The 72089-nt window shown below is 40.0% G+C and overlaps 1 protein-coding gene across 1 annotated transcript; it reads right to left on the reverse strand.

The window, feature by feature from the left end:
* Positions 1-9295: 9295 nt before the first annotated feature.
* Positions 9296-48485, reverse strand: DAW1 (dynein assembly factor with WD repeats 1). Its single transcript, XM_033112390.1, has 13 exons — positions 48354-48485; positions 38383-38455; positions 33656-33800; positions 31361-31419; positions 28990-29112; positions 24474-24573; positions 20558-20665; positions 19234-19340; positions 18230-18332; positions 17307-17421; positions 14524-14600; positions 12514-12676; positions 9296-10234 (listed from the first exon to the last, which is right to left on the reverse strand). Exons 1-13 carry the CDS (start codon positions 48433-48435, stop codon positions 10200-10202), a joined length of 1290 nt encoding a protein of 429 aa, XP_032968281.1. The 5' UTR covers positions 48436-48485; the 3' UTR covers positions 9296-10199.
* Positions 48486-72089: the final 23604 nt, after the last annotated feature.

The following is a 72089-nucleotide window of genomic DNA, read 5'->3' on the forward strand; positions in this document are numbered from 1 at the left end:
TCATTGAAGCCGTGTCCACCAATAATATTAGCTACCCATTCATTGAATGTTTATGGTGTATCTGGCTCTTTTTAAGTATCTATTAACTTAATCACAAACTCCCCAACTATTATTAGTCCCACTTTATAGATGAGAAAACTAAGTCAAGGAGGGTTTGAATTCTCAAGGTCCCACATCTAAGAAGTGGCTGAGCAGGATATTAAAACAAGCAATCTGATTCCTGAGTCCATGTTTTTAGTAGCCAGAATTCTGTCACTTATGAGTGGCTGTCATGGCAGCCACTCTCCCCTTCCCCCAAACAAGGACCATTATGACAGCTTAATGGCAACAAAACCCCCACTGGTCCCCTCACCCCCAATTGTTCCAGGAAATGGCTACCACAGAAAACTTTCCAACTACAGCAGTGAGCAATCCTTCTTTTGAAATGTCCCTTTTCATTTATTCATTTTGGTTTTTTTTTTAGCTTTTACTTCCCTTGCCTCTCTTCTGCACAGCAAAAGAAACCATCGACAAAATAAAGAGGCAACCAACCAAATGGGAGAAGATATTTGCAAACAACGCCTCCGATAAGGGGCTAATATCCAAATTATATAAGGAACTCACACAACTCAACAACAAAAAGACAAGCAATCCAATTAAAAAATGGGCAGAGGACATGAATAGAAACTTCTCCCAACAAGACATACAAATGGCCAACAGATACATGAAAAAATGTTCAACTTCACTAGCTATTAAGGAAATGCAAATCAAAACCTCAATGAGGTATCACCTCACACCAGTCAGAATGGCTATCATCAACAAGGCAAATAATAACAGGTATTGGAGAGGCTGTGGAGAAGAAAAAGGAACCCTCATACAATACTGGTAGAAATGTAAATTGGTCCAGCCGCTATGGAAAACAGTATGGAGGTTCCTCAAAAAATAAAGACTAGAATTACCATATGACCCAGCAATTCCTCTCCTGGGTATCTACCCAGAAAATCTGAAAACAATTATCCATAAAGATATAAGTACTCCAGTGTTAACTGCGGCATTATTTATGGTGGCCAAGACATGGAAACAACCAAAGTGCCCCTCGATAGATGATTGGATGAAGAAGATGTGGTTTATATACACAATGGAATACTACTCTGCCATAAGATGAAATACTGCCATTTGCAACAACATGGATAAATCTTGAGATTGTTATGTAAGTGAAATAAGTCAAACAGAAAAAGTAAAGAACCATATGACTTCACTCATATGTGGGATATAAAACTGAAGTCAACAAAGGAACAAGACCAGCAAATAAAACAAAAACTCAGACACAGACAATATTTTAGAGGTTACCAAAAAGGGAAGGAGGGTGGTAGAAGAGGGTAAAGAGGGTCAAATATATGGTTATGTAAGAAGAACTGACTCTGGATGGTCAACAGACAATGCAATATACAGATTATGTATTACAGAATTGTACATTTGAAACCTATATAGTTTTGTTGACCATTGTCACCCCAATAAACTTTAATTAAAAAAAAAAAAGAAATGTCCCCAAAGTGCCTTTTGCCCCCTTGCAACAAACCAAGGGCTGCCAACTGTACCTGAAGACCAATTAGGAAGTTATTGCATTTCTAAATCTCACATCTTAATAGAACACTTGTCAATCAGAGACTATCTCAGTACTTCATTTTTTTTTACTCTATGAAATTGATTCAACTTTAAAAGCTCAAATACCTGCTGAAATGCAAGTGATGACAGATGGTTTCCCTTGACACATATTTATAAATAAGTAGTCTTTAGTAGTTTGGTCTCAGACTTATTTTTGTCTTTAACAACTGAACACAAATGAATATTACACTTTGATTTATAATCATGTTAAAATATTAAAATTCAAAGTACTTACAATTTTTAGACTCTAAACCCACTGGAATTACAATAAACTTTATTAAAACATAAAAAGGAATCCATGTTACACTCTGATCAAGTATTAATATTAAAAAAATATACTTGAGTGTTGGATTCCTGATAGACTGTGTCATTATAAAATAAATAATTATAACATGGTTTCCAGATCTATAAAGGAAAATAGAGCTATCTCTTTCTTCCTGGTCTGTGTCCTCATAAATAGATGAGAAAATGTCTCTACAGTGCATCAGTATTAATGAGCTATGGCATTTGCCTCAGATATGCCAAGATGATCCTAAATTTTAAGCCATACCACTGAGCATTGTTATATATCCCATAACCCTGATCTGCAAAAGACATAGAACGAAGTTTACTCTTTATACTCTCCATTTGTAGTTATAAGAAGAAGCAAGACTGTTTCTGCCAAAAGATAAACATTGCCACCTACTGAGACAATTTCATCCCCCCACTCCAAAAAAAAAAAAAAAAAAAAAAAAACCCTGTACCCATTAGGCAGTTGTTCCCCATCACCTATCCCCCTAGTCTCTGGCAACCAACAATCTGCGTTCTATCTCTATGAATCGCTTCTCAGCCTTTTGGCTAAGAGCAAGTGTATTGTCTGTATGGATTTACCTATTCTGGATATTTCATATAAATGGAATCAAACAATACGTGATCTTTTATGTCCAGATTCTTTTCACTTAGCACAGTGTTGTCAAGATTCACCTGTAGCCCATCAGTACATCCTTTTTTATGACTAAATAATATTCCAGCATATGGGTATGTCACAGTTTATTTATCCAGGCATCCATCTGTGGACACTTGAGCTGTGGTGAATAGTGCTGCAATGGACATGAGTAACATGTGCTTAAGTTCCTGTTTTCAATTCTTTTGGGCGTATAACTAGAAGTGGAATTGCCAGATTAAATGGCAATTTAAGTTTAACTTTTGAGGAATCGTAATATTGATTTTTAAATCAAAACAATAACAACATAAAAGACAGAGCTTGCCAAGTAGCAGACTTGTGGGTATGTTCTGATACCCACAAATCAAGTAAGGACCAACCGTAATCTAATCTGATCAGAGTCTTTTTCCAGAATAAGTACAGTGGTGGAGAAGAAAATTTTCTGTGGTAGAATCTATATTTCTTTTACTGTGTAGGTAGACCCAGCCCATATTTAAGAGTAATAAAGTCATTGTAATATAAAGGAAAGAAAAAATATATATCTGAATTATAATGTGCCACCAGGCTTATTGTATCAATATGTCAAAAATCATTACCTTGGATTCAACAAACTGCATTTAAAAATGCAATCCTGAGAAGGTCCAAGATGGCCGAGTAGAAAAACACTGTGTGTGCTTCCTTCCATGAACACATCAAAATTACTAAATTGTAGAACAATCAACCTGAAGAACTACCTGAAGACTGGCTGAACAGAAGTTTTATAACTAAGGATATAAAAAAGAAGCCATATTGAGACTGTTGGGAGGCGGGGAGACGTGAAATGGGCTCTCCCCAAACCTCAGTGTGGCACTTGAGAATCAGGAGGGATATCTCAACCTCAGAGGTTCACCCAAAAGGAGCAAGGGACCCCAGTCCTACACCAGGCTCCCCATCCAGGAGTACTGGTGCTGGAAAGAGGAACCCCCACAACATCTGGCTGTGAAAAACAGTGGGGATTCTGACCATCCAGGTGGGACAGAAGACTGCAGAAAACCCAGACGTTCTCTTAAACGGCCCAGGCACAGACTCAGTCACTTACAAGCACTCACCCTGGGCTCCAGTGGAGAGATGGGGATTCGGGAGGGCAATGCAGGCATACTGGGTGCAGACGGAGATGTGTGGCCTCGGGACAAGTGCTGGAGGAAAGTCACCGTTTTCCCTGTCCTCTTCCCATGCAGCCGGCAAGTGGACGCCATCTTTTCTGTGCTGAGCCCTCCCCCACAGGTCAAATCTAACTCTGATTGCCCTGGTGAGTTCAGCTGGGAACCCACTGCACTCAGCTCTCAATGCCCGAGGCACTTTCTCCTGAGCAATCAGCTCTGCCCATTGCATTCTTTCTTTGAATACTATCAGAGTCTGCAGGCCCCAGGTAGGCAGTAACTGGCCTCAGAGTGCTCTGACACTTTTGCTGAGTAGCTCCAGGCTCAGCACTGGCACCAAACCAGAGTCTACATTAACCTGGTGACCACAACTCTTCCCACTCTAGTGATTCTCTGACACCCTGCCTCACCCGACTAGCATACTGTGCGAGGCTTTATCTGTGCCTGAACCTTAACAGAGCAGCAGGTAGCAGCATGCCTTGGGGGTGCCCTGGATTTTTGCAGTTACCCCAGGCGCAGTACTGGTGGCAGCCTCCTCAGTTCACAGCGTGGTTCCAACTTTAGCACAGTCAGCAAACAACCACATCTGTTGTTTGTAGCTCCAAACCAGGTAGTCCCCGGCTGGTCACAGGCAGCGGGTGACCAGGGCCTGCATAAGAACACCTTCCAAGAGGCACCAAAACCAACATACCTGGAGGTTGGCTTCAGCCCACAGCAGAGCACCACCCAATTAGCCCCACAAGCAACACACAGAAAGGGTGATCTCAACAGGCACCAGAGCCTGCTGGGGTGAATCCCACTAAATGGGATAAGTCCCCCACACAGCAGCCCATAAGCTGAGGACATATCCAAACCGCACAGCCAGTCAGCCTAAGGGCTAATACCACCCCCTAATATGCCAATAGCAATCAAGGCTCAACTATAAGAGGAAGGTACACAAACCCACACAAGGGACACTCCTGGAGCACCCGGAACAGGTGACCAGGGAGACTATGCCAAGCCCCACAGGGCACCTACTACATAAGGCCACCCAGCCAACACTGGGAGACATAGAGTATCTAGCTATAAATAATCTGATAGGGCAAAAGAAATCCAAAGTAACTAACTAGAAGATTGTTTCAGTTTCTAGGGAGGAGGATGGGTGGGTAATAAGATTATAGATTAAAATGGCAATAAGACTGGGTAGGTAAAATTTGTTTTTTAATTGAGGAACGTGTTTAGGATTTGGTAGATAGAGAAAATAAAAGTTAAAAAAGTGATAGATGATTCCACTGTTAGCAGGAATAGAACTGTTGAGGTGATAGGGCAAATGGAAATGATAGGGAGGGTAGTAAATTATCTTCTTGACTTGATGAGATTAAAAGAGATCACAATATTTAAATTAAAAAAACACTGTGCTAGCCAACTTGAAATGCAGGACCGATGCCAACAAGAATGGCAGAGTCCTTGAGTTACCGAATAACCAATTTTGAGACTGACCTTGTTTTAATCATATATTTTGTTACTTGCAGCCCAAACCCTGCTAACTAAGATAATAGTAAAGCTGAATTAAACAAAACATAAGCATTCTTGGTAAGATAACTAAAATGATTGTAGATATTTTGAATTCGTTTACAATTTCTTGTCTTTGAGAAGGAATATGTCTTCAAATATCTTAATAGCCTTCTTTTTTTTAGTTCAAATTTCACCTCTTTGGAGACACAAAAATTTATATTGTTTGAAGAGTAAAAGCAACAGTGAGAAAAGCATAAGATAACAATTTATTTACTAAATTAAATAAAACATAAGATTTAAATTAAAAGATTTTTGATGTGTTTTTCAATAGCAATATAAGATTTCCATGTATAAAAAGCATTGTGTAGTTCAAAAAGCACTTATTTTGTGTTTAAATGGGGCATTATGCTAAATCATGAGCTACCGTAGTTTTAGATGTGAGTTGTTAGAAAAGATATTTCATTTTTATGAGGAAGATCCACTTTTATAAAATCCTATATGAAGTCTAAATATATGAAGATGGAAGAGAGCATAACCTCCTTTGTTGATGATCTCATATCTTAGCTCCTCTGTTCAACAGAGACCCTTTAAAAGGACAGGTTTCCCAGGGCTGTCAAACTTTAATTTAATTGATTAAAAATCTGATTTACAATTCTCCCTAAGATACTATAATACATAAGTGAATTATATATCTCAACTATGATTTCTGAGTAAATAACACTGTGTTCTTGCCTGGAAAATGTGTTCATATCTGTGGGGACAGAGCCAGGAGTGGTTTCCAGGCTCTCGCCCTCACGTGGAAAGGTGCTCACTCGGGTAGTAAATGGCCATCAACTGTGATTGGATGGCCATCAGCTGTGGCTAGTTGGCCGACAGCTGTAACCAGTGAGCCATTGGCCACTAATATAACTGTCGTGGCTACGCTAGCAGAAAAGGGGGGCAAGAAAATGGGAGCTAGTAAGAATATGGTGGCTGAGCTAGCAAGAGCGGATTGCAGTTAACAAGTGAGGCTGGTTGACAGAGAGAAGTGGACGGCAGTTTGCGGATAGTGTAGCTCCTGCTTCCTGTCTCCAACCCAGCCGCCAGCGAGCCTATAGTGGTATGACTCCTCTATCTATGGCTCTGTGGGTGTTCCTTTTTGGCCTCACCATATCCTGTGTTCTTATGTGGGGAGCAGGAATAGAGACCCTGCGTGACACCCTGCATGACAATATCTGAAACAGTTTTTTTAATGATGACTGCTAAGTGACTGATCATAAGAACAGCAGCCAACATTTATCACCATCCTCGTTATGTGCCAGGCAGTCCTAATCCACAAAACAAGAACTATTATTATCACCACTTTCCAGATGAGAAAACTGAGACAGAGTGAAGTAATTTGCCCAACAATTAAGAGTTGGAATCAGAATATACATACAGGTACTCTGACTCCAGACCCCATACACACTTCACTCCACCCTACCATACACCAGGTGAAAATTAAGTGGGTATATGCGTATGTAGTGTAAGTGCTTGACATTAAGCTTTTGATTGCCAAGGCATCCATTTCAGCCATCCATCTCGAATAAACATGTTGTCAGCGGCATGACCCAACTACACTAAACAACTAGACAAAGAGCCAGGCCTCTCCCACCCATGAAGTTCCTCTTTTAGAAAATGCTGGGTAATCTAGATCACTGATTGGGTAACCCCACTTGTCCGTTCCCGAACACTAATTCCCACTCCTATGTTCTAAATTCACCAATAAAGAGTGAACCCACAAAATCCCAGGCACCCCACCCTCACCCCTAATAAAGGCAGAGCCCAGGTCCACACACCTTCCTGTCACTACTCATGACCTGCTGTGTGGCCCTTGGCAGTGCTGTGTACCCTCCAGGACTTGTAATAAACCTTGTTTTTCTTTCAAAACTCCCTGATGGTTGTTGCTGAGGTGCGTCTTACAATCATAAGAAACACAAGGGCCAGTCCAGCCACCACATTGGCTCCAGGTGGGGAAATGTCTCTGGGGGCTGCCACAAGCAGTACAGGCCCAGGTGAGTGCCTCCAGCATTCCTAGCCAATAACTTCACCTGTCGATAGGCTGAGACAGACACGAAACAGTATATTATCACTGTTCTTATGATCTTAAGTATTTAAACACTTATTTTTTAAGTAGGTTGGGATATCTAGAAACCTTCATAAATATTCTACAAAGAAAAAATCTCTCAATACATAAAAATGCGAGGAACAAGCCATTTTCTGGCCAAGGGCTTCCTACACCTAAATTTGTCTGGAAGACACAGGGTGAGCTCCATGCCCAGACACTGGCTGACGCTTTTGAGTGATGGAACAAAATGGTATTGCCACTTTCCCTAAAGTCATCAAAGAGTTAGAGTCAAGGTCTGCAGCTGCTTTAGAGTTTTAATAGAAGTAGCTGTATTTTGGCCTGGTTTTCTCTAAGCCAAGCTCTCCTTGATTTTACCATTTCTGAACTTCCTTCTTCCAGCAGTTGCACTGAACTTTTGTTTATTTCATTGTGTTTTATTTTTTCTTCTTGAGGACTGGACATCCATAGATGACCTGAGAGGTAATTCTCACTCCAAACCTTCCCACTGATGGATCTGATACTCTTCACCCACGAGGAAGCCTCGCTCTCTTAAGAACGTGGTGTAACAGAATGCAATCTCTGAGTGCTGAATCAGCTGCGCATCTAACATCTGGATGCCTCTGGTAAATTATTTGACTTCGCTGTGACTCACCTTCCTCATTTGAAAAATCAGACTGTTACCTGCTTTGTAACCGTTGCTAGGAGGACTCAAGGAGATCATTTGTGTATACAGTTGGGGGACGTCAAGAAGGACTCAGCCACCCTGAACACTATTTTTATTATTAACAAAATGATTCTATAAAATTCTCATGTGTTCTCTTGCTCGGGATTCAGGCATCACTGGTTTTATCTTGTGGTTTATCTTTTATCATTAATTTTTAATATGCATTGTGGCATTTTACATAGAATGGCCTGTTAAAAAAATTTTTTTATTAGTTTCAGGTGCACAAAACAAGGATATAGTTAGACATTTATCATTTACATCCCTCACACTGTGTCAACCCCCCTCCCCCATCCACTATCCCTCTGACATCGCACAGAGCCATTACATTTCCACTGTCTACATAGCTAATGCTGTATTCCGCTTCTTGTAACTATACAAAGAATATATAAACTTGTAGTTGACAATCATTATTCTTCAGCTTCAGGTGTATAGTGCAGTGATCAGGCATCTACATCTTCCCTGAAGTGGTCTCCCTAACAAGACAAGTGTCCATCGGATACCCTACAAAATCTTTACATTATTGATTACATGCCCCAAATTGATTCTCGTAACCCCGTGGCAATCCTGTGGTTACTGACTGTGCTTTCTGATCCCCTCACCTTCTCCCTTACCCCCACCCCCTCCCATCTAGCAACCCTCAGTTTTTCCTCTATGTCTCTGAAATTGTTTCTGATTAGTTCGTTCATTTATTCTCTTCTTTAGATTCCACATATAAGTGAGATCATATGGTATTTGTCTTTCTCTGTCTGACTTATTTCACTTAACATAATGTTCTCTAGGTCCATCCATGTTGTTGCAAATGGTAAGATTTCATTCTTCTTTATGGCTGCGTAATACTCCATTGTATAAATGTACCACAGTTTCTTAATCCAGTCGTCTACCGATGGGCATTTCGGTTGTTTCCATGTCTTGGCTATTGTGTATAGTGCTGCAATAAGCATAGGAGTGCATAAAATTTTTTTGAATTAGAGTTTTGGATTTCTCCGGATAGACACCTAGGAGTGGAATTGCTGGATCATAAGGTAGTTCCATTTTCAGCTTTTTGAGATACCTCCATACTGTTTTCCATATTGGCTGCACCAGTCTGCAATCCCACCAACAGTGCACAAGCGTTCCCTTTTCTCCACATCCGCGCCAGCACTTGTTGTTTGTTGATTTATTGATGATAGCCATTTTGACTGGGGTGAGGTGGTATCTCATTGTGGTTTTTATTTGCATTTCTCTGATGGTTAGTGAGGTTGAGCACTTTTTTCATATGTCTGTTTGCCATCTGTATGTCCTTTTTAGAAAAATGTCTCTTCATGTCCTCTGTCCATTTTTAAATTGGGTTGTTTGTTGTTTTGGAGTTGAGTTGAATGAGTTAAAAAAAAAAGCATTTCTTAGTATCTCAGCTGCAATCAGGCTGGTATGTGATGGTTTTCTCTAGGACCTCAATTGGTTTTCACACAGGTTTTTAAATTCAGAGTCCAAATGTCTATTCTGTTTCACTTTTCCTTTTAGATAAACCTGCCTACATTTTTTTCAGCCCACTAAGAGTGCAGAATACATTTGCTATTAAATGAGATCCATTTTATTTTCCCTATATTCTGCCCTAGTTTCATTCAGTGTAGGTCCTCAACATTTGGGGGAGTCAAGAGGGATATATTCTTGAATATGAGAGAAGAAAGATTAAGCTTCTCTTCCGCAATTGCCTTTTTCATTCTTAGCTGCAAACGGTAAAATAATTAACTAAATAATAAAACTTCTAATCAAATTCCTAACATACATGTCCCCATAAAAACATATATCATAAATATAGATGTATAATTCACAATGCATTTTCCCTGAAAATTTTATTCCACAGAAATGATAATAATAGCCTTCAAAGCACAATGTAGGAGACACATTGTTAAAGTACTCTGATTTCATTTATCAGTCTCATGATGCTATTAAAAAATAAACAAAATAGAAATCACCAGTGACATTTGCCAAACATTATGCCGTTTCCAGTCATCTCTATCAAATAATATCAAGAAATGATGTAACTTCATCAATTTTAATGGTCTTGTCTGTGGGGCTTAGGACAGTGTATAAACAGTCAATTTGTGGGGGAAAAAGAAAAGAAAAAACATATGAAATATCAAAATAGCTGGCTTGCCCTCTGTGAAGTTCCAGTTCTTGTCTCCTTGCTCATCAACCGGCTTCCTTCAGTCAATGCCATATCCTACAGGTATTATCCTTGCTGCCTGTTAAGACAAATTTTACGACGTTATTTTTCCTATATTTTATTAACTGTCTTTTTTCATATAAGCTACCATTTTCTGGGTCACTGATAGTTATGAATGTGCTCAACGTGCTGGTCTCAGTGCCCAGCTGAGCCATTCAGCTCGGGCTGTTTGTGAGTGAGAATCTTTTCCTTTTCATGTCTTTTCTTTGTCTTTTTGTTTTTTAATTTTGCATGATTCCTGTTAGTTCTAAATTGGGCAAGTTCACGTCCTGCCCACACCAGCAAGATCCATGTCATCGCAGAGTTGAAGAGGACCTGAGATTGCAACCAGACCAGCTGTCCCCTCTGCATGTTCTCCCTGTCCTGCCCTCAAACATCGCCACCAGGTGCAAGTTCAGTGAACTTGAACATCTCCAGGTTTGAGTGTTAGCTTACGAGGAGACAGCACATTCCACTCCGGAACATACCAAAAGGTCAACAGATTTTTCTCATCATCAGTCAAAATGTGACATTTCCATCCTGCCCACGCTCTCCACTGCTATGACAGACACTCTTCCAAAGTAGCCTTGAAATGCTCCTTCTCCCCAAGGGTCACCATTCATATTCCGTCTCCGCAAATGACAACCTGGGGTGGTTCACTTCAGAGGCCAGGCGCGTAACATCAATATAAAAAGCCTCAGGGGCTAGGGGGATTGGGAAAGCCTGTAAAAATTGCACATTCCACCAAAAAGCACCTTATATTTTTAAAAATGTAATGACCACACTGGCCAGTTTTCTTCCAGATGTGATTCTCAACCCATCCTCAGGCATTCCGTGAAAAAAATGCATAGCAGACACTGTCAGCCAAGAAAATAGGGCCGATCAGCTGAAACAAAGCGATGGCTCAGCTGCTGGCAAGGCAGCAGTGTCACCCCCATTCTAATAAGCGCTGCCATCCAGCGGGCCAGTATTTAACACCTTGGGGCTTTAGGGTACACTAAAGAAATTCATACTACCTTAAAAGAGCTCAGGAATTTAAGAGCCAGCACTAAAACAAGGCACAGACACTACTCTTTCTTCCATGAGTTCTCCAGCTCTTTGTGAAAACTGGTTGAGGGAACAGGTATTGCAGAGTGCCCTAACGTGAAACGCGTGGGCTAGGAAAGGCTGGTCTTCTGCCAACCCAGCCCCGCTTCCTTCTTCCTCATTTGGCAGCAGCTCCCTGAAGGAGCATCCCGGGCCTTCGATCACAGCCTCCCAGCTCTTTCCTTGATATAGGAAAGAACCTGACATTGTGTTCACACAAAAAAAGAAAAAGAAAAAGAAAAGAAATGAAAGAAAACACATGGCTCATTATGGTGTTGTTTTAGGAGTAGCTACATTTTAGTAACATGAACATCACAAATCCAAACAACGAAATCTGCAATTTTAGAACGCATCCATAATTAAGTAGAAAGGGGAGGTGTTTTAGGGCAAAAGAGGAGATTGTTCTTGGCACTCCTGAAGTTATATGACTACGAAGCTACCTAATCAGACACTATACAAGCCAACCTTCCGTACATGACATTGAACATATTACAAGAATTAAGCAACTTTTTAAATTTACTCAACACAATGGGAATCCCTGAGAGTTGGGAAATTGGGTCTCCTGTGTCCTCGTAGGGCTTCCCTGGCCCACACTCTTGTAGCATCCACTTCCTGCCAAGGCCCCTTCAGGGGCCCCGCACTCACATTGTACCATATTCTTATCATTTTTCTCCCCTTTCTGCAATCCAAATTAACCTAGTCTCAATCCAGTTCTTATAAATTGTTGCTAATATGGTTAATCCACTGTTAAAGGTTGAAAAATGCTCAGTATGTGTTCTCTTCCCTAAATATTAGCACGTTAGTGGGGGACATCCAAGGAGAAAACAACGTAGCTCAAAGAATACACCTCTAATGGATTATAAGCCCAACTGTGGAGAACCCAGGTCCTGACTTGTTTTACTTACTAACATTTAACTGACATGGACTGAATATTAACCATTCCATGCATGATGCCTTGGGAAATGTAGTAACCAGCAAGGCAGGCCATGGGATTCTTACTTTGTCTAGAGCGACTAAAATTCAAAATTCACAAAGCATTACAATCAGTGGTTGAGCTCACTCCTGTGGTTCCATGATGCAACCAAAATTAAATAACAGACATAGAACCTACCAAGATGAGCCAGGGACCCTGGAAGAGAGATAGGATAAAGGTGAACCACTTTTGGTATTCAGCTTAGGAACTCAGGCAATCTGAAAGGAAAATGAAATCTATGGTGTTCATTTCTCCCCTACCTGTAATGATTATGTTGCCTTTATAGTTGAAAGTACATGAAAAGATTTCATCAGTGTGCCCTTCAAGCACCTGGAGGCATCGCCCAGTCTGAGCATCCCAGATTCTCGCTGTTTTGTCAGAGCTGCCCGTGAGAAGACGGTTCCCTTGGGGGTTGAAAGAAATCTACAAAAGAGAAAGAACAAAAAGCCGTGACAGGTTTGTGTCATAAATATTTTTAATCAGCAAAAAGGGGACACGGCTAAGCACCTGTCACCTTCCCAGCCTGGTACGAGTATTTATTCTTACACGGAACAGTCCCTTCATGATGGGAAAAACACTGCGGGGACTAATTCATGCATCTGAAAACTGAGACAGAAAAGTTGAATTGTCTACCCCCTCACAATTCTAAGGATAAAGCCCAGAGCACTCTTATAATTTGAGTATTCCCCACCCGCTTCGTTCTAAAGACTCATGATGCCTTTCTCCATGCAAACAAAGAGGCAGGACCCTGGTGTGGATGAGAACACAAGTCAGGCGTCTCGATACCCAACCCTGATGCCACCTTTGCAGCCCACCTTTCTGTAAGCGGAAGCATACAGCTCCTCCTTCAATCTGTGCCACAGAATCTGTCAATATCAGGGCACATAAGAGAGGACTTTCTGTCTATTGCTACTCAGTCTGTGTACAGCACTTTCCATCAATATGTTCTGAGTGCCTCCAATGTGCCAGGCATCGTCAAACAGTATCTGAGCAGCAGTCAAAGAAAACCATGGATCCTCCACTCCTTAGGGTGCCATGCTTATAACCCTCTCTAAATTACTGAAGGCAATGATTTGTGCCATCTCCTCTATGACCAAAGGTTTGATGAAGACAGAGCCATGTCTTTTTTTTCCATCACTGTGTCACCAGTGCTGAGAGCAATGCCTATCACAGTGGAAACTCTCAAAAAGCCTTTGCTGAATGAATGAATGAACCTTCAGCTTGGCACTCTATAGAAATACCATTACGGGTGGCAATTCAAAGAGTACTATATCACTTGAGCATAAAATGCAATAACATAGAGTCTGAGAACTCTTTATATTCACAGGCACACAAAAACAGATACAGAACTGCTGAGAGGGCCACACCACACATGTCAATAGCTACCACGCCAGACAGTCAGGACTATGACCCGCTGGCTGTCTCCTCAGCCTGTCTGCTATGTCCACACTTCCTCTATCCCCCTTCCTGCCAGCCAGTGAAAATGATGTGCTCTGCTCTGCCTTGGAGAGCAGGCCTCACTGCTGGCAACGGCCACTAGCAGCAGGTACAAATGCAGGAGGGGCAAGAACATGGGGGCAGGGCGGGGAAGCAGGTGGAGCCTTTGGAGACAAGACGCCATCAGGTTAACACTTCACAAGGAAAGAGCAAATCTGATCTCAGGTATGAGACCAAGGAACTGGTCTGAGCAGGGAGGTAAGAGTCATCATGTCCCAGCCTTCTCTAAAATTTCGAGGACACATGTAAGCTTCAGATCACTGACTGGATGGCCCTGTTCCATGAATAAGCTTTTGGGGGGAGTTTATATGAAATTCTAAGCTACAGCTTTGGAGTTTCAAAATAGGTCATTTTAAACTTTGTTGGGTGTTAAATATTTCCATGAAATACTTCCTCAATTGCATCTAGTTTACAGAACACTTGACATTTGCTACACAGCATGTTTTTTGCATAATATAAACTTGTGTGTTTACTAGAACCAAGAAAAGCACGTCGTAAGCTTCTTAAATAGCTTTAATAAGTGTTTTCAGCTAACTAAATCTTTTGCTGATGGCTGCAGAGAACACTGTTTATAGTTTTTGAAAGGTTTTAGAAATCATTTTGCTGAGTTTGAGGACACAATTAAAAATAAAGTCTTTAGGTAAGTGACTTCTAGAAAGAATGAGATAATTGGACAAACCTTAGTACCTTGGTGCCAATACACCTATTGATACTAAACATGTTGTCTATTTTTTTTAAGTAAATAAATGGCTCCAAATGAGAAAGCTACTCACCTTTGAAATCTCCCCTTCATGACCTTCCAGTTTGGTGATGCATTTTCTTGTGACTGCACTGAAAACTCTTGCTGTTCCTTTTAGAGAGAAGTGGGGAGATATAAATATAGATATAGATATACATATACATATAGATACAGCTATAGATATAGATGATATAGATATAGATATATCAGAAATACAGAACTTTGAACCACATGCCTTAATTTATCCAAACACCTGTCCCTCTGACACACAGACCTCTGCTAAGTTTGTCTCCCTGCCTGCAGTGAAAGCCAACCACTTATGCTGTAAATGCAGGCTTGTCCCCCTGCAGAAGAAGAGAGTGACTGGAATGCCTCTCTAGCCCTGAGCTTATGCAAAGAGATAATGGGTTCCAAAGTAGAAAAGGCCGAGAGGCAGGAATTCAGAAAGAAAAAAGATCTTAAAGGGGAAAGAAGAGGAATCAAAACAATTCTTCAGAAGCTGGGCATAAAATAAGCAGCAAGACCAGCCATCATACAGCAAATATGAGTCTAAGATTATGGAAGGAGCGCGAGGCCACCCTAGAAGCAGCAGCCACCACACAGTGAGCAAAGAGCTCACTAGGAAACCCTTTCCAACAGAAAGAGCTAACAAAATGGATTGTTCCCTATTGTATTCTCCACTGTACAGATGTGCCAAACTCATAGTAGACACTCAACAAACAGATGAAGGATGGAGGGGTGGGTAAATGGATGGATGGATGGATGGATGGATGGATGGATGGATAAATGGAAGAAGCAGAATATATATTTCCTTAGAATTAAGAAGTGGAGGGGTTAAATAAGCATAGAAGAAGAAAAACAGCAGTAGTGAAACTGTTGTCATAAAAATGTTAAAATTTATCTGGCAAGGTGAAAGATGCTTTCTCATTGCAAATTATAGCATTTGCATGGAGGTAAAGTTATCAAGGATAGAAAAATTTGGTTACTTAATTTTCATTCCAAGAAAAGCAAAATATCTTAATGTTTTTACTTACCTTTCTGACAATGTCAACTTCAAGAGGAAGTAGACAAAATGATAAAAATTGTTATTTTAGAATTAACATGATTAAAAAAAACTTGCTACTTAATGGGACATTTCAAAAGCCCTAAAGCAAAGTGACTAACATATTCTAAGAGTTTGTTAACAACACAAAAGAGAATATCCTGCATACTGTAATACTCTAAATTAACACGAAAGTATTTTTATATTTCAGAAAACACAGAAATAAGATAATCTGAAACTAGTTTTTTAAAGAGATAGAAATATGAATGAGACACCCAAAAAAATCAGCCTTGAGGTTAATTCCAATGAGGAGTAAAAAGGTGATATAAAGAAACAAATGTACCTGCACAGGTAACTAACTCTACTGAATGAGATCCAATTTTAAGAAGGGAATGAAGAGCAAAGACCAGAGATAAAAAAATGATTGGTCTACATCAAGGCTTCTTAGAAAGCACAGAATGAGAGGAGGTTCACAAAACACGCCAAAAGAAAACAAGAGTTTTTTGAAGTAATGTCTTAGCAAACAAGGAAAGAACAGAATTACTGCTAGGATAAATAAAAGATCATAGAGAAAACAAAACTAGAAGAATTGAACTTGTATTTTGCTCTCATCTATCCCCTCACATCCCTATCTGTTTCCCCTGCCTCCAAAAGCACTGACCAACTCCTGACATTCCATATCATTTAACATTCTGTATAATCTAACATTCCATATAAAACACACGCATGGCATTGGTCATTGTGTCTTCCTGCACAAGGGCAGGGACTCCTGTGTCTTTTGTTCACTGATATAGCCCACGTTCCTAAAACGACTCCTGGCACAACCTAGCTACTTCAGATATATATTTGTTGAATGGAGTTTGTTGTATAGATAAGAATGATATTTAAAACAAAAAGGGCAGATTAACTACAGTGAAGGGATGATTTTTAAAAGCCAAGATCTGTGAGAAGATGAAAAAGTAAGCAGTTACTCTAAAACATAAAATTGTTCAGATTCAGGCTGTGTATATTCCAAATTATAGAAAGAACTTGTATGCATGATCAAAGCAATCACCTTTGAACAGTCCTAGTGAGAGAACAAGTATGTCAAGGTAGTTTTGAAAAGAGGGACAGTGATGAAATAAAGACTGGATAATTAAAATGAATCACCAGCAAAATAATATAATGGCATGTATGGTCACCAAGGAAATGACATGGATGTATTGTGGCATCATATGTGGGCTCCATGGAGTCGAGGCACACATAAGTGTCATTCCAGACCAGGTTATCAATAAGAAGACATAGACATAGTATAGAATCATACGCGGTAATCAGGAACATGATGTGTAACATAGCATCACATAAGTTCGTCATGAAGATTTGCTAGACATCATGGAGCAGCACACGTGGTTACAAAGGAGATAATGCAGATTTATTATAGAGCCATCGACAGTGGTCAAGTTGAGGAGGTCCACACAATGTGGCATAATGTATGGACATCAGGGAGATGACCCAGAATGTGCCATGACATACCATGATCGAGGAGATCATGACGACCTAGTATGACATCAGATGTGGTTGTCCAGGAGATGATGCAGACATCGTATAGCATCACATGTGGTTATCAAGAGCATGGTACAGACATAATGCAGTGACACTCCTGGACACCAAAGAGATGAGCAGATAGAGTATCATAGCTGCTCACCAGGGAGATGCTCTATCGTGTAGAATCATACATGTTTAGCAAGCAAAGCATAAATCCCTCCCCAGATTAAATGTATGAGCAGATGACCTACCATCGGCCGAAGCAGTTGCAATAAGCTTTCCAGTGTAATCAAAACAGCTGTCTAGGATTTCATCATCATGGCCTGTTAATGTTGCCACACATTTTCCATTTGTAGCATCCCACAGCTGCAATTGAAGAGGAAGAAGAAGAAGAAAAAGGAGGAAGAGGAGGAGGTGGAGGAGGAGAAGAAAAGAACTATGATTTCCTGTCAAGAGTGCAAAAAAGGAGTCTTTATGACATCCTTATAGCTGGCTAAGTAACTGTGCCAAAATCATGTGGATAATTTTCACACATGCTGTTAATTTTACCTTGATTCGTGACTAGAGACCATAGTCAACCATCTAACAAGTAACACTTTAGACACAGAGAAGATCAAAGACAGACATTTAGAATGGGGAGTGCAAATCTGTCACTACATTAGGGAAAAATCTCAAAGTGCATGCTTCACTGATTGGAGTGGAAGTGTCCTCTTTTCATAGGAAGGTCACCAAATGAGCTTGATCTACAACTACAATGCTAGAAAATGAAAAGAGCATTAAGATTATAAGACATGTGATACATAATCAAATAATAATTCCAGAGCATAACCTCTTAGTAACAGAAACTGAAAGGCAGGGATACACTGTTTGAGACTCTTTCAAGTTCACTCTGATCAATGTTTAATAAATGAATAGAGGGACACTGAACAAAAATAATGTGCCTTTTAAAATAAGATCTTCTAATACATTTGAATCAATTAAAATTGTTTCACTACATCATAATTCCTTTAAACCTAGGGCATCAGAAACTTGAGATTTACAAATTATTCATTATTACTTATAAATTAATGTCTTCATTTTACAGCAGCTTTGAAATTTGTTAACGTTGCAATGCATAGCTAACAATAAAAAGCACAGACGAGAATAACAAAGCAAAGCAATTTCTGGAGCTCACCATGCAGGTTTTGTCCATAGAGCCAGTTAGTATCAGAGAACAATCCCAGTTGAATAAGGCACTGCTGATCTCAGCACAATGCCCAATTAACGTGTACACCTTCCTGCAAAATGGAAATGATTCAAAGACGCCTTATTTCAGGAGATGCGCACCCATATCGATGGCAAGCCCATTCGTTGGTGGCAGAGTCTGAATTCTAGTTTTTGCAAAACAATGTCTTTGATGACAAAACAGAGATAGCTTTCCTGTAGCTCAAAAAGTGGCAACTACTAATTTTGTTTCAACAAAAATACACTTAAATTTTAAACAGTCAAAGATAACCATGTTACTTAAGACAACACTTCCGAAAGGCATGGGTAAAAAATAATGAAGTAGTCTGAAATTCTGGAACTATTTTTACACCAGACGAGTGGACACCTGGCAGCTGAGAAACTACCCAGCAAGGTCTACAGGGCCCTTCCTTCTCTCTCGCTTCTTGCTGTACCCATCTTAATCGGTAGCCCCAATAATTAGCCTTTCTATCAAAATGCAGACAATTCCAAGAGTGGAGTTTTACAGCACAAATAAGCTAATTTGGTTAACTTCTTAGCAACTAGGACCAAAAATAATTAGGAAGGAAATTGAAATTCTTGGACTAAATTAAATTTGGGGAATTAGCCGAGATTTTATTTATTCATGACATCCATGCTGACCATAATGACAAGCCATTGAAATTTGATTACATAGTACATGGAATAAATAACGGCTATATAATCAGGCTATCACTGACATTCCTCTTTTATGGTTCTATTTGGCATTATTTGTTCACAATTCTGCGAAATCACATATTTTTTGTGGATCAGAGCTATCATTAAAGAACGAACTACACAACTCGCTTTCAGTCTGTCCTATTCCTGTCCAAATCCAGAGCACAGTTAGCACATTCAAGATTAAACTAATAAATAATGAAGATTATCTTCGGAAACTTCCAAGTCAGGTTAACAATTCTTAAAAATTAAGAATACCTTCCAGCCTCAACGTCCCATACTGCAACGGTGTGGTCAAAAGACCCAGTGATGATTCTATTCCCCAAGATGTTAAAGGATAAGCAGATGATTTCGGCCGAATGTCCCTAAAAGAGAACAGATACCATCATGTGTGTCTTTACATAATGCAAATGCTACAAATGTACATCATCAGAGACTAAACGAAGATGCCAGAAAATGCGAAGCTATACGTATGAGGAAAAGAGATTGACGGTTGGCTGGGGTAGGAGAGGGGAGCACCTGCAAATGGGCATGAGGCATCTTTTGGGGGTGATGGAAATGTTCTAAAACTAGATTTTGGCGATGGTTGCGCAATTCTATAGATTTCCTAAAAATGGGCAGACACTTAAAGCAAGTCCATTTTAACTCAATAAACTTGCGCGCTTGCTCGTTTGTTTGAAAAGAGTAAGCCATATTTGGAGACATCGGAGGTCTTCTTTCACATTGTCTTGGAAACACTAAAGAGGGCTGTATGGCTTAGGGGCTAATAGGTGACAAGCAAAAGAAAAACAAGTTTGGGAGATGAAGTTAATAACTTTAAAAAAAAGAAATTCTTACATTAATTTAACGTGATCGATTAATAAATATCTGGCCTTTGGCCTGACTTTTTTTATAAACGTTTTTTATAAACTCACTTATCATTTGAAAGGATCAGAAAACTGGATTTCTCCCCCCACAGTTCCTGCTGACTGCCACCACGAACTGCCCTCTTTTTGTTTGGCAGTTTGGGCCAGGTTGAGAAGAAATGGACGGCAGCAGGTCATAGGAAAGTGCTGGACGTGTGGTGGTGGTGACAGAGGGTCCCGTGGAGACACACCATCAGCACTCACTCTGTGGGCAGTGCCCTCGGGCTGGCTCCCCTCCTGCCACTTGCCTCTTATCATGTCAGACTTGGTAACACACCAGGTTTCTAAGACTGGAGGGTGGAGACGAGTACTACCATTCCCTGAGGAATCTTCTGGCCGGTTTCTGCAGTTCTTCCAGCCCCCGCCTCCTTCGCTTTTAGCCAGACCGATGACAAGAGAGTTTAAGCGATAATTGGTATGGCTTATCAGCTGAAGGGAGTCAGAATAAACCTGGCTTCTTCTCCTGGCTTCCCCAGCACTTCCATCTGATTTTGGAGCAGCCAGCAAACCAACCGGAACCCTCTCTCACTCCAGTCTGAAAACCAATGGCTCAAATATAGCTTCTAAACTTCGAGCTAATTTTTCAATACAAATAAAAATAAACACAAACAATAGGCTTATCCTAAGGGATGGTTAATAATGCAAAACTCTTGAAGTTATGCACATTACGAACGCACCGTGAGCGTGACTATTTCCTCTCCGTTCTGAATGTCCCACAGTTTGGCCGTTTTGTCCATACTTCCAGTAGCTACCAATGTGCTTTGAGGATTGAATGATAAACACACCTGAATTACATGAAATGGGAGGGGTTTTAGAAAAGCAGAGTTTTAAATGATGAATTTTACATAAAAAAGCTTCAAGGTGTAACTATCTTGGCAGATTCAGCCTAATTCTTTGTACAAATACTCAGCAAAATACCAACTATGAGTAGCCTGCTATCTACGGGTTGAATCCCAGAGCCCAAGCCACCCATCTCAGGCTTGCAGGGCCACTGGCTCCCTGACCACTTCCAGACTACAGAAGAATAAAACCTGTCACCTTTGAGACTCGTGCCATGTATCTCCATCTTCCTTGTCGCTGGCATCACAGTTCTTTCGTTCGTGCCCACCTCACTCACCAAGGACTTTGGCTACCTGCTCACAGTCTCAATTCCAAGTCCTGGGTGGCTTTAGTGTGGGCATCTAGCCGATACCCCCAGCCCCGTGATCCTGGGCTTCCTTTCATACTCACTCCCATGGCCACACCCTAGAGCTTGGCATCACCTTCTCCAGACGATTCACTACCAATACACCAATCTCTAGCTACCATTTCCCAATACTTCAGCATTCTCCCTTCCTTACCATGCCCCGTCCCAACCAGGGCATCCTCCCTCTCATTGAGACTCCTTCTTTTTCTCCTGGTCCATCATCCTCCGTTCAAATGACACCCTGGAAACATCACTCCTGCCAGTATCCTCCACACACTTCGTCCCTATCTTTCCACTGCACCCTCCGTAAGACTCCTAACAACATGTATCAAGCTGGGATTTTATCTTATAATTATAGATAATTTTAGAATAATATCAGTTATTTTAAAACTATTGTATTTGCCTTCCCTACTTCATCAATCAGCCAAGACAACGGAAGAAAACAGCATAGCAGATTGCTGTTTTGCTCACTCACGCCTTCTGTCCTCACCTGCATCCGCAGCACCTTCCCCACCCTCTCTAACATGCCTCTAGCTCATACATTCTCCATTCCTCCCATCCTCATCCCTCCTTAGCAGATAACCTGGCTCCCTACCACTTCCCTGAGAAAACTCACCTATCAGGTGGGAACCTCCTCACTGGGCCTCACTTTCCTTTCATTCAGTCTCAGATTCAGAGAGGTCCCTTTGCTCCTTCTAAGACACGCCCCCTCCTGCACTCCTAGGGGAGATGTGTCCATCAACTTTTCCTTTCCTCTAGACTAGATCTTTCCCAGGGGAATATGCATGAGCTTTTTCCACATAAAAACACATCCTCCCTGGACTCCTTTCTATAAATACCTTTTTTCACTATGATGTCAAATTCCGTGGGAAAAGTCTACCATCACTCACTGTTTGCCCATCTTCCACTTTTCATCTCCACTGAAATGACTCTGGCTAAACGTCCAACCCAAGAGCCATGGGTTGGTTCTCCCACTTAACCTCCCTGAAGTTCTCGACACTTTCTTCCTTCTTGATAGTTTGACAGCCCTCTGCTTTTCTTCTCATACTTCTTTGCCTTCTTTTATATCCTTCGAAGGTTCCTCTTCTCCATCTCCCCAAGGTTCCATTAGTTTTCTCCCAATATGCTGCTTTTTCCTTTGGGAAATTTCAATCTTGTGATGATTTCTATTGCCCCTGCCACCCAGGTGCCAGTGGCTCACACAACCGTGTCTCCTTCCCAGACCTGGATGCTCAGTTCATACAGGCAGCTTGTGTCAATCTATCTAAGGCACATGGGTCAGAGGAAGAAAACCTGTTCCTCCTCTTTTACGTACAGAATTGGCAAATGGCACTGCTGGTCATCCAGGCCTGCAATCAGAGTCATCCTGGACCCCCGTTTTCCCCTTCTCGTCTCATCTCTACTTGGTAACCCAGTCCTACTCTTCACACCTCCAACACACCCCTCTCACAGTCTCTTCACCTGCCTCCTGACAAGCCTTCATCATTTTTGTCTAGACTGCAACAAAGTCCCCCACTGGCCCCTGCTTCTGATCTTACACACCTCCCTTCTTTCCTTCATACTGCCAAAAAGGATCTTCCCAAGGGCAAAACTGACTCTGCCATCTCCCAGCTGAGTAGTCTCCACAGTCCGGCATTGTCTGCAGGGTAAAGTCCAAATGCCTTAGCATAACATATGAGACGCTATCGATCTATAATATGGCCTTGTGCACCCCTCCCATTTCAATCATGCACACCCTGTGATCTGGCTTTGAATGGGTTACAGGTTTGCCAAGACATTGACACCCTTAACCCACACAGCTGAGCAGCATAAGGGATCCTTGCCCGTCACCTCTGATCATGGGCAGCTGGCAGCTCTCCCCAGTGTACTGCAAATCTGTATTAGCATATTCTTACATGTCCTCACAAGGAAAGGTTGGAAAGTACTGCTCTGCCACACAGAGCCACATGAGTTCTCAGGCACCTGTCACTGCTGCACGTGGAGCCAGTGCGGCACCCTCTGCCTGGAATACACGGGCCACTTCTTTGCAAAGTCTTTCCTGAACACTTCTCCTGGCCAAGGAGACTTCATTGCTCCCCTCTGTGCCCTCACTGAACTCCCTGCCAACTTCACGTCCACCTGCAACATGGCTTTGAACTTATTCATTGACAGCTCTAATTCCTCTCTTAAACTGCAAAATGCCTGAAGGACAAAAACTAGGTCTGATTCTAGTGCGTACCCAAGCACACACGCTAGGGCTTCACACACAGTCAATATTTAGCAAATATTTATTGGATTGATGTTGTTGATCATGAAAAATATGAATGTCTTCCTCAGAACTATATATAAAGAATACTTTCCCAAAATTGCAACGGATTATGTCTTTCTTATGCCCTTGGAGAAGGTACTTCTCTATGCCTCAGTATCCTCAACTGTCACATGGGAGATACCTCCCTTGTAGGGTTGTTATGAGGCAAAACCAAGCGAATATCTAGTACAGTGCACACTGAGTGCCATTAAAGGTCGGTTACAATTGTTCACTCCAATATCCCCAGTGTCTAGCAAAGCATCTTGAACATAGCATGAGCTCTTGTTAGATGAAATACCACGGATTTAAAAGATGACTATAAATACATTTTACTCCTAAAATAAGCAGGCTGTTTATTTTTAAAAGCTAACATTTATTCCACAGGGTGCCAATTATCTCATTAATTGTTATAAGATGTAACACAGAATTGGCCAAGGGCAAGGGCTTCCCAACAGTCAAAGCTATTTAGGGTATCAGGCTATTTATGCAAATTTGAGTCCTAATGATACCCAGAGAACAATCAGCCTAAACATTTTACACGATAAAAAAGCTATTTCAAAAGCTATTTGAAGAGCTTCATCAACACTCATTGAGTCAGTCCTTTAAAGACAAATAAATGGAATAGAAGAAGTCAGGTCAGCTATTGTACTCATATACTTATCTTATTCCCTGTCTACTTAGTCGATGCGGGGTATCTGCAAGATATTAAAACTAGAGTAGTTTGTAAATTATATCAACAGCATCACATAGAATATAGAAAGAATTAAAATACTGAATAGAAATTTTAAATGAATTATAAAAGTAGAACCCCTACTTTTATAATGGAATGCTAAAAAGAAACAGCCATGATTTGTCAACGTACTAGGTTCATCAGTTGTAACAAAAGTACCACCACTCCTGTGGAAGGTGTAGATAATGAGACATGTGGTGTGCGTAGGGTTGGAGGGGATGGGAAGAGGACAGTAAGCATATGGGAAATCTCTGAATCTTCCTTTAGGTTTGGCTGTGAACCTAAACCTGCTCGAAGAAATAAAGTCTATTTTTTAAAAAAGGAAAAAGTAAAACAAAATAAACAAAAGAACAGCAACAACAAAAAAATGAATAAAATAAATATACTCACTATTTCTGATGTATGACCCCTAAAAGTATGGTAACACTTTCCCGTTTCTACACTCCACAGTTTACAAGTCTTATCGAAGGACCCAGTGGCAATTTTGTCACTAAGATTAAAAAAAAAAAAATGTGGATTTTGATATCGAATTCAACCACAGTGTATGACACACTGAAATAAGACAAAAGATATTAATACAGAAATTGACTTCACTTTTAAAACACTAAGCAATGCTATATTGTTTCAGTGATAAAAAAGTCTAATTTTTTAATAGCATCAGTTTATATGTTTAATTTTAAATATTTTACATTAAAGGTATATGTTTGGAATTAAAAATACTTTTTAAATTAGTACAATGAATATGGTAAGATTTAGTTTAGAAAATTACTAATGAAACAAATGAAAATTAATAATGTATAATATGTATAGTATAAACATAGAAAAATTCTGTTAGTAGGTCTCCTAAAAAAAAAAAAAAAAGATAGCATTGAATTTAAAAGAACAATAAGGAAAAAAATACAAGTCCAAATAACCATATGGCTAAATAAAGTTTTAAGAAATTAGGCATGGCGTGTCTCGTATGGAAATTAATATATATATATATTATTCCAATTTTAACAAGGTCATTGAACAAGAAAGAGGGTTTGGAGAGGAGACGAGATTAAAGACTTCAGTCCCTTTCAAACAAGAGGTTTCCCATATTTACTGTGGAGCAGGGCTACTGTCTACACCTAGCAGGTAAGAGTGCTAGCCTGTTTAACATCTGGTTGTAGAACTAAAACGTTTCCCTTTACTCCTGACTCCTATCTGTCCTTTATAACAAGTCATCCAAATGCTAACCCAATTTGGAGTCATCATTTACAGTGCAAGCTCCTTGTTCAAAAGTGTGAGGGGTCTTAAGACCCAAAATATTTATCCCAAAGCAAATAAATTATAAGTGCTCAGCACAGTTGCAGAATTTGTATTTTTCCAGACCAACGCTAATGCCTTGTTTCTCTCCTTTGTTGTCGGGCCACATACAAATGAGGTCAGACAATTGAGTTCGCGAACTCATCCTAGAAAAAGTGCTACGTACCTCATTGCTGAATATATCACTACGGTCACCTTCAAAGTACTCCCCTTGGGAAGCTGTACACTTATGCCAGCGCCTAGTCCACCCTTCAAAGCTATTTTGGAACTCTTTCTGGAATGGCCATCAGAGCTGTCGTAGTATTACCCTTGATGTCCTGAATGTCATCAAAATGTCTTCCTTTCAATATTTCCGTTATCTTCAGGTAAAGAAAGAAGTCATTGGGGGCCAGATCAGGTGAGTAGGGAGGGTGTTCCAATACAGTGATTTGTTTCCTGGCTCAAAACTCCCTCACAGACAGTGCCGTGTGAGCTCGTTCATTGTCGTGATGCAAGAGCCATGAATTGTTGGTGAAAAGTTCAGGTCGTCCAACGTTTTCATGCAGCCTTCTCAGCACTTCCAAATAGTAAACTTAGTTAACTGTATGTCCATTTGGTACAAATTCATAAAGAATAATCCCTCTGATATCAAGAAAGGTTAGCAACATCATTGCAACAAGTTCGTGAACTTAATTGTCAGACCTCGTAGGGCTTCTGTGGTCTCTGATACTAAAGGAGAGCAAGGCCCTTTCTGTGGATGCTCTAAAGACAGCTTGTCCTGGGGAATCCCCACCCATGCACCCAATGTCCTGGGGAATCCCCCTCACCCTCACCCAAAGCGTCCTAACACACGAGGCAGTCTCCACCCAGACTGCTCTGGCTCTCTCCTGCAGCATCCAGTCCAAGACATTTCCAACCAGCAGCTGTCTTCCAACTTCTGCTTAAGATATCCAGAAGGCCTTTGAGTTCTTTATCATTTCCCTTCTTCCGTTTCCATCCTCTCTTCACCTAAAGCGTGTTAGTTTCAAGTTGCTATTGTTTCTTCCTCAATTTCTGTTTTTCACATACTGTTCTCTATACCACATTATAAAAGATAATACTAATTCCAATGATTTTAGAATTACTTTTTTGAATCAAAGCTTACTCCTGACCTAATATATAAAACGGATAAACACTAAACTAGTTGAAGTTTCTCTCTCTCTCTGTCTCTCTGTCTCTCTCTGTCTCTCTCTCTCTGTCTCTCTCTGTCTCTCTCTCTCTCTCTCTCTCTCTCTCTCACACACACACACACACACACACACACACACACACACACACACACTTGCTCTTATTCTTTGGCAACTGTCCTGAACTCACTCTGCTGAAATCCCAATGCCCCAAAGTGCAGTGAAAAACACTGCTCTAGCGCACACATAAATCATCAAATAACTATGTAATTGGACAAGTGGATTTTTCACCAGGGACTCTTCGTGCAATCCAACAGGGGAGCCAAAGCGTGAGGAGTGTTCCTCCATTTCCAAAAACTTGATTCTCAAAATAAACATCCAAAAATATGTCTGTTAGGTAGACTACTAAAGATATGGTATTATAAAAAAATATACTTTCAAAATCCTGTCAATACCACTGCAATTAAAAGTAGGAATTATATTAGAGGTAAAACAGTATCATTTGTAATTTCAATAAAATCTTTCTTTCCCATAAGGTGGTATAATAAAGTATCATAAACATTATTCTCTACAATGTACAACATGCATACATCAAAGTTAAACTTTCTGTAATTTAATTGGAATATTTAATCATTTTAATGTGCCAATTAAGTTTGATTGTACCATCAAACATTAACATGTTTTAAAAGTGTACATTACATTTTCAAAAGTTATGATGACATTAGCAAACTAGATACCAAGACTTTTAACTTTGGGTATAAAATTTCTACTCTAAGTGGTTCAGATTTTTATAAAATACCTTTTATTGCCTCTGCCACTGTCCTAGACTAAGTTTTCATCATCTCATGCATGTATTATTTGATCAGACTTAACTGATCTCCTTGTCTCTTCTTTCTTCCCACCCCGAAATCTTCTGATCCCTTCTCTCTGCCGGAACAATCCTGAAATAGCACTCATTGTGTGATTCCTTTGTTCACAAATCTTTCATAGCAACTCGGTCCTCCAGAACAGAGTTCAAACTACATGGACTGCTCTGACCTCACCCGCTTCAGTTACTCAACATGAAATGTTCACTAGAGAGCCTGGGGCCACTGAGCGTGCCTGACGAAGTCCCACCTAAAATACTGAGCTGCGGAAGTCCTGGCACCTGGGGTGTCCTCACCACCCCTCTCTGTCTCCCATCGTTGATGCTTCTGCTTTAATCTTATATAACCCTTAAAGACCTAACCAGAAGGCATCACATGATCTTTCTCCTCTTAGCTTTTAAACTATTTACTGTTTTGTTCTAGTCATCATAATACTATAGTAAAAGAACCGTATTTATTGAACCAGATTGGGCAATGGAAAAAGTCAGTTAAAGCGGGCAATTGTGAAAAGAAATACATGTTAAAAATTTTTACTCAAATATATACAGGTGTACATTCATTTGTTAATCTTCTGACAAGAAGCCAAGGCGTTTTCTTTGACAATTATGGGTCAGCGAATTGGAGTTCATTACCTGTCTTACAGAAATCATATCCAACCTCTACAATTTCCATTTTTTTCTTTACAATGAATAATAACTTAAACTTACTTGCAGAGCAATCTGAGTAGAGAAGTTTTCTAAATTTTTACGTGTTTTCTAGTTTTCACATTGATCTCATCTACAACTGCATTTAGTAGCAATTCTTTCAAATATTTACCTCTTCTATACTTTCATAGAAAACAACAGCTTTATTTTCATTAGTTTAAGCAATATTTAGCTAAGTTCATACTAAATTACTTAATTACAATTCGAAAGCACGTCCAACATAGCAGGTTTATGGACAAACACAACTAATTCTTGGTAGGCTTAGAACCAAACCAGTGGGCAGAGAAGTGAGGCGCTGCAGTGTTAACCTACTTGCTACACGCATGCAGGGAGCCATGGGTATCAGAAGAGCGTCGGGCAGAAGGACAGACAGAGAACGTTGCTTAATCTTTTGAATCGGTTAACTACACATTGGTTTTAAAATGCTTCTATTGTATTTGGTACTGCTTTTTAGTACGTTACTATACACATTTCTTTTCTACCCAGTAAGACTGTAAACTAGCTAAACAAAGTAAAGCACGTTACTTATGTGTGTCACTTTCTCCTGAAGCATCAGCCCAGTGCTATAAACATCAGTAGGGACTGCCTGTCAGGGAACTCCCAAGGTCACAGTCAGCCCTGCTTGAGCTTAGACTCTTGCTCTCTCTCCTCTTTACTACTATCTGATCCTGGGAAGGGGACTTGAACTTTGTATAATTTACATGAGCACAGTAATACCGATCCCATGTTCCTTTAAGCATTGAAGGAGGTATTTCAAAGGCTTTCAAAGCACACGTCGTCGTCAGGGACTCAATAGAGTTTCATTCTCTGTCTTCTCCCTTTCCTCCCCCAATAGAGGGAGAGATGAATAAATGAATTCACGGGTTAATAAGGAAGAAGGGAATGATGAATGTCTTCTTACCCATAAGGATTGTTGAATGCTATGGCGTAAACGACGTTCCTGTGACCTTCCAGGGTGTGAAGCTCCTCTCCAGACGCTGTGTCCCAGAGTTTGCATGTCCGGTCATAGCTTCCTGTGATGAAGCTAACACACGGAATATAAATAAATCACAAGGTGAGAATAGCTGTGTGTTAATAAAGACCTCATTTTTTACCTGCGAGACTTATCTTGCTCTTTACAATGGTACTAGTGTGTGCAGAACAAACCATTAAACTGGGAGTAATATCTAAAACCTTTGACTTAGAAACTTTCCAGTTCTCATCCAAAAACCAAAAGGGAGTTACTAAATGAAACAAAGAGTAATTCTGCCCATAATCATTCTTATAATATAAATAATTATAGAATTCAATAATGTTAACCATCAGTTACATTTTCTGAAACTCTAATATATCCCAATAAATAATATTTTCCCTTCCAGTTGGTCAGACCATAAAATCTTAGTATCATCTTTGACTGCTCTCTTCCCCTCACATCCTACACACAATCTATTAGGAAATTCTGTTACCTCAATCCCAAAACACATCTCTGCTATGGTCATTCTCACCACTTCCATTGCCTCCATCTCTTGCCTCAACAAATGAAACCATCTTCTAGTGGATTGTAGCTCACACATGGTCCTTACAAATCTATTTTGAAGTTAATTTTTTTAACCATCCTCAAATGGCTTCCTAGAAAGCTAGAGGAAAATTCCAACTTCAGCTCCCGGCCCACAAGGCCAGCAGCCCTGGGTCTCTCTGGGACTTCAACGTGTCCCAAAAGCACACCCTAATCAGTCACATTCACCTTCAGTGCTCGTCTCTGAAGAACCGGATTTTTCTTTTATACATGCTAGTCTTTCTACCCACCTGGACCTGGAACATGATTGGCACAGTAATAAATGTTCAATAAATGGCTGTTTCATGTTTAACAGTCCTTTAACATGACTATTCTATTACAGGAACAACTAGCATATTGATATCTAATATTTTAAAGTAAAATAATAGTATATTAGTTTCCCCTTAAGTATTCCATTAGGAAAGATAGTACCCCAACACAGAAAAAAAAAATGCACAAAATTGAAAAGCCAGTCTGAATGTCAGGTGGTAAATGATAGAAAGTGAAAATAAATTCTGGTATCTACACTCAACTAAACAGGAAGGTTGACAAGGCAGTGTATCTTTGCTTCTCCTCTAGGCATGTTCTTCCTAGCTTCTTTGGGAATATAAACTGGTACCATCATTATGGAAGACAGCAAGGTGTTTCCCCAAAAAATTAAAGCTTAAACTACCATATGACCCAGCAGTCCCACTTTAGGGTACATATTCAAGGAAATGAAATCAGGATCCCATAGAGGTACCTGCACCCCCATGTTCATTGCAACATTGGTCACAACAGCCAAGACATGGAAACAATGTGTTTGTCAAGGGATGAATGGGTAAAGAAAATGTGGTATATATACATAATGGAATATTATTCAGCCATGAGAAAGAAGGGAACCCTGCCATTTGTGACAACATGGATGAGGCTAGCCCACATTATGTTAATGAAAAAAACAGACACAGAAGCACAAATATTGCATGATCTCAATTTTATGTGAAATCTGAAAAAAAAAAAAAAAGTCAAACTCACAGAAGCAGAGAGAACAGTAAATACCAAGGGGCTGGGAAGTGAGAGAAATTAAAAGATGTTGGTCAAAGGGCACAAAGCTGCGTTTATACAGATGAATACGTCTAGAGATCTAATGCTCAGGCATGGTGACTGTAGTTAATAATACTGTATCGAATACTGGAAATTTGCTAAAAGAATAGATTTTAGGTACTTTCTTCACCAAAAAAAAAAAAAATGTTAACTATGAGGAGATGACATTTTAATTAGCTTGACCGTAGTAATTATTTCACTATGTAAACATATATCAAATCATCTGTTGTACACCTTAAATATACACAATTTTTATTTTAAAAATCTATCCCTTGATTGTTAAAAATACCAATAAAGATTAGAAATAGAAATTAATAGTCAGAGCACAAAGGATTCTTAGGGTAGTAAAACTGTTCCACGTGACACCATACTGGTGGATACAAGGCATAATACATTTGTCACCCGACAGAATGCACAAAGCCAGGAGTGAACCCAAAGGAAACTATAAGCTTTGACAATGCTGAATGAATGTAGGCTCATCAATTGTAACAAATGGACAAGTCTTTGAGGGCTATTTACAATGGCGGAGGCTGTGGGTGTGGGTAGGCAGGAAGTCTCTGAGACATCTCTGTGCCTTCTAACCAATTTTTCTATCCACCTAAAACTGCTTTTAAGAAATAAATTCTAATAATCAAAAAAAAATAGAGAACCTTACCAAGAACCCGATTTATTAAGTGCAACATTAGTCAGTGGCAGTATGTGTGCTCTGAGAACCTTCAATGGAAAAACAAACAAACAAACACACACCATTTGTTTTACAATCAAACAAAATTAAGTTTAATTCATTAATTTTCACTCCAAAGCAATGAAGACATTCAAGTTTATGTTAATTATATGTAATATACAGACAATATCTAATATCTGAAAAAATGGAGAAAAATACATTGTACCTTTTATTACTAAGATTAATAACGCATTTGGTAATTACGAATAGTCACAAAAACATAACTAGATTTGTATTTTCCATCAATAAGCCTTTAAGGTACATTTTTGCTATTAAATAAGATATCAAATAGCACTAATTTATAACATTTTCTTTCACATACTGCACATGGTTTTGTATATAAGTATGAACAACATATAGCGGAAATACACTAAATATGTTTCAAATATAGACTTTCAAATATATTATTACTTTTTGAATCCTAAAGCTTCTTCAGAATCAGGATATGTCTTATTTTATTTACCTTTCAATCCCTATATTATCCAGCACTTACTGGATGCTTAGTATTAGTTTGGTGCAAAAGTCATTGCTGTTTTAGCGATTTTTTTTTTTTTACCCTTTTAAATCACAATTACTTTTGCACCAACCTAATATTTATTGAATGAATATATATATAAACTAGATAGTCTATTTAGAGAGTGAGTGGATAGGCTGGGGCTGTCCTAGTTATGTCTACTACCAGAGTGTAACTGCTATTAATAGTGTCCCCTCTCCTTATCAAAAATGTTCCCTTTGAAGGATAAATTACAAGGTCATGCTAGTTATAAAGCTCACATTTGAAGTTAAATAGTGCCATCTGCTGGAAAAAGCTGTGTTATAAGAACAAACTCATACTTTCAGTAGATCAAATGGATGAATACAAAAGATTGCATGGATATTTTCTATTGGATAGAATATGCTGAGTACATAAGTATTTTATTATAATTATATTTGAATCATAAGAAGGAAAGAAGTATAATATGAAGCTATTCTAGAATAAACTATTAAATATTGTTAAATAATAAAGAAAAATAAAAGCTCTTCTTGAAGCAACAAATGACTGCATTTGTTACATTTTTTATTTAATAATCAAAAACGATAGAGAAAAATAAGCATATTTACATTGCATTAAAATTGTTATATAAACACTAGACTTCTCATGGTGATCACTTTGTGAGGTATATAAACATCAAATCACTGTGTTGTACACCAAAAACTAATATAATACCGCATGTCAACTATACTTTAATTAAAAAGAGCTTTATGTTCCAGAATTTTAAAAATTGTTATATAAACCACATTAATAAATAATTTATCAAAATATAGTTTAGTTCACATGAAAGCAGAAAATCTAAAATATTAATGTAACCATGAAACACAACTTCTTAATGTTACTCTAACTGGGAAAATAATTTTAATTATTCAATAACTTAAAACTCCCTTAATGGTTACCATTTAAATGTATCATCATAAAAGAATAGCTAAATTTACTACAGTAATTATTAAACCTCTCAAGAAAATAAATTTCATTCACTCATTCAACCAACATTTATTGAGATTTAGTCTTAACAAATACAAGGTGTGATCAAAAAATATGGTGAATGTTTAAATTTTAAAAATTTATTACAGTACAAGATACATTGCCATTAAACCCCCTCAGAATGCTTCCCCTCACTTTGAACACACTTATCCCATCATTCTTGCCACTTTCTGAAGCAGTTCTGGAAGTTCTCTTTCATTGCTGTCTTTACTTCATCCTCTTCCATGACAATGCTCCATGTCACACATCACTTCTGATATGGCAATTTCTGTCAAATAAAAACATTATGGTGTATCCTCATCCACCTTATTCACTGGATCTGGGACCATGTGACTTCTGGCTCTTCCCCAAACTCAAAATGACCATGAAAGGTAAACGTTTGAATAGATTCAGGACAACAAGGCAGCCACGGCACCGCAACAAAAGACACTCATGAAAGAGAACTTCCAGAACTGCTTCAGAAAGTGGCAAGAACGATGGGATAAATATATTCGAAGTGAGGGGGAATATTTTGAGGGGGGTTGATTAATGGCAATGTGTCTTTTACTGGAATAATTTTTTTTTAATTTAAACATTCACCGTATGTTTTGATCACACCTTGTGAGGCACAGAGGGACAGAGAAAACAAGATTAGTGTTTTACCTCCAATTAATAGGATATCAATTAATCAAAGTTCTTCTACCTAGTATTTTTAAAACACACATTACCTTAAAAAGATAGAATTGGTGGTTGCTGTGCTGCTCCAGTTTGTCTTGTAGCCTCTGTATTAAAAGTTTTACTTGGTCTGAACGGGAAGCTGTGATTAGAGGTTCTGCTTTCTGTATCTCTTCTACTAAGGCATTCACATCAGTACTGAAATTCACACACATACACAAAAATGTTATTTTTTTTTATGCCAAACATTGCATATACATGCATTACATGAAGAGTTGCGCTGCATTATGAAGCATAGCATTTATAAAATGTTAAGGACACCATCATCTTAAACCAAGAGATTTCTAGAAAAATATCACATAAATCAATAAAGAGCACTGTGCACGGATGAGAGCACGGGTTCTCCTGAACACGTTTTCATTACCTGAGTGCTCTCCCCTGGAAGGGGTGCAAAGGTTCTCATTTGCTCCCCTAAGAAGGCCAAAGGCATGCTGGTCCTGAACATGAGCTCTTTCTCTTTATTTTATTTTTCTGGATTTTTTTTCGGGTTTTTTTTTTTTCGTCTTTTGAATGAACATATATCGAATGTTCCTGGTACTACTATACTTTCCACTTAATATATGTCCTATTATTTAGCCCTGTAACAACCCTCTAATTTAATGCTTTTGTTGTAATTATTTTAGTGATGAAGAAATGGAGGCTCAGAAAGGTTAAGTTTTAAATATGTTTAGGGAAAGAGAAAGTACCTGACCAAAGGTAAACATTCGAAGAATAATGTTGATTATTAATAAGTCTTATTTGTTCTAATATGATTTCCCTGAGAGAGAACTGGTCTGCACAGTACAAATTTTCCCCCAGTAGTCAAATCTATAGCAATTCGGGTAAATTTTGCTAGTCCAGAAAAATATTACATCGAGACAAATATTAATGTCTATAAACCACAGAGCATCTAAAATAAGGTAATTTTGCAAAACATGTATCACGGGTGCACCATTCAGTGCTCTTCCTTCAAGAAAGGCTTCGTTGGGGCCAGCCTGGTGGCTCAGATGGTTGGAGCTCCATGCTCCTAACTCCGAAGGCTGCCGGTTTGATTCCCACATGGGCCAGTGGGCTCTCAACCACTAGGTTGCCAGTTCAATTCCTTGAGTCCCACAAGTTCAATTCCTTGAGTCCCACAAGGGATGGTGGGCTCTGCCCCCTGCAACTAAGATTGAACATGGCACCTTGAGCTGAGCTGCCTCCCAGATGGCTCAGTTGGTTGGAGTGCGGGCTCTCAATCACAAGGTTGCTGGTTTGACTCCCACAAGGGATGGTGGGCTGCACCCCCTGCAACTAGCAAAGGCAACTGGACCTGGAGCTGAGCTGCACACAACTAAGACTGAAAGGACAACAACTTGACTTGGAAAAAAGTCCTGCAAGTACACACTGTTCCCCAATAAAAGTCCTGTTCCCCTTCCCCAATAAAATCTTGAAAAAGAAAAAAGAAAGTAACAGTTAAAAAATGGAAAGAAAAGAAAGGCTTCGTTATCACAATAATCAATAACGTGGTAATAACGCTGTATAGTGCCAGGTGGAACTATGATGCACACCTGAAGTTAATATAATATTGTATGTTAGTTATATTTTAATAAAAATCTTTTAAAAACAGAAAGAAAAAGAAAGGAAGGAAGGAAAGAAAGAAAGAAAGAAAGAAAGAAAGAAAGAAAGAAAGAAAGAAAGAAAGAAAGAAAGAAAGAAAGAAAGAAAGAAAGAAAGAAAGAAAAGAAAGGGACAGACCTCGTGGCCCAACTGCGAGCAAGGTGTTTAGTTAGCAGACAGTGTCCAGCTACAGTTCCTTCAGGATTCACCTCAGCATTTGAGCCCCAGGCTGGGTCTTCATGGCCCTCAGCCCAGGGCTCAGCAAATGGACTGTGTGAGAGCCTGGCCACTTCTGCCCCCTGAGGGACTGCTCTAACCAGCAAGGCTTGCTCCGGGGCTCCCCTTTGGGCTGGCAGAGGCTGTCGTCAAATCTGCATCATCCTAGTGATGGTGTCTCCTACAGAACCCTGCTTCATCCCCTGGTCTGTCACAGGTATCATTTCCCAGTAACCTTTTACCCACCTACCTCTGTCTCATCATCTGCTTCCTAGAAACATGAGCTCTGATAAGTCTCCTCCTCCTTCTCCTCATAAATAAACATTTCTTCAGCTCCAGTTGTGTGCTAGGGGACTATTCATTCCACTTCCATGTATTGAGTACCTGCTGTAGGCTAGGCCCTGGGAGTGTGAAAGGATGGTCCCAGCTCTCAGGAAATAAAAATCTATCAGAATAGGAGTGAATGTTTGGAAGAGAAATGAATCAGAGACGGTTTATAATAGTGACTTGGATAAATGCTGAGAGAGTCAGTGGTCGACAGAGTTTCATAAGAATTAAAAAGATAATAATGCCCCCTTGGAAAAGTTTCCAACAAATGTTATGAATCAATACAGATTTTCTAGTAAGATCTAAATTAACCAGATATTTAACCCGTACATCCCAACGCAGCAGCTCTATTGCAATTGTTATTTTCCCATACAGTGACTCCAGCACGTCATATATAATGCAAGTGTTTTTTTTGTTTGTTTGTTTTTTCATTTTTTAATTTATTTATTGGGGTGACAATTGTTACAAAAATTACATAGATTTCAGGTGTACAATTCTGTATCACATCATCTATAAATTACATTGTGTGTTCACCACCCAGAATCAGTTCTCCTTCCATCACCACATATTTGATCCGCCTTACCCTCATCTCCCACCCCCCAACCCCCTTACCCTCTGGTAACCACTAAATTACGTTCCCCAGATTAATTTTCAAAACCCCATGGCCATCTTGTGGTTACTGATTGTTTTATAATCCCCTCACCTTCCCCCTTACCCCCACCACCCCCCCTCCGCCCATCTAGCAACCCTCAGTTTTTCCTCTTTGTCTCCAAAACTGTTTCTGATTAGTTCATTCACTTATTCTTTTCTTTAGATTCCGCATATAAGTGGCAAGTGTTTTTATGTGCAGGATACATCCAGATTTTTAGGCAAAATTAGAAATAAGACCTATACTTTTTTTTTTTTTTTAACTTTGACACATTTTTTGACTCCATAGGATGACTACAGCATCCTAAGGATTGACACTTTTTAAATATAAAATCTGCATTGTTCTGAATCTTTAGCTGGAAGTTATTCTCTCATGTAGAAGTTCCCACTCATATGATGTTCTGTTTTGTACCAGTTGTTTTTCGAACTAGACAATAAGCCCATTGAGATAGGAATTATAAGTATCTTTATAGCCTCTCATAGACTCTAACCTAAGCGTTATATGAAGAAGGTGCAAATACATCACTACTGACTAAGTAAATGAATGTCTAACAATGGAACTTTCTGCCTGCTGGCGTAATTAATCACATGAATCAGTACTATGTTCCATTTACAAAAATAACAAAGGGCTTGATTTGATCTGAGGCCTTGTCTTCCCTGAAAATAGAGTAAACAGGGATTAATATAGGCAGAATTCAATGACATTCTGTCACCGTTTACTCTGATTTAAAAAACAACACCTATTGAGCACTTTCTCTGCGCCAAGCACCTGGCATAAGGCTTGCACTCCACTGTGATTATCATCCTCCAAGCCACACCCTGTCCTCTCCCTAAAACAGACTCCAAACCCTGGCAGCAGCTCTCACCAGCCACGAGGCTGTTTGTGCTTATTTTAAAACTGAAGAGTAGCTTGTCTACTAGTTAATATCCGTTTTGTGCGAAGTCCCTTTGCTGACAGTCTCTGTTCCCCTCTCCACTAATCACGACAAAGTAAAAGGACAGTAACAAAGGAAAATCACTTATTTCATTGGGGTAAAACTCTAAAACACAAATTTTTGTTCTACTTTTTTCAATTTTCTCCCATTCAGAATACCTTCACTTTATCTGAATGCGAGCTCCCACAGGTATAGTCACTAATCTGATTCTGTCTCTTGAAGCGGAGTTTTGCATAAGATTTCCTAAAAGGAAAGATTCTGTGCTATATCCTCTCACAAGGGGATTTCCTCTGGGTGAAAAACAAGTTTCAGAGATAAAGGTTTGTCCCTCCCAACTCTGCCCCATGGCAATTAGTGAGGAAGATCGAATGTGCTCAGCTCTATGAGATATTTATCTTCTAAGAAAATAACAGGCTCAGTAATATTCTTAAAATGTAACAACCAGTACTCCTCAAAAATGGCAAAGTTATCAAAAACAAGGAAAGTCTGAGAAACTCTCACAGCCACGAGGAGCCCAAGGAGACCTGACAACTAAATGTAATATGGTTCACTGGATGGGATCTTAGAAGAGAAAAAGATGAGGGAAAAAAAAGAAAACTAAATCAAAGAAGGTCTTTAGTTAATAATAATGTATCGATACTGATTCACTAATTACGACAAATGTACAATACTAATCTAAGTTGTTAACACTAGGGGATTCCGAGTATGGGGTACCAGGAACTCTGCCTTCACAATTTTTCTAAAATTATTCTAAACTAAAAGCCTTTTGGGGAAAAGAAGTCTACTTAGGAAGAAGAAAAGGGCAGATGATCCTTCTTCCACCTCCTCTTCATTCAGCAAAGACACTCAAGTGGAATTCACTGAAACAAACAGGACATAATACACCACAGAACATTTTTTTAAAGCAAAACATTGTCTGAGTTTATGCAGCTCATCCACACATCACCTGATGTCACAGTTTTCCAATTAAAAAAAAATGGATATGAAATACATTTGACATTCTATAACTAGCTTACCTGGGACTGAGATCAAGCAAATCTAAGGATTTGGTCTTCAATTCTCCACTCTTTTCATATTCCAACATAATTCCTGTAAAAATAAACAAACATGTTATAAAACATTTATGATGACAATCTATGTCAAAAGTTAACCTACTTTGGGCCGGCCTGGTGGCTCTGGCGGTTAGAGCTCCATGCTCCTAACTTTGAAGGCTGCCGGTTCAATTCCCACATGGGCCAGTGGGCTCTCAACCAAGAGGTTGTCAGTTCAATTCCTCGATAAAAAAAAAAAAAAATTCTAAGGAAAAATTAAATTATTAAAAAAAAGAACCTACGTTGACATAATTGTTTTCATTTTTAGTTTTCAATTTTTTAAATTTTTCAACATAAGATCTATGTAATGATATCTAAATCTAAAACAAGATTATATAACTCACTTTTCCTTGGTCCTTCCTTTAAATATAACTAAATACCCTTGAAATTACTCAACAGGCAATGCTAAATTAATTGAGAGTTATGAAGACGAATATGGACTGGCTAGAGGCCTCAGGAATGACAACGTGGTGAGTTCTCTAGGTTTTCTTTTTATTTCTCACATATCCCTAAACTAGGGACCAGAGGGACTTGCAGCCTGGAACCACCAAAAGGCATAAACAACAAAAAAACAAACAACAAAAGCAAAACTTACCTTCTATGGCCAAAAGACCAGGAGAAGGGAAGTAAAACAAAGAACTAATGGGGAGCCCTAAACCCTGCTCCACAGCTGGGGCCCCTGCAGGCAGTCCAACCCACCAGTGAAAGCCCTGGGCTATTCTATTTCTCACTGCAAACCTGTGTCTGCCTGGAGGAGACAAAGCAACAAAGCTCCAGACCTTCTCAACATGTGCTCTTTGCTGGCGCCCCAAGGGGCCATCTAGTCCATCTACAGCAACATCAGGGAAGTCCTAGGACTTCCCAGACCCCACTCCACAACCAGACCCTTGGTGGGCAGTCTCATCCACCTGAAAAAGGGTAGTAATAAAGTCCTAGGATGTCCCAGATGCTACTCTATATCTACGCACCACAGCAGTGTCTCTCTGCCTTTCAACCAGAGGCACAACAAAGCCCAGGGTCTTTGCCCATACCCCCAGAAGTTCACCCAGTGAGAGCAGGCATATTGGGAGGTACCTTCTGCCCTGCAGGCGGTACCAACAGGGATCAAACAGGAGCCTTAGCAGCACTGGGAAACTAAACTGCCATTGGAACTAAGCCCACAAAAGTAAGCCCGCAGAACCTATATGCTAAGTCTAAACACGATGACGGTCTGCCAAAATAGATTTAGTTAGGATCAAGTGTCTTCTAATATAATAACAAAAATGTCCAGGATACAATAAATAGGAAAAGACACTTAACCAATCCCAGTGCCTAGGATAAAATAAAAAACTCACCCATCATACCAAGAACCAGAGAAAATCAACAAACCAAAGAGAATCAACAAACACTGATATGGAGGCAAGTCAGATGCTGGATTTATCCGACCAAGATTTTAAAGGAGATGTCATAAAAATACTTCAGTAATCATTTATAAATACACTTGAAACAAATAAAAAAATTTTAAAGTCTCCTTAAATTTCTTTAAAAATTTTAAAGCAAATATATAGAAGTTATTAGAAAGAATCAAATGGGAATTACAGAACTGAAAAGTTATATAACCAAAATGAAAAACTTGCTGAATAAGGACAATAATAGAGTAGAGATGACAAAGGATAGAATCAATGAAATTGAAGACAGGTCAATCGAATACATTTAATCTGAACAACAGAGAAATAATAGACTGAAAGAAAAAAAAAACTGAACAAATCCTGTTAGCCATGTTATTACACTACCTCTATGGCTATGGACTAGTAGATCTCAAAACATTTGGCCTTAGGAAAACCTTACACTCTAAATTATTGAAGTCACCAAATAATTTTTGTTTTTGCAATATTTTCCATATTAAAATTGAAAATGTGTTTAATTAATTATTAAGTTGTTTTTAAATAACAATAATAAACTCATAGCACATTAACGTAACTAACATATTTTATAGTAATAACTATATCACCCCCAAAAAATAAGAAGAGTAGCACTGTTTTACACTTTTGCAAATCTCTTTAATATCTGGCTTAATTAAAGAGCTGGATTCTCATCTCCGCTTCTGCATTCAAGCTGTCGTTGTACATTGTTTGGATGAAGCATAAGAGAAAAATCGGGCCATATGCAGATATGTAGTTGGAAATGCAGGAATATTTTAATTACCTTTTCAGATAATCAAGGTTAATCTCCTTTGAAATTATATTAAAACTTAACAAGAGGTGGTTTCATAAAGATCGGTTGCAATATAGAATTTGAAATCACATCAACTAGGTCTTCAAACGCTGTTACATTAAAACCATTGGTCTAACTCGCACTTTCAAAGGATATTTTATCCATGTGTGAATTACAACATCATACACTGGACATTTGAAAAATATTAGTTTACTGAGTTATGCACACCTTCTAAATGTGTGCATTGACATATTTCTAAATGAAATATGTCAATATTTCATCATACAATATCCCAAAAGTCACATTTGTTAATGTCACTACCAATATCTAGCATCAGAAAACTCTCTTACTGTTGTTAAGCCGTCAAGCTCGTGGTGATAGGCACAAGTTTTCTGAAATTCTAATATTTGCTTGAAAGCTCAAATTTTTTCACTGGCAAAAACAAAAAAAAACAAATAAACAAAAAAACTAAAACCATGGAAAGTCTTGCTTGAAAGTTTCAGACTCACTTATTTTCAAGAAAATGTCTGCCAAATATCTAAGTCGGAACACCATGTTTTTTTCTCAGTCAGTCTTTCAAGTGAAAATGGTGTTCCATGAAAAACAATAGCTAGTTCATCTCTGCACCCAAACAAATGCACAGGTGTTTTCCTCAAGACAACTGTCATACATCACAGGGCAGCAGAAGTGCTCTATGAGCGCCTTCTGTCTCGTTACCCAGAAGACATGTACCTTACGTCAGTGTATCAACACATTAATGTTTTACTGCTTCATCAAGGACATTCTTAAGTGAAACTGAGGGTTTTATTTCCTACTGCAAGTATGTGTGTGTCAGTGAGGAATACAATGAATGACCACTACTATAGTCTGTGGCACTGCCTTCATTTGTAGTACGGTGCCAGCAGCTTCACCTTCTACTGTTTTTGCGCCACTAGTATAAATGTCAATACAGTGAAAAAAGCAAATAATACATCTTATTGTTGTTATGAAAAGAGATTTGATCTTGAGGCCCCACTGAATGGGTTCAAGGACCTCCAGGAGTTCTCCTACAATTTGAGAATCACTGGTAAAGATCATAATTTGATATAAAAGATGTCAAATTAATCTATGGTGTTAAAGTAATTATAATGACTTTATTTTTTGGCATTTGAAATATTACCAAATACCATAAACTATAAAACAATAAAGTGTGATTCTGATACAAAATTAGATAAATATAATAGAATCATCTATGTATGGGAATTTTAAAACAAGATAAGGTAATACTTCAAATTAATGGAGAAAGGATGGATTATTCAATAAATAATGATGCAATAATCAGCTGAAATTAATAAAGCTATATTTCTACCACACAATGTACAAAAATATATTCTATTACACAGCCATAAAGAAGAAAGAAATCTTACCATTTGCAACAACATGGATGGACCTAGAGAACATTATGTTAAGTGAAATAAGTCAGACAGAGAAAGATAAGTACCATATGATCTCACTTATATGCGGAATCTAAAGAAAAGAATAAGTGAATGAACTAATCAGAAACAGTTTTGGAGACAAAGAGGAAAAACTGAGGGTTGCTAGATGGGCGGGGGGGTGGGGATAAGGGGGAAGGTGAGGGGATTAGAAAACAATCAGTAACCACAAGATGGCCACGGGGTTTGAAAATTAATCTGGGGAACGTAATTTAGTGGTTACCAGAGGGTAAGGGGGTTGGGGGGTGGGAGATGAGGGTGAGGGGGATCAAATATATGGTGATGGAAGGAGAACTGACTCTGGGTGATGAACACACAATGGGATTTATAGATGATGTGATACAGAATTGCACACCTGAAATCTATGTAATTTTACTAACAATTGTCACTCCAATAAATAAAATATATATATATATATATTCTACGTTGATTAGAAATTTTAATATTAAAAATAGAATATAAAATGGCCTACATAAGAGAACATATTTATATCTTAGTATCTATAATTGGCATTTTAAGCATGATGTGAAACTCAACAGCTAAAAAAGAAAAATTTGACAGATTTGTCTGAAATAAATTTTAAACTTCTGCACAGTAAGAGATACTACAGAGTTTAACACAAATGATAATCAGGAAAATAATGTCAACTATAAATACAAAGCTTAAAGAACTTAATGTAAAAACTCTAAAATGATTTTAATAAAGAAAATGGACAAAAGGCACGAACAGTCAATTTACAAAGACAGTGATCAATAAACAGACCAAAATAAAATGTCCCTAACTTCATTAAGAAATACAAAATAAAAGATAAAAATTTTGTCTATCAGATTATCAAAGATTACAGAGGCTGGTAATACTCAACATTAGCAAAACTGAAGAAACAGGCATTCTCACTTACTATTGGCAGACATGGTAGGTGGCTCCTTTCAAGGGGCCATCACACCTTCAGGGGGTTAAGGGTGAACTTAGATGTAATTTTATTTATTTTTCAAAATTTGGTTATAAGTAAATTATTACTTTTATCATAAAAAATAAGAACATGAATAAAAATGAATAAAATGATAGGGATCAAAATTATTAGAATATAAACTCTTGAAGACCAACATCCCCATAAAATTGTTTGAAAACTCAAGATACAGTACCTTGAAACATACAAAGTTTCTATCAAGTTAAGACATCAATGTCATCAAGGACTGTTTGTTTCATGTTCTGTAATTTTAATTTTTTTGCAGTATGTATAAGGATACTCAATATGTACTATTTATTATTGAGGAAAGTAGGTGTTCAATAAATAGTTGAGTAAATAAATAATATAAACAATGAGTAAGTAATATAATCATAAGCTGTAGCTCAGGGAAAGGTTGGAAAGAATTAGCCCTTGACAATCCACACAACATAATATCCAAAGAATATGCGTTTTAAAACTAGAGCAAACAAATTCAGAAAATTCTGCTTTTATATTTACAACTGTCTTGTTTGTAATAAAACGAAAAATGTTAAAAGTCTTTAGGTTGACTACTAAAAATTAGTTGGGTTACTATACAAACAGATCTATAAAATAAAGTGCAAAATCTGAAACATGTACCTTGACTTTTTCATTGACAAACATCAAGGTAGTGTGCTCACCTTCCCATGACCACTGAGCTCCAAAATGAGCAAGACGCTGCTTTGCGTCTTGCAGTCAAGAATACGAACAAAAAATGGACAAAGATGTTTCCAGAATACATGTTGTTCTTTAGTAATTGTTTCCACGATATCTTTTTTCCCCAATTTCTTTATTATTTATTTTTCTTATTGAATTTATTGGGGTGATATTGGTTAGCAAAAATATATAGGTTTCAAATGTACAATTCTATAATACATCATCTATATGTCACATTGTGTGTTCACCACCCAGAGTCAGTTCTCTTTCCATCATCATATATTAGACCCCCTTTTATCCTCTTTTAGCACCCCCCCACCCCCCTTACCCTCTGGTAACACAAAACTGTTGTCTGTGTCTATGAGTTTTTGTTTGTTTGTCTTGTTCGTGTGTTGCTTTCAGTTTTATATCCCATAGTATCTTAATACTCTTGATCTTCTCCTAGGTGTGCATTATTATGCGATAGATATAATGCCCAAAACACTTATGTAAGAAGCTGCTACCCCCAAAATTCTGCAATGTACTGAAAGGCTAAGCTCCAAAAGATATGTGCATTCCTTATCCAGGTCATATTTGGTCAACAGAAACCATTAAAGTGCTCAGAATATTAATCAGTTTAATTAATGTTTATTTAATTCCTTCTCCTGGCCAAAAAATTAGGGTCTTGCGCACAATAGATAAAAAATAAAGACTGTCATAACTGAGTCAGTTGGAAAGCATATATTCAGCACCTACTCTTCACAAAGCAAAGAGCTTATGAATTAATGAATGTGACCAAGATAAAAAGGAAATGCCCCATGTCTGATAAACCATGTTACTGCTATGTACCTCCTGTCACCAGGAATTTAGGTAGGGACAGGGATCACTCAGTGGGTGCCAACAAGGCCATGCTCCTGACCTACACATTATACAAAAGAAAGTGGGAGGACTGAAATGAGAGGATTAGGAGGTGAAACAAAATTGCTCTATAAACAGAAGGGATAAAGGTCTCATGGGAATGACTCAGTGGTGAGTGATTTTGCCTCTTTGATAATGTTATTGAAACACCCACCTGCAATTTAGTAGTATCTCCCAAACTTGCATATAATGTATGGTTCTCCAAGGATTGGAATTTGGAAATTAAATGTCTAACATGCCAAGTGATTGACCTCATCAGAAGATCATCAAGGCAATAGTTGCAAGCATGTGTCTAAAGCATTTCTTGAACCTAAGATTGCAGTTAGAACGCGGGACTTTTAGAGCTGCAGCAGACCTTGGATATGACCTATCCAACCCATTCACATTTCGGGCAGAGTTCGTGGCATTCTACTTCACAAACATCATCTCATTAAACTCATTCATTTATTAACCAAATGTGCAAGTGCCTTTTTATGCACTACGCTCTATTCTAGGTGCTAGAGATATGGTAGTAGACAAAATGGACAAAGTCCCTGCCCTCAGAAGCTTTTATTCTAGCTAGGGAGACAAAGCTACATAAGCAAAATGACGGTATGTTGAATTGAGATAACGCTAAGAAAGACAAAGCAGGGAAGAGGCTACGAAATATCTTGAGAAGAAGTTGGAAATTCTAGAAAGGGAGGTTTCACTTTACTAACTTTACTTACTTTGGAGGAAAGAGCTAAAAAAGAAAAAGGTGAGAGTGCTAGCAAAGCAGATGTCCAGGGACAGATGATTCCAGGCAAAAAAAAAAAAAAAAAAAAGCAACCACAGAGACCCTGAGTGGGGGCACGACCAGCCCACCCAGGGAACACCAAGAAGAGTAGAGTTGCTGGAATGGGAAGCACGATGAAGTCAGAGAGACAAAATGGGGAGAGGATCCTGTAGGGTCGCAGAGGTTATGTCCTCAGAGATCATGTCCTTTTCCTTTAAGTAAAATGAAAAGTCATTGGAGAGCTTGAGCTGAAGAGTGACGCGATCAGATTTAGGTTCTACCAGAGTCACCCGCTGCTGTGAAAGCAAACTGCAGTGGAGCAAGGGCAGAACATCTAGAAATAAAGCAAATGGCAACCATGGTTGTGGAGAGAAGTTGTGGAATTCTGTCCAGTCATGTATCGGATGATATTTCAGTAAACAACACACCATATATACATACGATGGCAGTCCCGTAAGATTACAATGGAGCTGAACAATTCCTACCGCCTAGTGATGTCATAGCTGTTGTAACATTGTAGTGCAACACATCACTCACGTGTTTGTAGTGATGCTTGTGCAAACGTATTGGCTGCCAGTCATATGAAAGTGTAGCACATACAATTATGTACAGTACCTAATACTTGATAATAAATGAGTATATTATTGGCTTATGTATTTAGTATACATTGAATCATTATTTTAGAGTGTACTCTTTCTATGTGTGTGTGTGTGTGTGTGTGTGTGTGTGTGTGTGTAAAAGTTTGCTGTAAAACAGTATGCCACATCACTAAGATGCTGTACAGGTTTGTAGCCTAGGAACGATAGTCTTACCATACAGCCTAGGTGTGCAGTAGGCTAAACCATCTAGGTTTGTGTAAGTGCAGTCTATGGTGTTCGTACAAGGACAAAATCGCCTAACAACGTATTTCTCAGAACGTATCCCTATCGTTAAGCGGAGCATAACTGCATACATATTTTGGAGATGTGCTGACAGGGTTTCTTACTGGACCAAATGTAGCGTGTGCAAGAGAGAAGAAAAGGATGAGTCCAAGGCTTTAGCACGAGGCAAAGTGGAGGAACAGAGCTGCCATTGACTCAGATGAGGGAGACCAGAGGAGGCCACTGTGAGGTGCACACTGGACATCCGAATGAGGAATCAGGCAGGCAGTTAGGTACTCAGGACTTCTCAGGATGGTGTTTAAGCCCTGAGAACGGATGAGAACGCCCAGCAAATAAGTATAGATTGAGAAGTCCAATGGCGGAGCTCTGGGACCCTCCAACATTAAGAGCAGAAAAAATAGAAGCCAACAAATCAACCGAGAAGGAGTGACAATGAGACAGGACAAAAAACAGAGTGTGTGCCTGAAATCTAGGTAATTTTACTAACAATTGTCACCCCAATAAATTAAAAAAAAAAAAAAAAAAAAACAGAGTGTGTGTCCTCAAAGCCAAAAGAGGGCAGAATGACCAAATGGGTCAAACGCTGCTGTCAGTTCAAGAAAGGCAAGGACTGAGTGTGGCCCGGGGGGGTGAGCCATGTTGGAAGTCACTGGGGATCTTGAAAGTAGCAGTTTCAGTGGAGCCATGAGGGTGAAAACATGAGGAGTAGGTTCAAGACAGAAAAGAAAAACCGGAAACAACTTTCTTTCGAGGAGGTTTATTCTAAAGGAAAAGAGATAAATAGAAGAGTAGCTGCACAGGGTCAGCAATCCTGTGAGATGGGTGCTGTTATCACCATCTGACTGACATCTCAACAGATCAAAACAGATTGCCCAAGTTACTAAATTTGTATATGGTGAAAGTAGTTATTATCATCCCAGGGCTCATGTTCTCAACATAAACTCCACAGCAAAGGAATGAAAGCAAGACATCCATCACTGTATTTATGGGAACCAGCCTGGGCCCACGTCCAAACACAGCCAAAGTAAAGTTGTGGAACGCTTAAAGAGAAAAAGCCATTAATCTTAATTTAAAATTTCCTAAGTATCACCTCTCATATCTAGAATGTTTTTATTTTAATTAGAATTCCAAGGGACAGAAAATGAGTGTGTTTCCTACAAACGTTGACTTAACATTGGAGAAAGTTGCTGCTCTCAGGTCCACTCTTGCAAGAAGGCCCCAACTTTTCATTGGGCAAGTAAATTTGGTCATCATCTGCTTTGTGGCAAGCTTTTCAGACTTTTTATTTTATATTTTTCTTATTTTTAAAAGTGAGTTCTGAATTAGAAGCCAAGGGTTCTGCTTCTATTTCTGTCCCTAACAAACTTGGTGACCAACAGACTTCAAATATTCTCTAAAGGTGACCGTGTCTTCACCTGTGAAACGAGAGAACTAAGCAAGTTTATCCTACTCAAACTATAGCATTCTGGAGGCTTGTTTCATGTTCCTTAATTCAGCGAAATCACGGACTGTCACCTTCCTTAAAGCTCCATGGCACAGAGGGCAAAGCACCTACACAATTGGCCGTTAATAAACATGCTGACGGATAATACAGTCTGGAAAACAATCACTAACGTCATATGCTTGGTCAAGCATGCATTTCTCTTTTCATACTCAACAGATGTTGACCTGATAACTTTGGTACATTTTTTTTAAAAAAAGTAATATGGCCTTTGTCAGTGTCTTCCCTTCCGAAAACCAAGATCCCAGGACATCACCAATCACCCCCTCTCCCTCCTCATCTGCCACATTTCTAACTAAACAGAAAGCATTACAACTGGGCAATTGAAAAGTTTAGAGACTTCCTAAAAGAGTCATTTTAAAAGTTTTGAGGAACAGAGTCCAGCAACTGAAAGAGTAAGGAGCCCATGTTGGGAAGCGACCTGCTTCTGGTCCCACAGGGCTCACCCCCTGGGGACCCCGCTGCTCTCTCAGGTCCTCGCACCCTCTTCCACCCCAAACCCGACCAGTGCCAGAGTCCAGGTTCCCACTCGAGGCGGAGGGTACCTGGCCCGTACCTGGCGGGTAATAACGGAGCAGGAGGCTCTTGAGCTTCATTTTCTCGCCCCGGGACATTCCGCGGACCCGCTGCGTAGCCATGGAAACGGTCAAACAAGAGCGGGACGGCGCGGCGCATGCGCGGACGCCTCTGCGGGCTCCCGGGGCGCAGAGCTCCCCGTCGGGGCTCAGGGGGCGTTGCATGCGGCGCGGGCCGCCGCGGGCAGAGCAGGAGTCCCCGGTCCCGCAAGACAGGGGCGGGGAGCGCGACCTGTCCCCACCGTCGCCTGCATCTGCCTCGGGGCCGGACGCGAGCTCCAGGTCTTGGCGCTGGGACAGCACATGGGCCCAGGCTGCCGCCCCCCCGCCCCGAGTCTTCACCCCTTGGTGTCTGAAGTGGGCAGTCACGAGGAATGCCCCCGTGTCCTCAGTAAGGGTGACCTCACAAAGGCGAGGTGCAGCTGGGAACTGCCAGCCTTGGCTACGGCCTGGGTCGCGCGTTCTGTAGCCTATTGGGTTTCCGAGGAGGGATGGGAGAGAAATCACGCTCCCTGTAACCATTCCTGCCAACCCCCACCCCCACCCCCACCACCATGCCCTGTCCCTGTCCCCACAGAAGAAAAGTGGCCTCAGTGTAATAGCCTATATTTGTTGACGCGATGCTATGCACTGCGCTAAGCGCCTTATGCACCTGTACTCATAGAGTCCAAACAAAGGCATACATCATGCACCATTTGTTCCCACCTCCATCTAAAGGAGACAACTGAGAATCCCAGAAAGTGAAGAACTGCCCTAGGTCCAGGTCTAGTGAGTGGTGGAGGTGGGATGGGAAAGCGGTGCAGCAGAAGCCTGCACCTGGGCTCTCAACCCGGGCTTTAGGGCTTTCGAGGCCTTCTTTGGGCTTGTTCTGTTTCTTGTCAGCCTTGGTGCTTTGCCTGCCACCTCCAGTTTTCATCAGGAAGCCTGCGCAGGGGAAGTGTCGGTTATGCAGTTATCAATTTCCTTAAGGAATTTAGCCTGAGGGCGGAAATCGGAATTTCCCAAACTTAAGCAATTCCTGTTATCTTCACAACTGTGGGTGGTCAGGACTTCACACCTCCACACTTCCATACCTGGACGTTTTCCTTGTGTTCTTACAACTTCTCTAAGTTGACTTGTTTTACTTCACATTTTAAAATGCAATTTAAAAGAAGATTGTAATACTGTAAATTAAAATGTTCTATTAATTTCAATGAACAGCAGCAGGCAACTGAAAAAATAAATGTGATTTTTTTTAAATGTTATTGAATTACTGTATATTATTGCCTGCCAGACTGTGAAACAAAGGTCTTCCCTTTCTTTCTTTCTTTTTTTTTTTTTTAAGAGGACAAAGTTAGCAACTATGGTAGTACCTGGGTTTTCCAACGTCTCGGTTGACGAACATTTTGGTTTATGAACCCTGTAAACCTGGAAGTAAATGCTTCGGTTTTCGAACATGACTCAGAAGTCGAATATGTCACGCGGCTTCTGCTGAGTGCAAGATGCTGAGGCCTCGCTGTGGGCTGTTTTCAAACGTTTCAGAACTCGTGGATTACGTTCGAAAACCAAGGTACCACTGTATTTGAAATTTCAAGACCGAGTAGCAGCCAGCTGAGCCTTTTTACTTCATGTATTCAGAAGGTTGGTGAGATCACTGAAATGGGAAAGCTTTGCTACTGAGGGATACAATTAAATCTTTGCTACTGAGGGATACAACAAATGGGCAGCATATAAAAAAAAAATCATCTCATTTCACCAGCAGTAAAGCATCCACATTTGGGAAACAGGGAACCAGGTGAAATCTATCTTCTGGCTCAAACTTTCCCCTAGTCATTAAGACTCTGAAAAGGTTTAAGTAGGGAGGGGCAAAGAGTTCATTTATAGAAATGAGGGACTATTTTTTTATTACTATTGAATTTATTGGAGTGACGTTGTTAATAAGGTTATATAAGTTTCAAGTGTACAATATCATGTATGATACATCATCTGTATATGGTATTGTGTGCTCGGCACCCAAAGTTTAGTCTCCTTCCATCGTCCCCATATATGTGAAGAGAGACTCTTTAATAGATTTTGTTCACCAGTGTTATGGCTTATTATGTTCCTGCCATTTAAAATGATGCCTTTGGAAAAATAGGAACTTTACAGTAGAGAAATCTAGTAGACACCATTTCAAAGTTAATGTTACCAATACTGAGACAAAATGACATCAATACCACCTGTTATAATGAACTGAAAAGAACACAGTAATCCTCTGGAATTCCTGCCCACAATGCATTACCTGCCTCTAATCATGAGGAAACTTCAGAGCAACCAAAACTGAACAAATTGGTCAAAATAATTGTCAAGGTCAACAAAGAAAAGGATAGACTGAAAAACTCCTCTAGGTTAAAGGACACTAAAGAGACAGAACAACTAAATGTACTGAGTGATCCTGGATCCGAACCAGGGGGTAAAAAAAAAAAAAGCTATAAAGGGCATGATTGGGACAATTCAATGAAATTTGAATACAGATTATAGCTTATATCATATTAACATTTTATCAGTATTGTTTTCTGATTTAGGTTATTCTGTGATTATGTAAGAGTATATCCTTGTTCTCAAAAAAAAAACACAGATTTACTTAGGGATAAAGGGGTATGATATCTGCAATTAACTCTCAGATGGTTTAAGTCTGTGTGTGTGTGTGTGTGTGTGTGTGTAATTGGATAGGTAGATTGATAAGAAATAATAAAGTCAATGAGCAAAATGTTGAATCTAGACAAAGAGTTCCTTTTGAGGAGTTCCTTCTACTACTCTTGAAACTATTCCATAAGTTTGAAATTATTGCAAAATAAAAGGTGATGTTTGTTTCCCATAGGCCAAACCAGGATTCAGAATGTTCCAGAATATAGATGATAATCACAAAACTATCCACTCTTGTTTTGTTAAGAGAGTCCCAAGTTCAGGTTCACTTCCTGATTCACCCCTGATTCCACCTCCCATCTTCTAGCTATGGGACCAAGAGCCTTCATCATTGCTGCCTGCCTTCCCCACTCCCTCTATTTCTAGAGGTTTCTATCCTCCCTAAATTGCTTGTCCCTTTCTGTTTCAGGTGGAGGATTTCCCCTACTTCCTTGAACCAAACTTAGAGGTTGTCTCCTTGCTTCTTAAAAAAGAATTCCAGCTCTGCAGCATTTGACATCTCTCCCTTGGGCAAGTCTCCCACAGAAGTGGTTAGAGGACTTCCTACCCACCTCCCCATCGTATACAGAGCCCTCTTTACCAACTCTGGGGCACAGACCCTTTGAGGTGAGGTCCAGTCTTCTCACGGCCCATGCCCACCAGAGGTCAGCATCTCCTACCTTCATGTTTACCTGAGAATCATGTATCTTGATGTCCACGCAACCTGACTATCCATTCAGTTTCCAGTTTCTCTCACAGTTCCTCCCAAGGATCTAGGCCATCTCTGCTAATAGGATTCCCAGTGAATAGCCCAGAATCCTTGTCACAAGTACCCAATATAAGTCCCCCACCAGCTTTTCTAGAAAGACAGTTGTAGGCAAAAGACTGGTTGTAGGCAAATGAAGTGGTGATCCAAAGAGAAGCAAGTTAAGTTCCTAAGTGCACGCAGCTTTCTCTTTTGGCCTTGGCTTAAGCTGAGGTTGAAGCTGTGCTTAACTGTCTCAACCTGTGTAAATGACTGTTTCACTCTAAATCTGCCCCTTGCAGAGCCATTAGTTATGAATGATGTACGGAAATCGCAAAACCAAAACGCCTACATTACCCAGGTGATGGGTTCTCATCCCAGTGTGCGGCTGACGTGGGATGACTTCCTCACAAGATTATTGTAGAGACCTTCCTAAAAGTTGTATTACTTTCCATCAATTCATGGCATTCTGTGTTGATTTGACCATTGACACACTAGATCAACAGTTGCCATTCAAATGAGTTTGTACATAAAAGTGGAATATTCGACTCTGGGTTTCTTCCCACTGAGACCTGCCTTAAACAACCGGAAACTTAAAAACAATAGCATTAATTTTTCTCCCCTACTTTGGGCTTGGGTTCTCACAGAAGCATGGGTATCACCTGGGAACTTGTTAGAAATGCAAATTCTTGCCCCACCCCACCACCTACATATTAGAAATCCTGGTATTGAGGCCCAACAATTCATGTTTGAACAAGCTCTGCTGGTGAGTCTGATGAAAGATGACATTTGAAACCCACAGTGTTAGTATAATAAGCTACGTTGGCTTGGCCAGGGCTGAGAGAGATTGGGCGCCCTTTCCCTACAATCAGGCCGTTCTGATCAGTGTCCCCTGACTGTCAGGGACAGTAAAACGGTTTCTCAGCCACATCGGAAGATGTGAGCAAGGCCCAGAAACAACGTGGGGAAAAGCTGGAATTCTCCACCTAAGTGGGTTTCAGATGCTCCAATGCACCAAGAGAGACCAATAGCCATCAGACTGAGGGAAGGATAAGAAGGTCCCTAGGAGAAAAAGCCATGGACAGGGGGATCTCTACAAACGGAAAAGTGGGAGAAGGACAAAGAAAGGGAGGCAGGAGTTAGCATGGGGATCCACTAAGATGGGACAGGAGTAGGGGGTCCAGCGGCAGTTGGGCTTTGTATTTCTCATGTGACCCCACTCCTCCTGAAGAGAGCCATGGCATCAATGAGACACTGTGTCACTAGTCTTTGGAGTCCTCGTGGAAAGCAGTAGATAAAAAGAGAGGTGTAGTTCCCTCCTGGAGAGATAGAGGAGATCTGGATTCAGAGCCTAGCAGTAGAGGTCAGCTCTGCAAGCCCAGTTAATGGGGGCCCCACCCCAGCAGACCCCCAAGCAGAGGGTGCTTCACTTTGTACCTTCTTCCATGCCTGCCTCCACCCCACTGAAGAACTCACGAAGTATCTGATCTTACCTGGGGCCAGAAAACTGATGGGGCCAGGGGGCCACCAATTGAGTCACTCCATAAGTATGTATTGAGGACCTATGAGTGCCAGGCATATTCCAGGAGTTAATTCTGAAAAAAATATTTTAGAAACTCATTCATAGAAAGAATCAGACTCCAGGTGGGTTTGGAACTATTGCAGTTATGGAGAAGCGACACGTCTCTAGGTATGACCACATTTACACTCACCGATGGGTTACTACTGAGACCTGCAGGTCACACTAGCAGGGTCGATAAACAGTAGCTGTGCCACCCATTGTAATGCTTCAGAGCAGGATACCTGCTATGATGCCCGTGTCTACCATCTACAAGCCCTGTGATTTTGGGCAGGACTCATAACGCCTATGGCGTCTGTTTCCTCATCAGAAAGATAGAAATCATCTCAGTATCTACTTAACAGAGTTGTTGAGTCTGGCTCACTCAGAAACATTCTGTAAGTATTAAGGATGGTGACGGTAACAATAAGCACTTATTATCTCAAGGTTGTGTGTTTGGAATTGGGGAAAGGGTGTATGCATATTGTTCCCATTTAAACTGATAATCCAGACCAGCAATTACTCTGATAATCACTTACATGCAATTTAGAGTACTTTACATGCTGTTTGACAACAGGTGTACCTTACTAGTTATGTTAGTATTATATAATTAGTTTAGATATTAAAACTAGTTTAAATTCCTTAAGACACCACTTCTTTCTCTGTAGATCCAAATAGGTTTTTTCTTCTTAAAGAAATAGCCTGTGAGGATTTAGAAGGGAGAAGAGGTTCTATATTTTAACAAGTCTAGAGATAGTCCAGAGAAGAACAGTAAAGGTTAAAAGGAACTGAGAATGTCCAGAACGTGAACAAGGGGACCTGGGGCGGACATGACACTACCTTCCATGCCTGGCACACAATTCTCAAGTATCACATGCTTGATACTTGAGAATTTGGAGGATCCATTTGAAAGAGGAAGTAACTGATTATGTGTACGTAGAGGGTAGGGCTAAGAGAGCCGGATACATAGAAACATATTTCAGCTCAGTTTCAAGAACTTTGTGACAGTGTATCCAGTGATGGACTAGGCTGTCTCAAAAAGGACTGCGAACTTGGCAGCATGGGAAGCATTCTTGCTGAGGCAGTTTGACCAGCCTCCAGGGTTATCATAGAACACAATGTTAAAAGGGATGAGAGACAGGACTATAAAAGGTCTAATTTCCCTTTGGATGCTACAATTCCATGATTTTCTATTGCCTGTGTGTTTTCCCAAGAAAACAAATGTGGAAAGGTGAGCAACCGTGGGTTGGTGGTTGGAAAACACGAGTTCCAATGCTGACCTTCCCATCAATGTCCTTTAAGCCATCACTTGTCTTTCTAACATTGGTTACTCATCTGCAAATCATTCTCTTTCATTCCATTCAGCTCTTGCATACCGTGACTACCTTATTACTTGCTCTGGGCTTTTATTCTTGTCATTCCTTCCATCTGATTAGCCTCCCACACCATCTGTTCTGAAGTCTACCAGGCTGGAATCACCTTCTCCACACACTCAATTCAATTAAGACAACGGTGTGTGGGGGTGTAGGTTTCACAATTGCAGACTCTGAAATATTCCTACCAGGCAATACCTTCCTCAAGCCCCATCCAGGACACCGCATCTGGCCACTTTCAAGTAAATCCACATGAACCCATGAGTTTGAGAAAATCGTGAAAGGTGTCGCCTCTGGGTTGGAGGACCACAAACGATGTCCCTTCACCCCTCCAGGTCCTCCGGAGTCAGGCTTAAGGAGGCACTCCCAGAGCTGGCCCAAGCTAAGCATGGGCGGGGTTCTCTCCACTCAACCTCCCTGCAGGGCATGGTGAGCTTCCCAGACTGCCCCCCCCCCACCCCCGTGAGCCACCACAGCCCCCCACGCGTGCCCAGGGAGCTAATGATCCTTACGACTCTCTCACAGACAAGCCTTTGCCCCTCCAAACTTCCCTATTTGCTTCATACTCTTTAGTAAAGCATTTGCAAATTGCTTTTCAATGCAGAAGAAGTGGGGGAGAGATGCTATCACGTGATTATGTGAGACTTGCCAAGAGTCAAACTTCCGATACTGTTGATGACTGTCCTCTTTAGAGAGGCAGGGCCTAGAAAGGACCGTGAATGAGTCAGAGGAGCCTGAAATTTGAATGCCGTTCTGCCACGATTAGAGTCACTTTGAGAACCTCAGTTTCCTCTGCTTCCCGTGGGAATAATAATAGTGTCTGCCTCGTGCGATTCTTGTACAGATTAAATGACGCGAATATATGCAGTGCACTGTATTCCCCTTGAAATTTCTAGGCACCTAAACATTTTTTTCTTTAACTATTATCACATTGCAGTTATCCGCCTCTACAACTGAATTACCTAACCCTGGAATAGATACATGCACGATAGATCTAACCAGCTAATCAATATATGACTTAGAGGGATTTTTTAGGATCCAGTTATGATGATTTAACTGCTAAATAAACCACTGGCGGTAGGGGGCGCCAGCGTACGTATGCTATGCATGAGCTGTAACCCTGGCTTCCATTCAAAGTCCAGAGCCAGCTCCTGTCAGACGCAGGAGGCTAAGGGTCCCCACAGAGCACAAGCCTTTCTTCTGGCGTCCTGAAACTTTTCTTTGTAGGTCATTCCCCAGAAATGCCAAAATAGTACGAAAGACAGATTTTTTGTTTATTTTATCTTTTTATAATTTTGTGCCTATTTGTTGAGGTTTTGCCATTTGAAAGTGTCTTTCTCTTTGCTTTGAAAGAATAGTCCAAATGGGTGCGCTAGACTTATTTGTTGTTTTCTATTGTATTTAACTTTCCTTATGTGTCACTGCTGTGTTCTTAAACATAGTTTAATATATTTGAGACATAAAACATCCATTTTTAAATATATAACAAAATTATAGGTGACATAGCTATAAGAAAACACAACACTGGGTTTAAATAGTCCTGCTAATGACACACAAATATGTTAGCAATGGGAACAATGACAATTAACCTTTAATGAGTGGTTCCTTTGTGCCAGGCATTGGGTTAGTGTATTATACAAATTATTACCTGATTTAGTCTTCACAAATCCTCTATGAAGGACAATTGTCCCCGTTCTACAAATGAGAAACTGAGGCTCTGAGAAAATTAGCTAGCTTCAACTTTCGTCTCCCTGTTTATGACATTTTAAAATAGTTATTTTATTTAACCAGCTTTTTTGCTTGCTTTTAGTCTAATTTTTTAAATTTTAGATAGAAAACATTTGGAGACCTGTGGTGCTGACTATTGTTCTCCTTGCTGTTGGAATCCTTTTTTCCAGGACTTCAATCCCCGGACTGCCCGGCATCTCACAGAGGTAATATTTGTACGTGATTACGGGAAGATGTAAATGAGCATATATCTCTGCTGCTCTACCATAAGTGGGGATCCGAATCTTTCCTGCCCTTCTCTTTCTCTGACACCACTGGTACTCCCTTCCTTCTGGAAGCTTCTGTGGCCTTCTCCTGCCTTTCTGATCTATTTATCTCTTTCTCATGTTCCGTCTGACACTGCTATTTCTAACTTGACTGGTGTGACAGCATCCTTTTCCCAAACCAGCTCTTCTCCAGAATTCCTAGACTTTCCTTTTTATTTTTCCTCACATTTAATCGGCTGATAAGTCCTTTGATTTCCAAAACTCTTACCACTTTGGCAGATCCAGCAGGTTGGTTCACACAGTTCTTTCATCCTCCTGGTAGGTAGCCTAGCACTCTAGAGACGGCAGATATCCTCATAGCTCAGGTTCCGCGTGTCCCCTGACTCCCATCAAACAGGTGACACCTGTGCCCCTGGAAGCAGAAGCAATGTCGGGAGGTACAGTCTGTGCTACAGCTGCCAAGCTCAGTCTCTCAGTCATGGAAGCAGCGTAGTTTTTCTGCAGCTGCTTTAACAGAGTTTTCCACACCTGATCTCTAGTGTTCCAAGTTGGAAAGCAGAGTACAGGCCATCCAGAATGCCCACAATATGGAGGTCCCATAGCCATCAACTGTGTGCAGGTGTCCCGAGTCTCTGCTCCCTGATCATGGCTGAGCTGGCCACCAACTTGGTTGACCAACTCTGCAGTTTGTTTTGGGATACCTGGAATTTCTGCTCAAAATCTGTTCTTCTAACCATCTAATGACTTGGAAAAAAATCTTATTCCCTGTTTTAATCACTTCAGTTCAAAATAGAGTCCCACCAATCATTACATGGCAAAAGAAGTGATTGGAGGCAACAAATTCTCAAAGATGGGAGACTAGGAGTGGCTATCGGACACGTTTGGGTCAGTGACCTTGACAGGATGAGATACAGAGAGTTTATAGCTTGCAGGGATTTCAGTCATCTCTCCAGCCCACAGGAGATCATGCTGGTTCACTAGGTGATGACACCAGGTTGAAAAGATGGAACGAGCAAGAAGCAGCAGGATGCCCTAGTACAACCAATGGATGCAAGTGGTTCAAAGATAAATTACATTAAAAGCCATCTACTATGTTTCTGGGAGCCCACTATTCTCAAGCTCCTTGGGATCTACGCTTCAAAAAAAAAAAAAAGTAAGATGCTGTACTCTGCACCCCATCCAATTGAGAGGCAAAAACCTAGGTGGAAATATTAGGGCACTTTGAGTTGCAAGCCTCAACTCATTTTCTGGGTAACATCTAAGGTAGCCAGCTTTGAGTGGGCTTGAGCATCAGGAAGGTTCTCAGTACGTCCACGCTACCGTGAACACAGTTCTACCACTGGACCCTCATGAGTCAGAGGGAGCTCAGGAGAATGTGTAGTGGCTTTCAGGAGTCTTGAATGAAGAATCATAGCTCAGAACCCTAGGTGTTGAAGCAAACGAGGCCCCCATCTTTAAGTCAATCTTCATTTGAAAAATAGTTCATGGTTTCATATAGGGCCCTGGTAGAGATTAAACACCTGACTGAAGGACCAGTTGGCCTTATAAATGAAGGTGTCCATCCTGAATTGGTGTTGTAAAGATCGTTAGGCTACAACGTTAGGTATAACCTCCAGCACGCTATTGACAAGCAGGAGCATTGTTTATGTGATCCATGCAGAAGATCCTGAAGGCGTAAATCAGTTGTATGAACAAAGCTGACACCCCAGTGTGACTACCCAGCTGTGCTTTATCTTTTCCTCTGCCCGCACCCATGCAGAACTCCCACCAGTGGACTAAGGAAGAAAAAAATTCAAACATAATTTAAACATGGATTCACAATATGGAAGTGGAAGCCAAGGACAGTGGACAATGCTCGGGATGGAACTCAAAGCAGCTCATCTCAAAGTCTACTTGGCATGGTGTGGAGAAGACACCCTGGTGTGTGGGCAATTGCAATAATTTGGACCATTATTTGGGGAGTTAGAAGGAAAAAGTTGGAATTTGCTGACAAGGAACTCTAGAGAAGAAGGTGGAGGGGCATGTCAGAATGGGGCCAGAATGGAGGAATATATCTGTCCCAGATGAATGCTTACCCAAGAACTCCAGTGGAGTGAAGGTTTTCAGTTATCAAGAGAAAAAAGGAAACCCACACTGGAGCTGTCAGCCTCTTCCCCACCAACCTCACTTTTTGCTCAACGGGCTCATGAATCAAGTGGCTGAAGAGGCAGGGATGAAAGGTATGGCATGGCCCAGAGACGATTTGTTTCTCACCAAGGCTGGCCTATTTGTTTCCACTGGGCTGGCCTGCCTACTGCCACAGCTAAGTATCAGTAGGAAACCAACCTTGAGTCCCATTCTTTTATTATACCCTTAAGACCAGGCTGACACCATCAGAAGGTTGATTATATTGGAACTGCTCCATCAAGAAGGGGGCAGAAAATTGCCCTCAGTGGAAAAGACATTTATGCTGGCTAGGAATTTTCCTTCTCTGCCTACCATGCATCCTGTGACACAGTCTGCTTTTTGCATTGCTATAAGCTGAACGTGTGTGTCCCTCCACCCCAAATGCATATGTTGAAATCCTAATGCCCATTGTGATGGGATTAGCAGGTGGGGCCTTTGGGAGGTGATAGGTCATGAGTTTGAAGCTCTCATGAATGGGCTCGGTGCCCTTATAAAAGAGGCCTGAGAGAGAGCTCCTGTCCCTTCACCATGTGAGGACATGTCTGCAGCCCAGAAGAGGGCCCTCCCCCAACGCTTCTGGCACCCTGATCACAGACTTCCACCCTCCCGAGCTCTGAGAAATGTTTTACTGTTTCTAAGCCACCCAGCCTGTGGTATTTTGTTATAACAATCTGAACAGACTAAGACATGCATCATCATGGTATCCAAACAGTGTTGCTTCGGTAAGGAATCATGTCCATTCACAAGAATGAAGGCGGTCAAGAGACTCCCTGCTCTTACCACAACCTCCCCACCTGGAAGTAGCCAAAGGTGTGTCTGTGACAAGAATTGGATATTGGCTTCACCAAGTCCATTCCAAACCACTGTTATCCGACCTTACTGCAAGCTGGAGGCTGAAAAACCAAAGACTACCTTTCCCAGACATTTTTCTAGCTCAGGTTTCCCCCGTGACCTTGCCATCTTAGCTCCCTCTAAAATAGAACGGGGAAAGAGGTGTTTAAATCCGGACTTGGGCTGTGTTCTCAGCTGCAATAGAAATTTCAGGGGTGTGAGAGTCAGAAAGACGGCAGTTTGATTCTCTACTCTACCACTGAATCCTGTGAGAGTGTGGGAAATTTCCTGACCTTCTCTGCATTGAGCCTCAGCATCCCATGTGTAGAACGATAAGCCTACGGATAAGCCTATCCGTGGAAAAATTATTATGTGAAATAAGTGAGATCATGAGTGAAAACCACCTAATATAGTACCTGGCATACATTGCCAAATGTTGATTCCTCATCAAACTGTTTGGCAGTTTGGCAACTGTTCATAACTTTTCCAGAGATATAATGAGTGGAAAAAAAAGTGAAACATTGCAGGAATAATAAAAGAATTTATATTAAGTAACAAGGCATGAAGCCAAGGGAATTATGACTCTAACTGGGAGCGATTTCTTTTTTGGAGGTAGGAAGTTATCTGGGCGAAACCCTCTTTAGAATCCCAGGCCAGTATCACATTAAAACTTCTGGACTACATCACTGTTCCAGCAGATGTGTTAGTTAAGTCATTTGCAGGCGGTAGAACCAGGCTTCTGAACAGCCCCCTAGCTCCTCTACCATCTTGATTTATTTCTCTTTTGGAGTAGGAAGTGCTATTTAATACATAGCAATTGCCTGGAGTGTTGTGGGGCTTTTTGGTTTTTATTTTTTTGCGTTTTTTTTTTTTTTTAGTACTTTCCAAGTTGAAAATTCCTAAAATATGTTATTACATGCTCTCCACTTTCATGTTAAAGCAGAACTATTTGAAATGCTGTTATTAAAATGCACCCGTGACTTAACCATGAAAAAATAAAAATTCAAACTGTGTTTCTTCACAGTGGAAACCACCACTTTTGAAACAATGAAATTAGCTTTCAGGGCTAGCTGTGTCGCTGAACCTATTGTTCTAGAAAGGTTTGGTACCTGATAACCCAGATCAGTACAAGAAAGCTATTCATTACTGTGTAACAAAATATATGATGCATGGTGTTTTTTCTGGGGTAAACTGCTCAGGACTTCCCAGCCCAAGGTGGAAGGAGAAAGTTCACCTCTGAGAATTGGTTTGGAGGAGAGAAGGAAACTTTTTTTTTTTTTTTTTTTTAGTAAAACATTTCATGAGCCTGCTGAAAGTTATGTGTGATACTTAAATATTTGCAGATTATATTCATTTGATTCTTCTAATATAACCAGAAATATAAAAACTATGAACAGGTATTTAGGTATATACCTATGTAAATATAATACTTAGCTAGTTTAATAAATTGAGTAATTCCACCCATTTATTAATGGGTGACAGGAAGGTGGTAAAGGGAAGAATAGAGGATAAAAGAGAGATAAAAATAACTGAGGCAGATGATTACCGTGTTTCCCTGAAAATAAGACCTAGCTGTACCATCCGGTCTAATGCGTCTTTTGGAGAAAAAATTAATATAAGACCCAGTCTTATTTTACTATAATATTTTACTATAATATTATTTTACTATAATATAAGACCGGGTATAATTATAATATAATATAATATAATATAATATAATATAATATAATAAATATAATAATAATATAATACCGGGTCTTATATTAATTTTTGCTCCAAAAGACGCATTAGAGCTGATTGTCTGGCTAGGTCTTATTTTCGGAGAAACGGGGTAAAGAGGAAGAAAACAGGAGGCATCAAAAGAGTGAGAGAAAAATATAGGGTATATGAACAAAGGGAGGGACGGAGAGAGAGAGACGTTTACTCTGAGGTGTAATAGGAAACACTGTGCTCAACAACCTGGATGGATTTCTAGGTCCTGGCAGCAAGCGATCCTAAGTGTCGGAGAGAAGCTGCTTATTTTCCTTTCTTCCCTCCTTGCCAGGGCTGTGCGGTCAGCACCATACCCTTCATGCCTAGCTCAGGGACAATAAACCCTGTTCAGTACCATGCTCCGAGCATGAGACTCATCACAGAGCCACAGAAGGTCAGTGCCAAGACCTTGAAAGGTACCCACCTCCACTGTCATTGTTCAGCCTCTCTGGGTTCTTTCCAGTAATAGAGAATACACTTCTCAAGGTAGATAGGGGTAGCTGTCTTCTAATAGAATAAATCCTCAGCCTGCATCTACTCCCCCTCGAGGATGGACCCAGCAAGCCTAACCCATCTTCTATAGGACAGCAAAGCATCCTTCCAGAACACCTTGAACCCCCACTGGTTCCTCACACCCGATTCCAGTCCCACCTTCATGATGAACCTGCCTTCTGAAAATGCTTCCCTCTTTTTCTTTTCTCTTTTGCAAAAGATGGTTCATTCCTTGGTGTGGTCTGAAAAACTCAAAGGAAAGGTGTTGTTACCACCCTCCAAGAGATCACAAATCTCATACGGTACCTTCAATTCAAATAACTTGTCTTTGAGCAGCCGTGTGATGCTAGGAGAGCTCACCACTGAGGAGTAATTTGCAGCTTACGTGTCTCACATGCAAAGACAGTTTCCTTCCCCTTCTCTGGGTGCAAAGCTCTGGGAAATTTTTGGAGCAGAATATTTGTCTTGGGCCAAATCTCAGTTCCCTTCATGCACCAGTTCTCCTTCCCACAAGGGATGTTCACAAGCACTCTTTTCTTTCAGCGCCTGCCACGAGCAAGGAACTCTGGACTTGCTCTAACTGCCAACAGGTTGCAAGCCTCTACATTAGCTGCCCTTCTGACCCACCTCCCTCCAAACCTTTCTCAGCCAAACTTCTTCCATGTGCATAGCATTCTGGTGAGCCGGGCTGCCTCGTGCCCCAACTGCGCGAATCCAGGAGGCTTAGTTAACCTTCATTCCCTGTCCTGTAAAATAAAGATACAGTAATAGTGCCAGCCTATTGGTGTCCTCATGAGATACAGCAATACATGCAAACCCCAAGGACAGGACAGGGCCCTTGAGGAGTGCTCGGGGAGGGCTAGCTCCCATTCCCACGCTTCCTCTGCCTCTTTCTCCTATGAAGGCCCAGGTGATTTATATAAAGTCACACCAAGGGGTGGCTGGCTATTGGCCTCCAAGTGTCATGTGCAGGATTCCTTAATATTGGGCTCCTGAAATGGTATGCAAAATTACGTGGTGACAAGCATTTCCCCCCTGTAATTCTCAATCCTGATTACACACGCGAATTATCTGGGGAGCTTTTAAAAACTACTGAGGCCCTGATTTCCTCTTCTGCCAGATATTCTGATTTAAGTAGTGCAGTGAGGCCCAGGCATTGCCCACCAATTAAATATAACGGGCAGCCATGGGTCAAACCCACTGATGCATAGCAAAGTCCTTAGTGAGGGTGGGCAACTGTCCCAGAAACTCTGATCCCATCAGTCTGAAGTGGGACCAAGTACCTATACATTTCTCCAGCTATCCAGGTAATTCTGATGTGGAGAACCACCAGCCCCCAGAATATACCAGAAATGAAGTATACTGTCACTTCATTTCACACCATATCAAATATAGATGTGCAAGTTGACAAGCTGTATAAGAGAAAAAAATACACTCAAACTAAAATAAACTGTTGTGTTTTCATTTATTTTTATATATCTATATTCTTTAATATATTCTCTTTAAAAAAACATATTTAGGTGGTCAGCATAACTGTACTTCCTGTGCTTTTTAAACTTTGTCACCTTTCCATGGCTGATAAAGAAATGTTGGCTCCCAAGCAGTAGTCTGAGATGTGCTATCTACTGGGGACGACGTTTTTCCCTAGGCCAGACTTCTCTTCTCTAGACCCAGAGGCTGGTGTTCAGCCCCGGGGCCTGCCCTGGGTGCAGATGGCTGTGAGGAAAGGAGGAGGCCCTGAAGCTCCTGGCTCTTTCCTTCTTAATCAGGCAAATCACCAACCAGAGCAGTTTTCGTCCCCAAGAATGAGAAGAAGCCAGAGAAATGGCCAGAGCCACAGGGTCCTTTCTTTCTCTTTACCCAAAATATTTTTGATTAAGTGAAATAGCCTTGAGAAAGTTGCCTATTTCTGTCAACATGTGCCTGTGAGAACAGATTTTCAACAATAACTGATACACATTAAACCCAGAAGTATACTGTCACTTCATTTCACACCATATCAAATATAGATGTGCAAGTTGACAAGCTGTATAAGAGAAAAAAATACACTCAAACTAAAATAAACTGTTGTGTTTTCATTTATTTTTATATATCTATATTCTTTAATATATTCTCTTTAAAAAAACATATTTAGGTGGTCAGCATAACTGTACTTCCTGTGCTTTTTAAATGGGTTTCCATTATCCTGAAAGTACTCCTCCCATATTTATGGTGTGTGTCATGCAGGGACTCTGGTCCCACTCCCCGCACAAGAACTCAGGACATGGTGAGGCCAAAAAGGAACACCCACTGAGCCACAGATAGGGGAGTCATACCACTGTATTCTCGCAGGCAGCTGGGTTGGAGACACAGGAAGCAGGAGCCACACGATCCGCAGCCTGCAGGCCGCTTCTCTGCCAACCAACACCAACCAACCCCCTACCGTAGCCACGGCAGTTATATTAGTGGCTAATGGCTAACTGGTAACAGCTGATGGCCACCCAGTCACAGAGGATGGCTATCTGATTGCAGCTGATGGCCATCTAATAACCGAAACAAGAATATGCCATTCTTGTTTCTTTTCTTGTGCTGCTCTCTGGGACTCAGTCCCCACAGTGTGAAAGTGTCCTCTCTTGAATGAAATGATGGCATATTTGGCTGTTCATTTGTTTTTAATGACTCTGCTTTGCAAAATAAAGACTCGGTAACCCTGTTAGTCAACCTCCTTCACTGTAGCTTCAAAATGCTAACCTTGGCATATCACCACTCTTTATAATCCTCCCAAACTCCTTAATGTCACCTGGAAGTCCTGCCCCTAACCTATTTCAGCAACCGCATTTATTATTCCTCCCTTCCCCAGCTCCTGCCACACTGTCTTCCTCCAGTCCCTTCTGTAAACCTGGGAGCCAAAATGGAGTTCACCTGTGCCTCCATAACTTCTCAGAGAAAGAAAATATGTCACAACTGAAATGAGCAGGGTGTCATTTAACACCCAGAGCCATGCAAAGAGGGGTCTGTAATGGCAGTCTTCTTACTATCTTGTGAAATCCCCAGTTTCTTTCCAGCTCTGTGTGGATTCAAAGTCCAGGGTCTTGAACTGGCTCACGCAGTTTGAGTCAGCACCTCCAAAAAGGTACAAAAGAAACTGAATATAGAAAATAGTGCAAAATATGAATATGTTTAAAAGAGGGTGGTTTTTAGGCTTCCGTTTAAAAAAAAGAAAAAAAAATGGTCTGACCCAGTTTTCAACTAGGTCACGATGTGGTAGACTGAGTTAAATCATGAGGCACAAATTACCCTGGAGCAGAGGAAGAGGTCCATGAGGTCACTTCCTACCTGCTCCTTGAACCTGAATGGAACTTGCCTTTCCAGTTGAGGGAATGTCCTACCTCAGAGAAAAAGTGAGCTCATTCATGATTGTAACAACCATCTGTTAATTTTTCCCACCCTCCTCCCAATTTTGACCAGGCTCCCCACTTCTTCCTGCAATGGCTGCTTTCCCCCCTTTTTAATAATTTGGAGTGACCCAAAATGGGGGCTTTGTAGTATTTTTCATCTTCTTTGTCCCTTCTTTCTTTTATTTTTAGCAGAGTAAGATGCAAAGAGACCTGAAATCTAATCATTTTTATCCATTTTTTTCTTCTGTATTTTCACCAGCATCATAACTCTAAAAAAAATTCCCCCCCCCTTTTTTTTTTGCTTCTTTGGGCTGATTATTTCCCTTAGTATCTTAAATGATTAAATTATTTGAACTTTTATGCCATTCTTGTTTCTTTTCTGAATGTTTTTCCATTACTTGGTTTTGTTGATCTTTGAAATTTGAGCCCTTTTGATTTCCTATAAATGTTTGTTTTTTAAAAACTAAGCCTCATTTTACTTTTTACCTGTGAACTTTAAATTTTCACCTTCCTGTTAAACATTTCTGATCAAGTTCTCTCTTTTTGTTTTCTACTGAAACTGTTTTTCACTTCTCTTTCATTTATCTTTCCCCTTCTGGTCTTATCAACCTCTTATCTAAGAACTTATCTAAGATCTTATCTAAGATCTTTGCTCACTTCTTCCCTTTTCTCACTATAGCTCTTCCTTGTATTTTTAGTTTATGTCTTTAATATCGTTTCTCACAGTCTCCAACCTGACTCATCCCCTACCCTCTCTTCTTTGTGTCTGTGCTTCCGTTTTCCTTTCTAAGTTTTCCTTAGTATCCTCTTTTCTTTAGGTCTTCCGGTTCTTGCTTCATAGCAAAAATGTCCTTGCTTTGGAAAAGCCTCGAATAAAGAAATACTATAAACACAATCAGGGCCTCTCTGGCCTCTGACCTGCCTTGCCAGCCCCATTTCTTACACCCTCACACACAAGCCTGGTGTCCCAGGTATCATGACTGAGTCTTACCTCTGCCTAGAATGCTTTCCCCTTTCTCTGTTTATCTCCTACTGTTCCTCCATGACTTATCTGAGATATCACCTTCCCCCTGACCACTACCTGATCAGTCAAATGTTATTTTAGCTTCCATCACCTAATAACCTCCTTATCAGTCAAAATTCAAGGTGGGATTATATATTTAACCTTTAAAAAAGATTTTTAAGATTTAAAAAAAAAATGTCAGATATAACAACATATGAAAGAGGGCATAAGACAAATATACACTACACTGAATAATTGTTTTTAAAATCCATATAACCTCCACCCAGGTCAGCACTCCAAGAAACCTCAAGCATCCAGTTTAAGTCACAAGTATTCTCCTGAAAATAACTGTTAGCCTTGCCTTTATACTAATCACTTCTTCACTTTTCTTTAGAGTTTTACCACCTTTGTATGCCTTCTTAAGCAATAAAGTTTAATTTTTCCTGTTCTTGATTTTTATAGAAATTGAATCATTCTGGAGATGGCCCTCTTTTGTCTTCTTTCTTTCACGCAATGCTGTTTAAGATTCCAGGCTATTGTTACATTCAGCTGTGTTGTGCACATCTTCCTTCTGTCTAGATTTCCATTGCATGCAATATTCCACCATTTATTTATTTATTCCAAGGTTGATGGACCAATTTGGAGCTACTGTACACACTGCTCCTGAGAACATTCCTGTGCAAGAATCCTGGCACACACATGCATGCATTCTGAAGGATCTGAGTGAGAAGGAATTTTTGAGTCACAGAGTATGCTCATATTCAGCTTTACTAAAAATTGCCAAACTGTTCTCCAAAGAGGTTGTAACAGTTTACATTCCCAGTGGCACTCTATGGGAATTCCTTTTGATCCACAGACTCACCGACCTTTGCCCATCTGATGGGCAGGGATGGGCATTTTCATCTCTACCTGCCTGGAGCTACTCAGTTGGCTGACGTGTAGAGTTGTTCCGAAGAATTTACTGCATAAAACTCCCTTAGGTTTATGAATCACTTCAGATTTATCTCAATGTCTGAATATTTTCCAAGGATCTATCTTAGGAGGACTTCTGCTCAAGTGTGTATGGACGACACCTACTCTGATCATTTTTTTTTCCCTTTAACGTGCAAAAGGTTTGTTCCACTCATACTGCTGGTCTACACAGCAAAGTCTGTGTAAGCCTTTGTGCAGAGCAGAGTGAGGGAGGCTGCCGTGAAGGGCAGCCTCAGACAAAGGATGGAGAGCATCACTGAATCTCCACATCTTGAGCTCAGGGGGAGACTTTCCACCTCTGCTTCACAAAGCATTTCTGGGTTCAAGAGATTTGAGTTTTGCAAGGATATCAATGGAGTCGTGCTAACTCCGGAGGCAGGACACAGTCAGGATAGTGCACTCCTATCCATCTCATGCCGTCCCTCCTTAAACACTCACCCCCTAGGAAATTAATAAAGGCCCACTAGTAAATTTTTTAAAATTAAAAGTGTTTGTGGATTGATTTTTCATTATTATTAAAAGATGTGAAAAGAGAAACATTTGGACAGACCTAACATTGTGTCTTCATGCCTCACTGGAGACCTTGACCACAGCACTAAGGTGGTAACAGAAGTGAGATGGAGTGAAGCCATAAAGCATAAAAGAACTGCCATTTGGAAACACACGTTCAAGGAGTGTTTTTCAAATGCCAGTGAAGGATTGCTAATAAAAATGTCCCCACCAACAAACAAATGTTTCCCTTAATTCAGATGTTAATTGAATGTATGAGTTAATACTCTATAATTTTATTTTATTTTACTTTTAATTAAAATTTATTCAAAATTTTAATAAAAATTTTATTAATAAAATTACATAGGTTTCTAGATGATGTATTATAGAATTGTACACCTGAACTCTATAATTTTCTTAAATGTCTTTTGGTTAGGGCCTCTGTGATAAGTTGGTTTAAAATCTGCATCTTTAAATCTCTTCCACCTTTAATATTTCCCATTTTGGACAATGTGTTTTTGAAAGAGTTCTACAAATTGAATGTTAGGTATGTGTCTATAAGAGAAGCTATTCCCTTTAAGAAGAAATTCCTCAAAGGTTGATAGGAAAAGAAAATATTTGTCATTAGAAAAACTTTGTAAATTGTCCTAACATTCTCAAAAAGTGATGTTTGAGATAGATGAAATGAAAGAAACTTCAGACTTCAACTCTTTCAGTTGTCAGTCCCTACAAACCTCGTCAAATTGTTTCCTAATTGATGAATGAATGCTTCCTAGTGATTTACAGTTGTGGTCAATGAAACAAGAGGTTAAAACTTCATTCAGAACAATCACATTTGCCCTCTTGGTGAGCCATGCTAATTTTTGAAAGTCAGGAATGAGCAACTTTTTGAAAAAAGAGAATGTCATCACCCTAAACCTAATCCTAAAAACACACCATCAAATGTCAGGGGCTTTTAGAATTGAAAGAGCAGTGGGCTGAGGTTCTAATGGTTCACATTCTAGAATCTTCTCAGTATACACTTGAACAAGATTCCTGGGCCTTGTTTTTTATACCTGTAAAAAGAATGAAATTAGACAATATCTAAAATCACATCAAGGCATTCATTTCTGTGATTGATTGATATTAAGGTCCCAGAATTAATGAAGAACTAAAACTTTTTTTAAAAAATCAGAGAAAGATTAAAATGTTGTACATATTCAAAAGATAAAACTAAACAAAAAAATCCACTGCGCACTTACCAGAACAATTATGTTTTTTTTTTTTTTAATGACAACATTAAATGTTGCCTAGGATGTGGAGCAACTGGAACTCCCAGTCCTGGTTAGTAGGAGTTTAAGATGTTATAACCATTCCAGGAAAAGATACGGCAATTCCTTTTACAACTAATTATACATTTACCCTCTGACACAGCAATTCCACTCCTACTTATTTATCCAAGAGAAATAAAAATATTGGTCCAAAAAAAGACTTTATAAAAATATCTATAGCAGCTTCATTCATTATAACCCAAAGCTGGAAATAGCTTGGATGCTGGTCAACTCTAATCCATCCTATCTATGTCCTGTACTGAAAATGATCCTTCAAAAAAGACCTGGTCATTTTATTCATCCCTCAGTGGTTTAGGATCAAATCCTAAATGCCTTTGCATGCCTCCTGACATACTCTTCTTTATATTCCCCACAATATTCAGACCAATGACTTAACTTTGCTTTATAGAAATGCCCTTGGTACCAAAAGTCCCTTTGTTCTCTCAGTGTGATAGACATTGCAGATTGCCTCACTCAACCTCCATTGTACCATCCTTCTTCTTTTTGGAGAGGTTGAACAGCTAAAGCCCGATTTTACGAACTCTTTTACACCTACGGTGCAGGGTGTGACATTATCTGCCTATTAGATGTACTAGATCAGGATTTGGAATGTAGAAGTAAGTCAGGGTCATCTTTACATCCCTTTTTTTCTGGTTTTTTGCTATCTGGAAAAGCCACAAAAACATGAGGTTTCTCTACTAGCATTTCACGTCCCTCTCCAGCTTCAAGGGTAATGAGTTACTGGGGTCTCTTGCTGAGGCTTCTTAATGCCTGCATTGCAGCTAAGGGTTTCCATTTTCCAGTTTCTGGATAGTCTAGAGGTGGTTGAAACGGTGGCAACAGTGTCATCACCACCTGCTGGTGAGTTCAATCTGCAGTCTTGATTCCAACCTAGCTCCCCTGGTGGGTCAGTTCTTTATGGTTCTGCAACTATTCCCGGAGGCCCAGGTTTGAACCCATTCTCTCGGCCCTTCCAACAGTTTTCTAATTCCTAATTTCCTTTATTAAAACCTTCTTCATTAAAATACCCAGCATATTTTTCATTTTCTACACTGAACTCTGACTGTTAAAATTGTGTGAATCTGAGAAATAAGTAACTGAATATACAAGGTGATTTGAAATGACAGGAACATACACTTGGACAGGAAATCCAAAATCTGAAACATCAGACGCCTAGGACACTTGAGAAAAAATAGATTACCTGACTCCACCTACAGGAAAAGAATCTCTCTGGGTGGGGCGTAGGATATATTTTTAAAACCTCTTTAGGTGATTATGATGCAACCTGCCTAACACGAAAGTACAAGGACAGGCACGTAGTATTTTCAGATATAAAAGCTTGTAGATGTCATGAAACCTAATCTGATGCAAGAAACTTGATACTGACATTTTGTCCTTTCCTACAGAGTATGTTATTGCCTGCAATAATTTTTCAACACGGCAGGAAGTCTTTAGTAAGAAAAGCCACCTTCACAGGAAGAATAAATTAACTTCTGTCCAGACTATGCAATAAAGTAAATACCCAAGTTAAACTGTGACGTGAAAGTCCGCATTTTATGTTACAGGATGTATATTAAACTTACAAGAGTATGTGATGTACTACTAAGCTCTTTAAGAATATTCTGTTTAGCTTAAAGCATGTCCTAGATATTGTTAATATATCAAAACAGGATCTCGAAGTAGAATATCACAGAATCATGGAATTACAAGATATGAGATTAGAAGCAACCTTAAAGATAATTATTTGAACACACACACACACACTTAGAGTAAAAGGTACAACTTAAAAATAAAGACATTAAAAAAGTAAGTCACTTCAGAGGCACTTATCTTGGTCTTTTACTCAGTTGCTGGCTGAGCAAAGAGCAATGTGTTTAATGCAGCATTTGGGGCTCTTTTCAAAGAAATGTCAACATATATGTTCACTTGCCTACTTAATCATTCTTTAATTTTCACTGAGTTCTTACCTGGAGATGCTCATTACTCTTACCCCCTTCTGTGAACCCAACTCTATCATACACAGTGAGTAGAAGGAAGCAGAACAAAACAAAATAAAATATTAACAAAAATCTGTACTTTTTAAAGAGACCAGTAACTATGGAAAGCAAAGATGGTGGTCAAGTCTCTTCCAACATCACTTTTGAGAGGCTGAGAAATAATTGGGAAAGGAAGCCCATCCACTCCCAGCATTCCAACTGTGACAGTGACACGGTGGGATATTACTTTCCATTGATGACAAAGGTAGGCCACAGCTGTGCCCAAATTCCTTTAAATTCTCACCCCTCTTTGGGGTATCAACTATGTTGAGTTCTTTGAAAATTGTAAGAATAAATGACAAAATTATATTTAAATATCACAGAGGTAGTCTGATCTGACCTTTAGGGTAGAGAATTTACATTAGTAAATAAATAATCATAAGACCCATCTGGGTCTGTTCAGAAGTATGTTCATGGCTGACAACTTCACATAGATTCTGTATCTAGAAGGTAGGGTGTCAGGATCTGAGAGTCTTGGGTAGAAACTGACCCCTGCTTCCTAGAATAGTTATTGCCAATAAGGATTAGTGAGCTCATACAGGAAAACAAAAAAAAAACTTGACTTAAAAAACTTGAATTGTTCAAAACACATAAAGAAAACCACACATTTATTGTGTTGCAGTTCAGCAGACAAACTCACAATCAATCATTAACATGGCAGGTATTTCCTGGGTTCCTAGCATGTGGCAGGCACACCTTGGAGCCCTGGGAGAGAGGGGTGAACAGGGTCCTTGTTTTCATAGAGTTTATATTCTGGATATATTACATGTGCCTGGAAAGCTACCAATATTCTAACGGCTTCATTCTCTTCAGAAACTCCAAGGTCATGGGTTTGGGGGCCAAGCTAATCTGGTCTTCACTCCCAGCCTCACCTCTTACTGAGCATGTAATCCTGGGTGTTTGTCCCACCTGCATGGCTCTCTCCTTCTCCATGGTGGGCATATCCAACATGGCATCTCCTTGGGGTGGAAGGTGA

This window comes from Rhinolophus ferrumequinum, chromosome 8 (genome assembly GCF_004115265.2).
Source record: "Rhinolophus ferrumequinum isolate MPI-CBG mRhiFer1 chromosome 8, mRhiFer1_v1.p, whole genome shotgun sequence".
In the NCBI taxonomy this organism is placed as follows: domain Eukaryota; kingdom Metazoa; phylum Chordata; class Mammalia; order Chiroptera; family Rhinolophidae; genus Rhinolophus; species Rhinolophus ferrumequinum.

What these genes read in the sequence shown, in the direction of transcription:
- DAW1 (XM_033112390.1), bottom strand. Translation starts at nt 48,435, where the DNA reads ATGGCTACGCAGCGGGTCCGCGGAATGTCCCGGGGCGAGAAAATGAAG. An exon ending in ACCAATTCTATCTTTTTAAG is followed by an intron (nt 31,420 to 33,655) that starts GTAATGTGTGTT and finishes TTTCCATTGAAG; the next exon opens with GTTCTCAGAGCACACATACT. An exon ending in GGGGTCATACATCAGAAATA is followed by an intron (nt 20,666 to 24,473) that starts GTGAGTATATTT and finishes CATGTAATTCAG; the next exon opens with GTGTGTTTATCATTCAATCC.